We start from the raw sequence: 72,089 nt of genomic DNA, 5'->3' as shown, positions 1-72,089 counted from the left end.
CTTGGGCAGCTGATTAGGTCATGAGAACAGAGCCTTCATGAGTGGGATTAGTATCTTTATAAAGGAGACCCCAGAGAGCTGTCACACCACCTGCACCAGGTAAAGACATAGCAAGAAGACAACCACATGTGAACCAGAAAGCAGGCCCTCAGCAGATACTTGATCTACTGCCACCTTGATCTTGGAATTCCCAGCTTCCAGAACTGTGAAAAATAAACTTCTGATGCTTATAAGCCACCCAGTCTATAATAGTTTGCTCTAGCAACCCAAACAGACTAAGACAGAAGGAGATCAATTTTATTGAGGTCTCTCAGTGCTGCTAGGGGTCTGGATGGTCAATTAGGACAATGTGCCAACGTGAAAGTAGCAATTAAGCCTTTATTCATGAACTGCGATGGTATAAATATGACACACAGCCACACACAAATGGAGCACCAGCTTCCCCCTGCTCCTTTCTTCCCCAAAAGACCCAGCATTAGGTGAGGGTCAGGTGACATGCAGTACAGATGAGGGAAGTCATCTCAATGCTGAGGAGCCCTGGACAAAAGGCTCTGGATGATTTATGGACCTAGAGGACTAAGAAGAAAAAAAAGCAAGGGCTAGGGGGAGAAAAGTACCATGCCATCTTAGTCAACGCCCCTAAATAAAGAGATCCTTGTAGAGAGGCCTTAAAAGTACCTTAGTAAATCCCTCTCCTTTATCTCCAATTAGCAACCTCCAAATGAGGTGTCTAGACTATTAATGCTGATGTATGCATGATATATGTAGGAGCGTGACCAGCCATGGGAGCCTGAGCCCTTGGCTGCAGCAGCTTCCAAAGACTGAAATGCACTGGCTGTGCACCAAATTTAGGGTGCAGAGGATAACTTTCTCCCATGAGGTCTGACAGGCATTGTCTACACTATGTGTAGACTGCTTATGGCTGAGCCTTAGAGATCACATGTAGGATTTTGGCATGGGTTGAAATCCTCAAGGTCCTGTATAGACCAGTGCTGTCCAAAAGAAATGTAATGTGAGACACTTATATAATTTTAAACTTTATAGTAGCCATATTGAAAAAAGTAAAAAGAAACAGATAAAATTAATTTTAATAACATAGTTTATTTGAACCTGTATAGCTGTATTAGTCACGGTTCTCTAGAGGGACAGAACAGGATACATGTATATATAAAGGGGGGTTTATTAAGGAGTGTTGACTCACACAATCACAAGGTGAAGTCCCACAGTAGACCATCTGCAAACTGAGGAGCAAGGAAGCCAGTCCAAGCTGCAAAACCCCAAAATTAGGGAAGCCAACAGTGCAGCCTTCAGTCTGTGGTTGAAAGTCCAAGAGTCCCAAAGTTGAAGAACCTAGAATTCGATGTTTGAGGCAGGAAGCATCCAGTATGGGAGAAAGATGTAGGCCAGAAGACTAAGCCAGTCTAGTCCCTCCATATTCCTCCGCTGGCTTTTATCCTAGCCGTGCTGGCAGCCGATTAGATGGTGCCCACCCAGACTGAGGGTGGATCTGCCTCTCCCAGTCCACTGACTCAAATGTTAATCTCCTTGGCAACACCCTCACAGACACACCCAGGATCAATACTTTGCATCCTTCAGTCCAATCAAGTTGACACTCAATATTAACCATCACAATAGCCAAAATGTTATTTCAAATTACATCTAAAATTAAGAATTCTTAGTGGGGCCTATTACATTCTTTATTTCCATGCCAAATCTTCTAAATCAAGCAAGTATTACACATTTATAGAACATCTCAGTTGGGACTAGCCACACTTCAAGTGCTCAATAACCACATGTCTCCAGTGTCTATTGCATTGTCAGCACAGAATAGAGACATTTGTAAGTGCTTTTTAAAAAGGCACAAAGGTGTAGTCCAGAACTATTCAATATCAGTTTTTAGTTTCAGCTTCTTAATCCTTTATTAGGCATGTGGCCATAAACACATTTCTTAACTTCTTTGAGTTCATTTATTTAAAGTACCTAGTAAAGAGTCTGATATGTATTTGGAACTCAAAACATATAGGTTTCTTTTACTTCAAATTCCCTAAACTTTATGCAGATTATCTTAATTTATGGGGTCATTATGAAATTTTTAATAAGATAAAAAATACTAATGTTTTGGATGTTGTGCAGAAAAGAGTTAATATAGCAGATCTGGGCCGGGCGCGGTGCCTCACGCTTGTAATCCCAGCACTTTGGGAGGCCGAGGCTGGCGGATCACGAGGTCAGGAGATCGAGACCACGGTGAAACCCCGTCTCTACTAAAAATACAAAAAAAATTAGCCGGGCTTGGTGGCGGGCGCCTGTAGTCCCAGCTACTCGGAGAGGCTGAGGCAGGAGAATGGCGTGAACCCAGGAGGCGGAGCTTGCAGTGAGCCGAGATCGCGCCACTGCACTCCAGCCTGGGCGACAGAGCGAGACTCCTAACTGATGAATGGTAAATCACTGTGTGTAGACTGTTTGTACCAATAATGAGATTCATGGTAAATAACTGTTTTCCTTCTTAGAATTTGTAATTTTGAACATCCTGACAGAGAGTGCTTGTGTGACCAGCCTAAGAAAATCTTAGGTGCTGAGTCTCTACTGGGTTCCCTAGGAAGAGCCATTGCACACATTTTATTGCGTTTTTGATTGTCAAAGAAAGGATCATGCTCAATTTGCCCCACTGAGGGAAGAAGAAAGCATAATGAAACCTGTGAATGGATTTCCACAGACACTGCCTGTCCCATGTCTTTTTCCCTGCTAATCCTGTCATAAATTCCTTCTCTATAATAAGCCTCAGCTGCAAGTCCATCTGGTGAATCACTCAACCTGAGGGTGGTCTTGGGGAACATTTGAAACATGGGGCATTTTAAACTTCAGTAAAGTATGTGACTAGAAGTCTCTCTAATAAAAATATTTCCACTTTATTAAATTATGGTTTGAAAAACAGGCAAAATTAAATAAATGAAATACAGTTTCTATGTAGACAAATTCAGAAAATGGGGTTGAAGAAGGGCTTCTGGCCAAATTGCCAGGAGCTTTGAGAGCTTGTACAGTGGAACCCCCAGCAGACACATTGATTTGGTGCAACAGGTTCAAAAGTATTTAGGTCCACAGCTGAGAATGAAATCAAATGTTTTCTTCAAAACTCTGATATTAGTTTCATGAAGGTGTATTAAAACAGCTGAGCTTAGGTCATTACAATAAATTTACATTTACAAGTCTCATAAAAAGTAGCAAATGGCACTGTTTCAGATATAGATAACTGCCTTCAACAAATTGACCCTTGCCATGGTGGGCATTTGTTGACGAAAAATGCCTACAACTAGAACTATGTACATCCTAGTATTCCTTATATCCGAGTAGGATTACACAATGAATTATTATTAAAATATGAGTGGAAATGATGTGTCATTTCTAGGTTGGACTTTTTTTTTTTTTAAAGCAGATGTCCTTCACTACTGCCCCCTGCCCTGTTAGCTGGGTAGAAGCAGAAGAATCCAAGACTGTAGAGGATGATAAAACAAACCAAATGAAGATCTCATGCTTTGATTCATGTAATAGGACTACAAGCTGGCCAGGAACATCTATATGGGACAATTACAGAAATAACAAACACTAACTGTTTGAAGACTCTAAAATTGCAGGATTATTTATTATAGTAGCTGTTACTCAAATTAATACAGAAAAATCTCAGGATATAGACAAATAACACACTTAAAACTTTACCCATTTACTTCAACATTCAAATACACCTTGACAAACTTTTAGCTCTAGAATGGCCTGTTATTTCTGGACACACTACTGCATTAACAAGACAAAAATATGGACACTCTTTATGGGGAACATTTTTCACAAAAGGGTGAAATGATGTCCATGTAGTTCAATCCCAGATCAGAGGTGCTTTTAAAGAATCCCAAGTAAAAAGGAGATATCCATTTTTTTTGAGATGGAGCCTCACTATGTTGCCCACGTAGGAGTGCAGTGGTGCTGTCTCGGCTCACTGCAACCTCTGCCTCCAAGGTTCAAGAGATTCTCCTGCCTCAGCCTATGGAGTAGCTGGGACTACAGGTGTGCGCCACCACACCCAGCTAATTTTTGTATTTTTAGTAGAGACAGGGTTTCACACTGTTGGCCAGGCTGGTCTCGAACTCCTGACCTCAAGCAATCAGCCCGCCTCAGCCTCCCAAAGTACTGGGATTACAGATGTGAGCCACCATGCCCAGCTGATATATCAAATATTGAATCCTAATTATTTCATGAACATTTAAGGAGATTGTATAACAGAGACACCTACAAATCTTAAACAATCCCCATCTATCTTTTAATATCTAGTTGCTCACCATCTCTAAAGCCTTGCACTCTCACTCATTGTTACTCAAAATAATCTTCCATTCTTGGTGTTCTATAGATTCCTTCATCCCTCTCATTTACTAAAATGTGGGCTGCAATGGGCAGGAATGTGAACTACATCAACATTAAAATTTCAAAAGGACATCTGTGAAGTAGAATATACAATGTTAAAACAGATTTTTATGTATGCAATGAATTAATTTTGGTTTCCAATTTGACATTCGTTGATTTTTATTTACATATTTCTACAAGTAATCTTAATCATGTCTATGTCTCTTCTGAAGAGCTTAAAAAACAAAACAAAACACCTCTGTCTGTAAATGCCTCAAAATATTTTTAAAAATATGATATGTTAAATGTAGCAACATACTTTGTCTTTGTCTTTCTAGGTATATCTCTCTTTTTTTTTTTTTTTTCCCTGAGATGGAGTTCTGCTATTGTTGCTCAGGTTGGAATGCAATGGTGTGATCTTGGCTCACTGCAACCTCCTCCACCTGGGTTCAAGCGATTCTCCTGCCTCAGCCTCCCAGAGTAGCTGGGATTACAGACACATGCCACTGCGCCTGGCTAAATTTTTTGTAGTTTTAGTAGAGACAAAGTTTCTCCACGTTGGTCAGGCAGGTCTCCAACTCACAACCTCAGGTGATCTGCCCGCCTCAGCCTCCCAAAGTGCTGGGATTACAGGCGTGAGCCACGGTGCCCGGCCTAGGTATATACTTCTTATCTGATACTTCTTGCTGGATAAGATTCTGAGCCCAGGAGATTTCTGCAAGGTGAAATTAACTTCACAAATTTAAATTTTGTTTTCATGCCACTTAATGATGTTTTAAAGAACAACACCAAATGCTAAAATGTGTGTATTTACAAAGAGAGACAAAACAGGCTGTATTCAGACTAGCTTGACTCTTACGAAAATGTGAATCTATAAAAGCTTCAGAGTGACAATACTAGGATCATGTGAAATTGATTGATAGTGCAGCTTAAATTATGCCTTCAAGATCCTTCAAAATCTCTTTTGCTTTTTTCTCCCAAATTTTCTTCCAAAACCTGAAAATTATATAGGATGGAATAAATAAGCTTTAAATAAATCTTTTTATTTCGTTTGGACAAAACATAGAAAAATATCTTGACATTTATTGAAAATATATACATTTTTGTATTTTTTATATTATAGTAGCTATTATAATATCAAATGAGAAAGATAATACATAACACTTTTATAATATCAAAATGAGAAAGATAACACATGATTTATAGTAGCAAACATTATATATTAGAAGATTTTAGTTTTCAGGAAAACTTCTATCATGGAACGCCCAAGATTGTTCAATTCTAAAAACAATATATTAAAATTCTTTTAGAATTTAGATGGAACCTTCAGTGCAAGTTTCTAAATAAAATAAAAATCTCCCTACTGTGATTTATATTGCTCTGAATGACACATTTGAATTGTTTTTATTTTTAATGTAGAACCACCCTTCTGGAAGTTTGATAATAATGACTAGTAGTCAGTTTTCTTCCATTGCATTATTTTTTCACTTAAAAAAATTAATATACAGACTGTGCTTTTCTCTTTGTGTAAAAGAACCAAATTCTGAATTCCAAAATGAGCACCTGTTGGGTCAGGCAGAATAATTTGAGTTATTTTCTCAGTTTTGATCTTTGTTACAGGGATAAATCCAGAAATAATTGGTGAAATACTGTACCATGCATACCTTGGGGCTCCTCAATGAGTCATAATTATTTGGCAGTAATTTACACAGGAAAATAACAAAAATTACTATGGAGAGGATAACCAGTTTATCATTTAGCTTATTCTCACAAAAATGACTCCAGATTAAATGTGGAGTGAAGAAGAAATCTAGTTCAATCTGAAGTCAAGGGGTTATAGACAGGCTTGGTTTTTGGTCTTGGAAAGTGTTCATTCATTTAAGGGTCAAAATGTTTACTTTTCATTTAGAAAGGAATTTGTAAGTGATGTGTAAAATATTGAGTTTTTGCAAGAAGTTTCTTTAAGATCTGCACTGAAATACCCAAGAAAATGCCACACTCCCAAACTAGATTGAAGAGTTAAGTAATGAAGTCGAGTTAGAGCTCAATACGATACTTGAACAAGTCAATTGATGAGAAAAGCAGTTCCATCACCGGCAAGGGCTTGGTGGTTTTAGAAAGACCTTTGACTGCCATGTTACTGTGCGTGAGGGCAAAGCCCAATTCTTCTACAGCTTTGCCTAAATTTGAGCTTTCTACTACTTATTTGCTACTTGCTACTTATCTGTGAGCCTAAAACTAGTTCACAGAAAGAGAGATACTTAATTAATATTGGTTGAATATTTATCTCAAAGAGAAGAAATATTTGAAATAAAAATATTATTTATGTACAGTCTCGTTATCCAGAAAATAATTATATCTAACTCCTGAACATATAATAACAGTCTTCACCAAGATATATTTGATTACCCCCGTTCATGATAAAAAGAAATCACAGATATAAAATTTTTGGAAAAATGCAAACATTGACATCTACTCTTTTTCCTCATCTTACAAAACAAGGACTCTCAAACAGGACTCTTTAAAGTATCTTAGCAAACTTGCTTAAAATTATTGATATTTATAAGTACGTTAAATGTGCTACTTCCATTATCTTTTAATTTACTTATATTTAAGCTACTTTCATACTGTATTGACTCTGTGTATATACTTTCCTACTATATTGATTCTTTGTAACTTCAGGTGACTGAACCTCTTATAGTTCTTAATATTTTTCTATGCAAGGTCGAGCCTTACGCTTTTAGATTTTTTATTGAGCAAGCTGCTTTAGAAGGTTCATTGATATTTTTCAGGAGAAAGCATTTATTGGAGCAAGCAACTAAGCATTTTTATGCCTTGTGTATCGTTTAACATGGGAGCAGAATTGTCCTAGTATTGTTTAATATAGAAACAGGAAAATATTTGGTATAATATTTGGCACAGGTTCTCAGTCATTGTTTCAAAGTGAAATAGCAGTAAGCAACGGAGCTAGAATGAGAATTCAGTACTTGTAACTTTTGCTGTTTCAGATGTTAGAAGATAGTCATCAGTACGAGTTCAAACTTTAATAGAAAACATATAGTTCACTCTGCTTTACAAGGCACAGAAAACAAAACAAAACAAAATGAAACAAAAAGTTTCTTAGGAAATAGTGAAGTCAGTATGTCAGCCTTCAACATAAATAAACTACTTAAAATTGCAATAATTGTTATGAAAATGTATGCTTATGTATTTTAGTGTATGTAATATATAGTGAAAAGAAAACATAGACTATTCACCAATCCAAAGTGTTCATGAAAAAGAGAAAATATTTCACTCAAAAGCAGTTAATGTCTATTAAGTACAATGTACATATATCTGTGTGAAGAAAATAAACATACAAACAATTAACAACCACACATTTATAAGAATCAGTTTTCAAGCTATCATTAAAATACAATTTTTATAACAGTTCATTAGTATACTTCCTTATTTAAATGTACCGTATATTGTCTTACACTGTGCACTGACATTCCTAAAACTAAGTAAGAGACACTGCAGCGGTTACATACTGCTTTCCAAAATCTGTACATTTTCTCATTCTTAAGGGCAAAACATACCGTTGACAAGCACCATATAAACATCACAGCAATTTGAAGACAAGTAAAGGCAAGCCATGAAAACTGGTTTTCAAAAGCAAAGATCTATCAAGTATTCTTGAAAGAAAGAGCTTTATACTGCTTCTACAAGCCAATTCCATCCCTGCTAATAAATTTTCTTTAGCCAAAGCAGAATTTTTGTTTTACTTTGGTTTGACAGGATTTGTTATTATTAAATTGCAACACCTTTGGTGGCACTGGGGAAAGGAATCTCTTCTTTCATGTTTGTTGCGGGCAACATCACTCAATTCTCTTAAACCAGGTCATGCAATCTCTCTAGAATTGGAAAATATTTAATTTTGTAACTGCATGTTATAATAACATAGCAGTTAATAGTATTCAACCTATTTAGCACAGACTTCAAAAGACAAAGTAAAAAATAGGTGAGTAGAGGAGTTGATATTTCAGAAATGACACAATAATGACTAGAATTCTGATGTATAGAGAAATTGAGAAACTAAAATGTCTATGTTAGAGCCAAATTATATAATATTCTAAATTCAAACAATTGGGATTAATTTTCAGTAGCAATGGAAAATTATCAACTATTATCAAAGAGCTATACCACTTGATCAATTTCTTGTTTACAAAATAAGTTTGTACTGGGACATAGGATTGATTGAAACAGGGAGAATGGGAAGGCAAAGATGGTATGTAGAGACACGGTTATTAATTAAACAAACATGAATGGGAGAGAGAGTTCTGAGGACATTTTGGCCAAGAAAAAAACAAGTAAGAAAAAGAAAATATACCAATAAGATAGATACAGGACTTATAATACTAGGAGAATGATGATGTTATCAATTACAATAAAGCAGACAGGATTAAATATTATTATAAAATATAATAAGTTGCTTTTAATGTAAGTATTATCTCACTGATGCAGAGCAGGTAACCCCTAGATTGGAGATTAGCCTGGGAATATTCTTGGCTCCTCCCTGGAAATAATTCAAGGGTGAGCTAGTGGTGAGAGAAAGCAACTTTTATTGAACCAAAACTGCTTCATGCAGACCAGGGCTAACTCATAAGAGGTGTGCTCAGAGTTGGTGCCTGTGGGCTGCTAGCTAGCTGGATTTATACCCACTTTTAATTATATGCTAATTAAGTGGTCAGTTATTCAGAACTTTCTGGAAAAAAGTAGGGAGTTTCTGGAACCATAAAAGGTAATTTCTGGGCCATTGCTATGGTGTGTTGCCATGGCATTTGGAAATGGTCATGGCACTGGTGAGAGTGTCTTTATGCTAATAAGCAATGAGAGCAATTAGAGGTCACTTTCCTTTTTTTTAACTTTTATTGTAAGTTTAGGGGTACATGTTGTGTCATAGGGGTTTGTTGTACAGATTTTTTCAATACCCAGTTATTAATCCTAGTACCCATTCATTATTTTTCAGATTCTCTCTCTCCTCCCACCCCACAAACCTATGATAGGCCCCAGTGTATGTTGTTCTCCAGTGGAGGTCACTTTCATTGCTGTCTACTGGGTTTGCCTGGCTTCAGCTCTGCATCCTCTTTTAACCTGATCCTGCTCCAGTTAGCAGGGTCACAACAGGAAAATTAAATCCTGCCAATCCCTGACCCCATCACCATTTTGTATCTGAGAAATGCCCAGTATATAGTCAGAAATACAAACGCCATTACTTATTTATACACTATAGAAAAGTTATGTAAAATATTGATTTAATTAACCGGTTTTTTCTTTTGCTCTGACAGCTATCAATGTCCAATAAAGAAGCAAAACATCAATAAGACATTATTTTCAAAAATAAAGAAAAAAGAGACCTATGAAAAATGACAGTTCACATGAAAATATGCAAAAAACGTATAGGCATTTTTTTCAATTATATTTCTGATCCCACATCTCCCACCTGGTTAATTTAAGAACATCATATAACCTGGAAAATAATCTTTTTTTATAATCCACTGGAAAACTGCATGAACAATCTAAACTTATTACCAAAGTAATTATTATAACAGTGTTATTTAAAGTTGAAGGCTATCCTACACATCTTTACCACTCTGGCAAATTGAGGGGTTGACCAAAGCTGTGGCCTAAAATTGTGGTTCTTCATTTTTAAATCAAAAACTCTTCTGTGACTTTTTGGAGTTTTGCCCAAGGAAAATATACATGCAGCATTTTTGCATCAACCTTCCACATTATTTTTACATTTCCTGAAGTGTATTATGAACACCAGTTTTAGAATCCTGAGACAAGACGTGCAGCCCTTATGCAAACCCTATTTTCCCTTTGAAGACCTAATTGCTATGCAGTTTCAACACCCTGCTCATTTCTCTCAAACTCATCTCTACACAGCTTTAAATTTTCAAAACCCTGGAAATGTTTAGAATCTTGAATTTGAAACAAAATTTATATTTTGAATTTCCCACTCACTCTTTGTCTAATATTCACACATAGAAGGAGTTTTGAGTACTTGACTTCAAAAAATAACTACCTTTCAATTATTTTACATATCTGCTAATAAAGAGAATTATAGTTGGGCCAACCAGTGGTAAGGTATCAAAATTACTTTTTCAGTATATTACAAGTCTTTCTACTTATTTCATGATATTTCAAACCATTAATCCTCCATGCCTGGAATCTGTCTGAGCTCTTCGTTTACTTTCATTTAAATAATTGCCACTTACTCTTTACTTTTATACTCAGCTTTTCATTATAACTGCCAATTTTCAAATTCAAAGCCATGCTTTTAAGGTAAATATATATTTAATTAGCTATTTATCCATTTTTAAAAATTTTCAGTTAATTAAAATGTTAACTTTTATTTAAAAATAACCTTGCCCTGATTATACCAAAAAATATAACTTTTCACTTTCTAAAATTGAAGCATTTTTGCCTGAGCTTTGTTTCCACAAACATGACCACTTTAAACACACGATTCTACTTTCCTCTTCTAATCTTCTTCTGTTTTTAGATAAGCCAATTTTACACTTAAAACAAAAACATTTAACAAGAAAAAAAATAAATTATCCACACTAAGTAATAATTGCGTTTTATTTTATGCCCCTTCTTAATTGTCTTGCAGCCACTTGAAGATGAAAAGGTCAAGTCTGCAGTTCAATCTTTTCTTGATATGCTGCTCTGGGAGTAATTTCCTCACCTTGGTAGGAAGTGCAACTGAGTTAACTGTAATATCTTGTAATATCTCAGTATTTTATTTATGCTCCAGTTTTCCCCATTCACTTCAATATAGGTTTACGTCTTCCCTTCATTTCTAATACAGCCATTGCCCCTTTGTACACTATATCTGTCTGATTTCTTTATTTCTCAGGACATGCAAAATTGCAAATATTTAATTGCAATTTATGTTTTCACTATATCTACACCAATATTTTATTTATTTATTTATTTATTTTTTATGTTTATTTATTTATTTTTTTGAGACAGAGTCTCACTCTGTCGCCCAGGCTGGAGTGCAGTGGCACAATCTCGGCTCACTGCAAGCTCCGCCTCCCGGGTTCACACCATTCTCCTGCCTCAGCCTCTCCGAGTAGCTGGGACTACAGGAGCCCGCCACCACGCCTGGCTAATTTTTTTGTATTTTTAGTAGAGACGGGGTTTCACCGTGGTCTCGATCTCCTGATCTCGTGATCCGCCCGCCTCGGCCTCCCAAAGTGCTGGGATTACAAGCGTGAGCCACCGCGCCCGGCCTACACCAATATTTTAACTCAAAACTATACTAAAGAACTTTTTGAGCCCTCGTTAAGTCGTCACACACTGCCATATAACCTATTTCCTTCTGCAGTAATTGAAATATAGTACCAATACTCATATTTGCAAGATTATCTCTATATCAAATTGTTTACATGTGAGCAAAAAATGCTTGCACCTGCCTTCCCACAGCCTGTGGGATGAATTTTTCATACTCTAACGACTGAATTTTGGGACTTCATTTTCCCCACAATTCCCAAGTTATTTCAGATATTCAATTGGAACCAGAGAATTCTCTATACAGAAGATAACAAGGTTATTTTTCTCTGGGCTTGGACCAGGTCATAGTCAATGGCCTGGACAAGAAGTGGCTAATTTAGTGCTTGAAACAGAGCAGCTAACTGTTGCTATGGCTCATTGTCACGAAGGTCTGGAGACACCAAGAAAACAATAAATTGAAATATCTCAGTTAGAAATTCCTATGATTAAAGGACTAGGGCCAGAAAAAAATTTAAAATAATAATAATAAAAAATAAAAATAAAAAAGAAGAAATTCTCACTTGCTTATACCATTGCTGTAAGGTCAATTAAATTGTGTAAAAATTATGTTATTATAAAGCAAATTGTTGACCATGATAATTTAATAAGATCATATACTAAACAACATTCTTTTAAATTTTAGATAAAATTAGTGAAAGTCAGAGTAACAACTCCAAAGTTACATTATCTAATATGGTAAGCATTAGTCACATGTGTCTGTTTAGCTATAAAATCTAAATTAATTAAAAGCAAATAAGATTTAAAAATCAATTCTTCAGCTGAACTTGATATATTTCATGTACTCAACAGAGACATATGTTTTCATCATCACAGAAACTTTTATTGGACACTGCTGATAAAGGATAAAGAATTACACTCCAACTTAAATTTTACTTTATGTTGCAAAGTAATTTTTCTCTTTTAAGTGCATAGAAGCCTGCATAAATGCCTTTGAGTGGTCAAAGACAAAGATAGTGATTAGTTTAGATAAACAAACTCAGCTAGTTTTGCCCCAATAAATGATCACTTTAATGTGTGTCAGTCATATCCTGTATGGGCACATGTAGGACAGTGGTCCCATAAGATTATTATGCTGTATTTTTACTCTGCCTTTTTTACTTTTATATATGCTTAGATACACAAATACTTGTCATTGTATTACAATTACTGACTGTATTCAATGCAGTGGCATGTTGTACAGGTTTATAGCCTATTAGCAATAGGTTACACCATATAGCCAAGGTGTGTAGTAAGCAATACCACCTAGGGTTGTGGAAGTACATTCCATGGTGTTTACACAACAAAATCACCTGACACGTTTCTGAGAATGTTCCCACATTATTAAGTGTATTTGATTTAGCAATGACAAATCACTGTTTCAGAGCACTTCCACAAAAATCCCCATGTCTAAAATTGTAAGCTGTGAACTTTAGCTTTCCTTTTTAAAAGCATGGAGAAAAGATAACAAACAGAATGCCAACATCAAATTGGCATATTCATACATTATTTATTTATTTATTTATTTTTTTGAGAAGGAGTCTCGCTCTGTCCTCCAGGTTGGAGTGCAATGGAATGATCTCGGCTCACTGCAACCTCCGCCTCACGGGTTTAAGTGATTCTCCTGCCTCAGCCTCCTGAGTAGCTGAGATTGCAGGTCCCCACCACCATGGCGGGCTAATTTTTGTATTTTTAGTAGAGACAGGTTTCACCACATTGATCAGGCTGGCCTTGAACTCCTGACTTCGTGATCTGCCCCCTTCGGCCTCCCAAAGTGCTGGGATTACAAGAATGAGCCACCTCACCTGGCCACATTAATATTTTTATAACTACTATTAGAAGTATAAGTACTTTGTTCTGCCACAGTTCTTTGGGGAAATAGAAATAAATTGCAATTTTTAGTTTCATTTTTTTAAATAAATGCAAGTTCACATTTAAATTCCAAAACATTATTTTAAATCTTAGCTCTATTCCACAGAATATAAATCTCAGAGTTTCTTTTTCAAACCTGCAGGAAAAAATTTATAAAATCACCAAAAATAGAATAGAACAATGTATCTATAAAAGGGAGCATTTGAAAAGTGAACATTTAAGACTGAACTACAGAAACATTCTACCATTTTCCGCAAAAAGCAAAAAAAAAAAATTAATCTGTTTTCACAATATTACTACCAATATGCGCTTGCACACACATACATTTAATAAACTATTATAATTTTAAATTATTCAGTGAGGTATAAAACTGAGCTTTGTTCTCTAAACCAGATTTTCATTAAAATACAACAAGTAGCTGTTAAGATGCATACATTTGCATTATTTCTGTGACAGATAATTGTTCTTTCTGTGTATAATAAAAAATGTATTTTTATTGATACATAATAGTATAATGTGATATTTCAACACATGCACACAATATGTATTGATGAAATCAGAGTATTTAGCACAGTAAGGTGACTACAGATAACAATAACTTCTTGTATATTTCAAAATATTCGGAAAAGATTTGAAGTATTCCTGACAAAAGTGAAATAAAAATTTTCAGAAATTGTATTATGGTTGATTTGCTTCTTGCTTTTTGTTTGTTTTTGGCTTCCTTTACTTTTAAATAATTAAGTATCAAGTTATAATGGCCTGGAGTAAAAATAACAATTACAAATAATGCAAAAATAGCACATCTGGCCAGGCACAGTGGTTCACGCCTGTAATCCCAGCACTTTGGGAGGCCTAGGTGGGCCGATCGCTTGAGGCTGTAAGTTTGAGACCAGCCTGGCCAACATGATGAAACCTTGTCTCTACTAAAACTACAAAAATTAGCTGGGCGTCATGGTGCACACCTACTACTCGGTGGTCCCAGGTACTTGGTGGCTGAGGCAGGAGAATTATTTGAACCCAGGAGGCAAAGGTTGCAGTGAACCAAGATCCTGCCACTGCACTCTAGCCAGGGTGACAGAATGAGACTCTGACTCAAAAAGAATAATAATCATAATTTAAAAAGCACACCTATGGAAGCATTATTGATATTATTTTATTTTATTTTATGTAATGAAATTCAGCATCCTTTTTAACAATTATAATCATTCTATATACACATAATAATAAATTTAAGTGATGAAGGAATCAAATTAGAATACATAATTGAAAATCAATGTCAATAGACATGATTTTCATTAAACATATTGCTAGATACTAATATATGATAACAAATTTGTGAGAGTTCCAGTGTGAATTTTTATAAAATATATAATGTACAGTTATTTACTTTGAAAATTACCCAGTTTTGTGAGTGTTAAAATTACATCTCAAGCAACAGCATCTCTTTCACTTAAAATTTAGTCATTCGTCTGTTTTTTATCTCATTTGTGCACATAATTATTTGCAATTAAAAAATCTAACTATGGTCCACTCTTAGTAATGTCCCAATTTAATGCATTCAAATACATATTTTCATAAGTAACCTTATTATTTTGATTTTCAAATTGAGTAACTATTAGAGTTTGATATTTTTAACTCTGATAACTTAGATTAGTGATAAGTAGCTCACAAAACAAATGATCATAAATGAAAGTACAAAAGCCTTCTTTTGTGCTGGATATGATGCAAAGAAATGCATATTCATTATATATAAATAACATCAATGGTTTCTATTTCTGTAGACAATTTACATCCCAATTATTTACTGAAGTGCTATTTATCCTGAAAAGATGGATGAGTACTTCCATTTATTTTTAAATACTCAATATAATTTTAATTATTGGGAAATACTAAAAATCTTTTTAAAATATTAATATATATATTAAGTTGAACTGTTGATTGAATAATCTCGAGTTTTCTAAAATATTGTAATTGTCAAAAGTCACAAAATGCCAGTTACTGTCTCCTTTAATGTACCCATAATTTATTTAATATTTGTAGTAATGTTTTAACTAAAGTATACATGCAAAATTTTGATTCTTTGCAGTTATTCAGGAAATAAAATAAGGTATTTTTTTCTTTATATGAAAAGTATACCTGGTAAGAGTGTTAACTTATGGAATAAAACATGCTATTTTCTATATATTTTTCTTATTTATATTCACTCAATTCAATGATGACATATCATATTCAACAACTGGCAAAAGTGGTCCATCTTTTCAATATATGAAATTATTTACACTGAAGCTTACAAAGTAGTTGTAAAATCTGCATCTTTTGTATCATATGATTTATTTCAGGGAAATGTAGATGATAAATGATAAATACAGAAATAAATGTATGATAAATACTGAAATAGATATATTAAAACTTAAAATACAGTGATTTTAATGTTTAGTCCAATAAAAGTATATATCAGATAAAAGCAGGAGTCTGAGTTGTTTCTAAATCATAAAGTTTAATAGACCAACAAGGCTGATATTTTTAATTTTTAACTGGTGGTAGATATTTGCTTCATACGAATCAAAATGTTGCATATGTTGGCTACTTATAGTTGAAACTATTTTCAGTCCAGTACTTTGGTTATATATCTATATAATCATATATATGCTTAATACTATATATAATGTATATACGATTATTTATATATAACCATATATAGTATATATGGCATATATATGTGTATATATATATATATATATATAATATAACCAAAGTACAGGACTGAAAACAGTTTGATACATATGATATATATAACCAAAGTACATATAGGTGTGTGTATTTATGTGTGTGTGTACATATGTTTGTGTATATATGTGTATATATATGTGTGTGTATATATGTGTATATGTGTACTTTGATTATATATATTTTATATATATATATATATAAGCTTTAACCTGAATACTACCTGCTATGTATAATAATGGTTATATGAAAAAATAAGATGCATTTTTTTAAACTTAATTGTTAAAAAATAACTTTCAGGAAAGTGTTCCTTTTTTGGAAGTTATTAAGTGTCCATACACTGAATATTACTTGGCAACACCAGATTTTCTCATTTATATAACAAAGTAAAATTATTTGATGTTTTTTTCTTTTAATGCACTATACTTTGAGGACCATATTATATTTTTAACCTCATAAAGTTTTCCTAGGATAGATACAGTCATGTTTCATCATTTAAGTTTTAACTTATTCTTTATGAAGAAGGCATGAAGCTCTTTTTGAAGTGTCATGATAATCTATTCAGATACGCTTAAATTAAATATAATGGGCTTCACCATTTTTTTTAGGAATTAAGTTTTGTAATGTCAACCAATCAAAAAGTATTTCTTTTACCTGCACACTTTAATATATGGAAACAATCTCACATACATAAATTATGAATGACGAGAGTGTGAATAATCCTGTTTAAGAAATCTCCTTATAGTCTCAGTGCACTAATTCTCTGTGTCGTCCTATACAAATAATTCACATTCTTAAAACAAACACTAGATTCCATAGCAAGTAAACTACTCTCAATTGCTGCGTAAATGTTACGTACATTTTAGGGCCTTAGGATCTCATATTATATAGCAAAAATGAGATAATTTATTTCACTTGAACAAATATTTTACTCCAAAGTTCAGTTTATATCTTAGAAAACAATGTCTAAAATTTTTATTTATTTTTTCCTTAGATTTTCATCTTCCACCTGAAGAGTTAAAGGTCCCAGTTTCACTGTTTTGCAATATTACCATGACTAATGACTCTTCCACTGAATGAAATAAATACAGCAGAGGATGGCCTAGAATAAATAATACTATAGTCTCCACCTCGAGGTTTTGTTGTTTCAGCCTCTGAATTTGTTTTCCCTATTTTTTAAGTATCTTAATTCATGAAATTCCTCATTTTGAAAACATTTACAATGTTTTTCTTATTTTATTATATTTAATCTTTTGCACATATTATTTATTTGGTTTCATTAAAGTTAGAAAACACCAAATTTGTATATTGAATATTCAAGAAGAATAATGTTTAACAGTTTATCTGTTCTCTGACATGTCTCTCTCAATTCTCTGAATCTTCTCTACCTATTCTTTGCTCCCTTTTCTCTTGGAATGTTCAATATAGCAGGAAGAGTAGGAATAAGAAATTACAGAAAAACAAAAGTTATAAAAAAGTTTGTTATTTCTAATTCACTTTTAAACAAACTAAAATGGCATAATATGAATCTTAAAACAATAAGCCAAATTCCTAAAAGAAATCAGAAGATAGTATTTTTCAACTTCATAATATTAGAAAAAAGGATACATGAACATAAATACAATCAACCCTGTAAATTACATGTTTATGATCTTCAACAGGTTATATCAAAATAGAAAAATAGATATTAATTTGATATATGTTTAGGTATTTACTTTACATGACAGGAAGGGAGATTCACTTATACTTCCTGTTAAGAAAAATTAATGTCAAAGAATTGTAAATGGGCAACAAAGATTACTACATCTATCACTACATCTATTAAGTAGCTTCTGGGGATTGGTCATTGGATCATTTGGGCATTTTTAAACACTATGGAGCTGTGTACCTTTGATTGATTTTGATTCATTAAGCCATTTTACCATTTTATAGAATAAGAAATTAATTTACAGAAAACTGCTAGCAATGCAAATGTTTCATCTGTAGCAATGCAAATGAATTTTGTCTAGTAGAGAAAACAAACTTTGGAATGTCATATTCTCATTCATATTGTTTTTAACTTGTTGTGGGAAGTCAGGGACCCTGAACGGAGGGACCTGCTGAAGCCATGACAGAAGAACATAAATTGTGAAGATTTCATGGACATTTGTTAGTTCTCCAAATTAATACTTTTATAATTTCTTATGCCTGTCTTTACTGCAATCTCTGAACATAAATTGTGAAGGTTTCATGGACATGTATCACTTCCCCAGTCAATACTCTTATAATTTCCTATGCCTGTCTTTAATCTCTTAATCCCATCATCTTCTTAAGCTGAGGATATATGTCACCTCAGGACCCTGTGATGATTGTGTTAACTGTAAAAATTGTTCATAAAGCATGTGTGTTTGAACGATATGAAATCTGGGCACCTTGAAAAAAGAACTGGATAACAGCGATGTTCAGGGAACAAGGGAGATAACCATTAGCTCTGACTGCCTGGGAACCAGGCAGGACAGAGCCATATTTCTCTTATTGCCAAAAACAGGTAAGAGAAATATCGCTGAATTCTTTCCCTAGTAAGGAATATTAATAATTAACAGTCCTGGGAAAAGAATGCATTGCCAGGGGCCCTCTAAAATGGCCACTCTGGGAGTGTCTGCCTTATGCAGTTGTAGGTAGGGATAAAACACGCCTTAGTCTCCTGCAGCACCCCCAGGCTTATTGGGATTAGGAAATTCCTGCCTATTATATTTTAGTCAGACCAGTTGTCTGCTCTCAAACCCTGTTTCCTGATGTTTACCAATGACAATGCATGCACAGCCTGACCGGGAACCTCATTAGTAATTCTAGTTTCGCCCTGGCCTTGTCACCTTGCCCTGCCCATTTGCCTTGTGATATTTAGTTGCCCTTGAAGCATGTGATCTCTGTGACCCACACCCTATTCACACACTCCCTCCCCTTTGAAAATTGTTAATAAAACCTTACTGATTTTACGGCTCAGGGGGCATCATGGAACCTCACATGTGATGTCTTCCCCGGGCACCCAGCTTTAAAATTTCTGTCTTTTGTACTCTTTCCCTTTATTTCTCAGACTGGCCAACATTTAGGGAAAATAGAAAAGAACCTACGTTGAAATATTGTGGGCTGGTTCCCCTGATTTTAACTCCTTAATGTTTCCCACATATACACACACACACAATGGGTTTAATAAAATTTTCGACAAGTTTTTATTTAATATGTATATAAAAATCATGTTTTACATTTTAATAATTATAATATAAAATTTGCAACCCTCTGAAAGAAGTTGACTTTAAGAGATACTAAATATAACCTAAACTTTAAAAAAAGAAGCGGAGATTAAATAGAATTTGTAATTTCCTATCGTATGTGACTATTTGGCACTTAAATTTCCTGTATTGCCAAAATATACTTTAGAGCAGTGTTTTTTATTTTTTTATGTGCTGTGGGAAACCTCTCTTTCAGTACATGGAGGCAGAAGCCCTGCTCTGGCTGAAGTTGAGTAAGCCACTTTGTGAGAAGTTCCTGAGCTGCTTCCTATGTGGTTTCAAAGGATAATTCACAATACACACTATCTTTCAGCCCAGAGTAGGTCAAATGGAAAGTTAGTATCTTTGCAATTTCTGGAGCTGTCTTAATTTTAGAGAGTATAGAAAGCTAGAGAATAAGAGGGTGATTGGTATTAGGCCCATCTAATAATTTTCTTTACAGGTGCCATCATACCAATTGAAATATTTATTATACGGTAATACAGGTACGTTTAATATTTCTCTCATGTTTTAAAAAATATGTAATTGGGAGACATCAAGTATGTTTCAAAAGGGTTAGTGATATTCAAATTGTATCATAAAGGTTATTTTATCTTCAATAACATTTTGAGAATTTTTAAAATATTAAACTCTCTTGATAGTAATATAATGATATTACAACTGTGCTTTCACTTACAAAGAGTTGCATGTAATTTTTCACTTCAATCAAAACATTTCTTTCACTGTGATGTGTAAATATTTCTGAATGGGCACCATTGAAAGATCTCACAAATAAAGCCATCTTGTGTTTGTGGTGACACATTTAATGCTTTGAATATGATCAAGGGGACTACAAAACTGACTAAAATAAAATACGCATAAAATTTTAAATGAATACTGAATTAGAAAGCATGATCTAACATTAGAAATAGTAATACATATAAGCTAATGGAAAATACAAAGTATCTAAAATCAAATTAAATAAATGTCTGTATAGTGATTACATTGAGAAGTAGAACAGAAATATGTTAATAAAGATATTGGCATTTAACATAAAAAGGCATTTTCTTTATTATCTGTAACATTTCATCTAAATAGGTGAAGTAATGGAAATGGAATAGATTAACAGTCAAAGGCAGAATATAAGTAGCCTAGGAAATGGAATAGATTAAGAGTCAAAGGCAGAATATAAGTAACCTTTAGTATAATAGGCTTATACACATCTCTTTCTGTAATTTTTTAAAGTATCAGTGACATTTTTTGTCTATAAATTTTCCTTTGATCCTGGCTTTTACTCTGATATATATTATTAATACTTGCAAAAGAACTTATCTAAGCATGTTTTAGGCAATTTCAGTTTAACTCTATCACAGCTTCAGAAACATAAAACACCCCCACTTATAAGCAGACAGCATTTTTTGTAAGATACATTAATATTTTTTACCAAGCATAAAAAACATTATTATTTACTAAGCATAAAAATCATTAATATTTTTTACTAAGCATGCATTTTTTTTCATCAGGTACTAGGACAATATTATGACAGTACATGAAATTCTCCAATTACCCACATTATTTCTTTCGATCCCAGTGCAAGAGTATTCCATCCTTCTTAGAGTTTCTGATTGTATTAGACAAAGTGGAAGAAACAAGAAAACAAAAGACAATGCATAACTTGGAGAGAGTGAATATCATATATATTGGAAGGACAGCAAAAGATACTGAAGCTACATTTTGTGTAGCACAAAGGGAGATGTCATAACTCCTAATTCTATACAATTTCATGTATCGCTCAAGAATAAACGCTCAATTTAACTGTTTGGGAGCTTCCATTTTGAATACATTTGGGTATAAATTTTTCATATAGCCTCTCCCACCATCCCTTTAAATGTATGTAATAAACATTAGCCTTCCAATGACTTCCTACTCTACTCAGTATAATACACAGCTTCAAATAGGGCTGACAATCGTATTTAAAATCTGGTCACCATTCTATGCTTGACCCTTTCCTCATAAAACTCTCCCCTTCATTCACCAGTTCATAAGCTTTTTCCCAGTGCTTCCTCCCTAAGACTGCTTTCTTATTCCTTTATGTGTTTGGATGCTTTATTGTTTGTTTGTGTTTTTTTTGCGTTTCTGGTCTCAGAATAAAAGTCAACTTCTCAAAAGGCGTTCAATAACGACCGCATTTTATTAGTCACACTTGGTACTGCATTCTGTTTCTCTATCAAAAGATGTGTATCTTGATTTGCATTGGTGTTCTATGCTTCTGTAATTTTTTTCAAGTGTTGCAGACCTTTGTGACAAATATGGCCATAGGTTGAGGTTTCTTGGGCCACAAGCAATGTTAGCTAGCACAGCATTCATTATAAAAACTCAAATTTACTGGTGATATTTGAAACATAGAAAATTTCACATAGTAGTTCTACTTCTGGCTTTTCTTAAAACACAGAAAATCTCACGTCTCTGGTCTGCAACTTCTCATAGAATAAATTGATAGATATATAGATGTATGTGTATATATATGCACATATACTACTCTCTTTCACATATATGTATGTGTGTGTGTATATATATATATATTCTACTCTACCTCTGTATATATACACATATACAGAGAGAGAAAGAGTAGCAGCTGTACCTATGAGAAAGCAGGTGCTATTCAATCAATAATAGATCCACCATCCTTTTGCATACCTCTAAAATTGTTGGCTTTACTCATCTGTGACCTGTTGGCCTGGATGAGGACTTGTGTTTCTCACCGTTGGCTTATCCATTTATTGTTTGTGTTACCACGATTTCCTTGGAAGGCAGGAAACGTGTCTGCTTGTTTCACCACTCTGATATATTCTATTCAGTGGCTTGCATATGTTGGCGTCTGTATGCTGCTAAATATGTGATCAATGAATAAATGAATAAATAAATGATAGAATTAATATTCTCTTAGAAACTAAGAATAATTTACACTAAATTCTGGGTTGGTAAAACTAACATAAAAACTCATAGCTAAAGTGTGCTATGCAAATAAACAAATCAAACTTATTTTTCTGAAGCTGTTGGAATGATTACTGATCCCTTCCCCAGCTCGATTCTTTCTCTTCTTTAGTCTATAAACTGTTTTTATGAGCAAACAAAACATTGCCTATTCATTACTTTCATTTACAATGTTTGTCTGTTTTGAGACAAATAGCCTTGCCGTTATTCTGCTCCCATCGTTACTCTCAGCGGTACTTCTCTTCCGATGTTGTGAGCCTAAGAATCACAAAGCAAACGGACAAGAAGAGGAGGCCCACATTTTTAGGAGAGAGAGAATACATAGAAATTTTTTCATACCTTCTGTCTCATCAGACTGTTAGAAAACTAGGCTTTCTGTAAAAACATAAAACGTCCATGGAACTTAGCAATAAGCAAATTTTGTGAAACCTGAATAATTGGTGAGAAATTTTAGACCTAGTAGTGAATATGAAATTGCCTTCACAGAAACTGGTACCAAAATCAACCCACATGTTCTGCCTCTTGATAAAACCAACTAGGTTTGGAGATTTTGCTCTTTAATCAAGAGTGATTAAAAAAAAGTAATATAGCTTTGTTATGCAAGAAATAGTTATTTAGCATCCACTATGTACCAGACATAGTATTATGAATTTAAGAAACAAAAGTGAACAAGGAATACATACTCTCTGCTATTATGAATCTTTTTTTTTTTTTTTCTGAGACAGAGTCTCACCTGGCTGTAGTCTATCACCCAGGCTGGAGTGCAGTGGTGCTAATTAGGCTCACTGCAATCTCTGACTCCCAGGTGATTCTCCTGCTTCAGCCTCCCGAGTAGCTGGCATTGCAGGCGCACCACCACACCTGGCTAATTTTTGTATTTGTATTTTAAGTAGAGACAGGGTTTGGCCACGTTGGCCAGGCTGGTCTTGAGCACCTAACCTCAACTGATCTGCCCGACTTGGCCTCCCAAAGTGCCAGGATTACAGGTGTGGGCCACCATGCCTGGCCTGCTGTTATGAATCTCAAACAGAAATAAGTGTTTTATGAAACATTACCCTACAGCAAGAAATGTGAAAATCAAAGAAAGTCTAATTTCAGAAAGAACATGAATGTAGATATGATTATGAACATGACTGCAATAGAAGGTCCAGAAAAATTGTTACTGATATATGTTACATTTTCGATATGGTACTAGAAGACACAGATATATCTAATGAGAAAAGTAAAAACTAGTCAGGAAATGTAAAGGCAGTACACTAAGATGAAGATAGAAAAAAAAAGCAAAAGCATAATAAAAATATTAATAATACTAGTAATGTGGCCTATTGAAAATCAATTTGAAGACAGTAATAGTCTTGGAACTGTAGAGGTAATGGGGTATTGATTTGGAAAATAAAATAGAATTGAACAGACTGGAGTTATGGAGACCAGTTAACATGTCATTTGTAGTACCTAGGCAAGAATTAACGAAGGCTTAAATAATAGTGATGAGGAATCAGAGGAGACAGAACAGGTGAATAGCTTGAGTCACAACAAAATCTAAGGATTCCTAAGTTGAAGAATGTGGTGGATGGAGATGTCATTAAATGTGATGGAGTGCAGTCATGGGAGGATGGCAGGTAAAAAACTATTGGCAATTCTTTTGCAAATTTATAAATTTACATGTTTGAAGCATACTTGTGTCAATATTTTAGCTAGATAAATAGTTGAAAAATATGGTTCTGAAGCTCAGGAGAGAAGCATAAACTGTAGATTAAAATTTTAGCTCTTCTTCACAAAATAAGATTGGATAAACAGAGGGAACAGGTGCTGAGAAAGCATTAAAATGAGAATTCCTGCCTCTATAATGTTGTTTTCCATAACCGACAACTATAATTCAAATTTCTTGTATAGGTTAAATGAGTCATTATTACTCTGATTTTAGGAATTTCTCCATTCTTATTCCTCATTAGTCACTGTCTCTCTGTTTTCAATTTTTAATAAGAAATGTCCCACATTTCTACACATGACCTCCGTCCATGGCTCCTTGTCTGTCCTTGTTTTTCACTTAGCCTGGAATGATTTATCTCTGTTGTATTACTGTGAACTATGATAGAATCTTTAATTTTATCTCAGATATGTTTCACTCAGAAATATTTTCCTGAGCTCTTTGGCTAGACTTAGGCCTACTTATTTGTGTTCTAGTAGCACCAGCAATTAGTTTTCACTTAGCACCTACTAAGACATATTTATTATATATACAGGAAATTATGTCATTCTTTATTTTACCGTCAGTGCTTAGTAGAGTGCCAGATACATATAAGATAATCAAATCCTTTTAAACTCCTTTTAAAGTATTTGAGAAGAAAACCATGGCAATGACAATGTTTAATATTTATGGATACATTTTACTGAATTACCAAATAATTAATGTCTATTATACAGAGTTTGAGATACACAAATATGCACAAAGAAGAAAATGCAAATCACCCGTTAATTCTCCACACAGAGAAGATCACTGTTAATGATTCCATGTATGTAGGCGTTTTGCTCTCTCCACACTCATGTACATATAGATATTGTTAAATTTAGACAATGCTGTGTCTTTTGCTTTTAAAATTGCTTCTTTATTCTTGCAATGGATTATAAATGTTTCTTCTACAAAATAAATGCCGTTAATATATTGTATTCCATACAATGTATTATATAATATTATGTCTTATTTTATTTAACCAGACTTGTTTTTGAACACTAGATTTGTTTAATTTGTATTATAATCAAGAATAATAATAAAAACTGGTAAATAGCTTCAGAATTAAATTTTGTTATATAACTGTGATAACTTCATAATAATAAATTCAGAAAGGAGTAATTTGCCTAATTAGAATGCATGGTTTAAGACAATATATGTTGAAAATTACTGAACCAAAAGAAGTACCAATTTAGCTAGACTCTATGGCCCTGAATGAAAGCGTGAGTGTATGGAAGCAATCCTGTCCTATATTAGAATTGTTTTTTTAATCTGATAGGCAAATGTTGATATCTAAGACCATCAGTTTAATAATTATGTTGATTACAAAAGCAATAGAATATTAAAACATAAAGTTAAAAAAGTCAAATGGTGGAAAGGCCTATAAAGGAATTAATGCTTCTCGGTTCCAGCCCTTTCCATTCCTGATTATCACTTCTCAGAGGCATATCCTTTCTTTATTTGGCTTGAAATAGCTTATTATCATCATCAGGTTTTTTGTTTGTTTGTTTTTTGAGACAGAGTCTCTGCTCTGTCACCTAGACTGAAGTGCAGTGGCGGGATCTCAGCTCACTGCAATCTCCGCCTCCTGAGTTCAAGGGATCCTCTCAACTCAGCCTCTGGAGTACCTGGGAATACAAGCACATGCCACCACAGCTGGCTAATTTTTTGTATTTTTAGTGGAGATAGGGTTTCACCATGTTGGACAGGCTGGTCTCAAACTCCTGACCTCAAGTGATCCCCCCACCTTTACCTCCTAAAGAGCTGGGATTACAGGCACCCAACATGGTGAGATTTTATAATAAATCCCAATTTCTCTTCCCATTTTCTTCTTAGCTTTTAATTAATGATTCACAAATCATTATTTATCATTCCTCCATGTATTTATTAATAAATCATCACAACAATGTGATGATATTTAATTTTTAGGCTATTTACCCAGCATATTTAATAATAATACAGTTAAACAAATATAATGTCTAAAAACATATAACTGGTAAAATAAACGACATAATATTCCAATTAATTTGTTAAAATTTATTTTGTAGAAACATATCTATAATATATTTAATAGGAAAAATATGAGTGAAATAGACAGCAGTAATTTAATAATAATCTCTGTTGCTTTAGTAATTAAGAAAAATACATTAAATCTGATTTAATTATACCCAAAATGTTTAATGCACCCCTTGGTTGGACCACACAATTTAGTGAGAATAAAAAGCCAAAAGAAGTAGTTGAAGATGCAGTTTAACTATATATTTTCAGCTTTTACCCCAGTCCCCCCTTGATATTGACAGATATCAAATCATTCACACTTAGTTCTGGTTTTTTTTAGATAGAATAAATAAATCATCTCAGATGCGGTGTGACAGGAGCCATCTTCTTTTGCTTTTGCTGTGGACTTTCCAGTGACAGTGGCTGCAGCAATTACTTTGTGTCTGAGTCCTCTGAAGCCACCATGACCTTAATGCAAGTGCCAACTAGTGATAAGCAAAGATGCTATCTTCTGGCACTCCTAAAGTCACCACCGTGTCTCCTGCTCTTTGTCTGTGTACTTTCCCATAGAACACCTGGATAACAATGGTTTAGATCTGCCGCTGGATCCATCATGGTTGCCACATTGGTAGCTAACTTACTATTTTAAGCAAAATAAGATTGTGCTGAAATTTTCCTCACTAAAAATCCACTCTTCACTTTAGGCTTAAGCAGAAATACTGCCTCTCTCCTTCTTCCCCTCTCATGTGTTTGTTCACATCAGTAAGTGGTAAGGCAATACTTAACTTTCCTCATTGTTTCCCGTGGAAATCTCAACAAATACCCTTCTTTCACTCAGCAAATACCCTTCTTTCAGCTGCTTATTTCTTCCAAGGACACTGTTCAGATGAGTCCTTAGTAAAAGATAGGCCAGCGAGAACACCAGGCTAAAAACTAAATGAATTACTGGTACCATACTCCTCTTGCTTTTGCCTTTCTATTTGCTAAAGCCTATAGCTTTACTTTTTTCACTTAAGATAAGCATTCTTTTAGAAGGCTCCTTAGCTCTGCAAGCAAACCAACCACCATCAGGCATGGCTCTTGTCAGAATCCCAGTTATGAACAGAGCTTTGGTTCAAACTGAGAACAATCTGTCACTGAGACCATTCCAATTTCCCCTCTACTCCCTCAGTCACGCACTGTGACATACAGCTGTCTCCCAACTGTTATGTTACAGGTTTGACCCATGTTGACCAAGGGATACAGAGGTGCCTAGAGCACTTCAGAAAAGCCATGTAATCTAAATAAATCATGTGGGAGTAAGAAGATTGTGAAAGAAGGAAAGCCTCCCACAGGAACTGATGTTTAAATTGTATCTGGAGTAATAAAGAATTTTTTACCTAAAGAAAGACGTTTCTGAGCCTTATGACAAGTATAAAAACAATAAGGCAAAAGAAAGCATTGTCTGAATTGTACTTCAACAGGCTGGCAAGCAGTACAGAGGACATCCTGGCAGAATGGGAGAGGAGATTAGAAAGGTATGCTGTCAAATCATGAAAGTCTTTGTGGCTGTGAGTTTGTATTTACTCAGAAGTCATCTGAGACTTGTTTAATGAATTTAAGTAGTGGCATCGCGTGGTCAAATTTATGTTTTAGCACCGTGTCAGCAAAGTGGAGGAGAAGACCGGGATGTAGAAAGAGAGACCAAAAATATACTTTCTGTGTCAAGTCTACAAGAGGACTGACTTGGAGGTGTAGCAATAGTGAAGAGTTAGCTTACCTATATTAAGAGACATTGGCTACCCTCTCTCGGTTTTTGTTGTGAAAATATTTTTACTTAACCCTTATTTCAGAGTAATAGTTAACCAGAAACAAAAATGTTACTTGACACTTAATTTTTTCTAAAAGTTACCACTCCATTGTCTTTTAAGCTTTTGTTACTGAGTAGAGTCTTGCTATCAAACAACATCTGTCCTTTTTTGGTTCTTTTAAGATTATCTCCCTGTCAGATTGGCTTTTTGTAGTTTCAGTACAGTGTGCCTAGTTGTGTACTTGTTGTTTATTTGTTTTTTCTAGCTCAGCAATTCAATCTAAGGATATGTGTCTTCCTTTAATTTTAGAAGTCCTAGTTATTATATTCTCAAATTTTTTTTAATTCTTTTATTCCCTTCTCTGATAATTTGAATTAAATGGACCTCTGCTGTTCTCCTTCTTTCTTTCACAATGTTTCACTCCTCTTTTACATGCTTTGTTTCTTTCTCTCTGCATGCTGCATTCTGGAACTTTCTTAGTGCTAACTTCCACTTTATTAATACTCTTTTTAACTATGTCTCAGCTGATATTTAAACTCAAACCATTCATTGAATTTTATATTCCCTGAATTTATTTTTTCAATAGAATTTCTATTAGTTATTTTATGCTTTCATTCTAATAGATACATAACAATTATATGTATACAATTTATAATGATCAAATCAGGTAGTAAGCATACCCATCACTTCAAATACTTATTGTTTCTTTGTGTTAGAAACACTTAAAATCCACTCTTTTAGCTATTAGAAAATATACAATAAATTGGTGTTAATTATAGTCACTGTCCAGTGCTATAGAACACTAGAATTTATTCCTCCTCTATAGCTGTAATTTTGTGTCAATTAACCAATTTCTCACTATTCCTCCTCTCTCCTACTCTTCCCAGCTTTTAATAACCACTATTCTATTCTCTGCTTCTGTGAGATCAACTTTCTTAGCTTTCACATATGAGTGAGAACCTGTTGTGTTTATCCTCTTGTGACTGGCTTATTTCACTTAAGATAATGCCTTCCAAGCTCATTTATGTTGCTGTAAATTACAGGATTTCATTCTGTGTCTGGAATTGGTGGGTTCATGGTCTGGCTGGCTCAGGAGTGAAGCTGCAGACCTTCGTGGTGAGTGTTACAGCTCTTAAGGAGGTGCGTCTGGAGTTGTTCATTCCTCCCGGTGGGCTCGTGGTCTCGCTGGCTTCAGGAGTGAAGCTGCAGACCTTCACGGTGAGTGTTACAGCTCATAAAAGCAGTGTGGACCCAAAGAGTGAGCAGGAGCAAGATTTATTGCAAAGAGCGAAAGAACAAAGCTTCCACAGTGTGGAAGGGGACCCAAGCGGGTTGCCACTGCTGGCTCAGGCAGCCTGCTTTTATTCTCTTATCTGGCCCCACCCACATCCTGCTGATTGGTAGAGCCGAGTGGTCTGTTTTGACAGGGCGCTGATTGGTGAATTTACAATCCCTGAGCTAGATGCAAAGGTTCTCCACGTCCCCATCAGATCAGTTAGATACAGAGTATAGACACAAAGGTTCTCCAAGGCCCCACCAGAGCAGCTAGATACAGAGTATCGATTAGTGCACTCACAAACCCTGAGCTAGACACGGGGTGCTGATTGGTGTGTTCACAAACCTTGAGCTAGACACAGAGTGCCGACTGGTGTATTTACAATCCTTGAGCGAGACATAAAATTTCTCCAAGGCCCCACCAGAGTAAGTAGATACAGTGTGGATTGGTACATTCACAGACCCTGAGCTAGACACAGGGTGCTGATTGGTGTATTTATGAACCTTGAGCTAGATACAGAGTGCCAATTGGTGTATTTACAATCCTTGAGCTAGACATAAAGGTTCTCCAAGGCCCCACCAGAGTAGCTAGATACAGAGTGTTGATTGGTGCATTCACAGACCCTGAGCTAGACACAGGGTGCTGATTGGTGTATTTACAATCCTTGAGCTAGACATAAAGGTTCTCCACATCTCCACCAGACTCAGGAGCCCAGCTGGCTTCACCTAATGGATCCTGCACTGGGGCTGCAGGTGGAGCTGCCTGCCAGTCCTGTGCCGTGCGCTCGCACTCCTCAACCCTTGGGTGGTCGATGGGACTGCGTGCCCTGGAGCAGGGGGTGGTGCTTGTCAGGGAAGCTCAGGCCCCACAGGAGCCCATGGAGGGGGTGGGAGGCTCAGGCATGGCAGGCTGCAGGTCCCCAGCCTTGCCCCATGGGAAGGCAGCTAAGGCCTGGTGAGAAATCAAGCGCAGTGCCGGTGGGCTGGCACTGCTGGGGGACACAGTACACCCTCTGCAGCCGCTGGCCTGGATGCTAAGCCCCTCATTGCCCGGGGCCGGCAGGGCCGGCCGGCTGCTCCAAGTTTGGGGCCTGCCAAGCCCACGCCCACCCGGAACTCCAGCTGGCCTGCAAGCACCACGCACAGCCCGGGTTCCTGCTCGCGCCTCTCCCTCCTTACCTCCTTGCAAGCTGAGGGAGTGGGCTAGCCTTGGCCAGCCCAGAAAGGGGCTCCCACAGTGCAGCGGTGGCTGAAGGGCTCCTCAAGTGCTGCCAAAGTGGGAGCTCAGGCAGAGGAGGTGCCGAGAGCGAGCGAGGGCTGTGAGGACTGCCAGCACACTGTCACCTCTCAATTCTATTTCATGAATAATAGTATCACATTGTGTACATGTACTACATTTTGTTTATCCATTTGTCCATAGATGGACATTTAGGTTGCTTCTATTTCTTGGCTATTGTAAACATTGATGCAATGAACATGGGATTTCAGGTATCTTCTTGACACATTGACTTCTTTTCCTTTGGATATGTACCCAGTAGTGGGATTGCTGGATTATATGGGAGTTCTATTTTTAGTTTTTTGAGGAACATCCATATTGTTTTCCATAATCGCTATACTAATTTACATTCCCACTAACAGTGTATAAGAGTTTTCCTTTCTCCACATCCTTGTCAGAATTTTATATTTTCCATCTTTTTGGTAATAGCCACTCCAACTGTAATAAGATGATTTTTCATTGTGATCTTGATTTGCATTTCCCTGATTAGAGACGTTGAGCATTTTTTCATATACTCATTAGTCATTTGTATGTTTTCTTTTGAGAGATGTCTATTCAGCTCATTTTCTTATTTTTAAATCAAATTATTACTTTTTTCTATTGAGCTATTTGAGTTCCTTTTATAATCTGGATATTAATCCCTTGCTGAATGAGTAGTTTGAAAACATCTTCTCCCATTCTTCTAGTTGTGTCAGTTGTCTCTTCACTCTGTTGATTGTTTCCTTTACTGTGCGGAAGCTTTGTAATTTGATATAATCCCATTTGTCTATTTTTGCTTCTGTCATCTCTTCTTTTGAGATTTTCTCCATAAAATCTTTGCCCAGAATAATGACCTGAAATATTTTCTCTACTTTTTCTAGTAGCTTTATAGCTTCAGGTTTTACATTTAAATATTTCATCCATTTGAGTTGATTTTTGTATAGAGTGAGAGATAGGGGTCCAGTTTCATTATTCTGCATATGATTATCCAGTTGTCCTAGCACCATTTATTGAAGAGGGTGTAGTCGTTTGCTTGTTGTTTTAGCTGTCTTTGTGAGGGAGAAAAGAGCTAGGGACTTCTAGTTGGCCATCTTGCTGATGTCAGACCTTACAAAGTTATTTTGAAAAACTATTTGCTGTATTTCCATTCTGCTACATATTCCAGTTCCGTCAGTGTTTACGTATGCATTCATTTTGAATCTTTTTGACTAATTTTAGATTATTTAAATATTATCTTTGCTTTTAGATTACCATAAATATAAACTAGTTTTTATATTTTAGTGCTTATTATTTGTTGTATTTGACCAATCATGTTTGTGAAGATTATTCCTGCAGGTCTCTTTCTTTTTTTTTTTTTTTTCTTTAAGAGCTTATCTTTCTGTTTAAGTGAGGAGGCATTCTGTGGAAATCTTGTGTAATGTCATTGTAAGATTGTCCCTCAGGCATTATTTTGTTTTTTATTCTATCCAATACATCAGAATCAACTGAAGGTTTTTACATTGCATGGACAATATATATTCTGTTTCTAAACCTGTGCACTCAATTTCAATGTCTCAGGTGAGACTTTTTTAACCCAGTGTCTTGGAAGACAAGTGTCTTTCCTGACATTTCCCTGCATCTGTGGAAGCTGAGAGGTGTTTCACTAGACTCACATTTTTACTGAATGTACAGTTGTGACATCCTGGTTTCATGCAGGAGGAGTCTCCATTCCTACTTCCTTCCTCCTATCATCTGAAGCTTCATCTGATCCTAAATGAGTTTTTTTTTTTTTTTTTTTAAGTACCGAATCCTCAATTCTTAACGATTTATGAGTCTGAAAATTCCTCCAAATTTCATAGTATTAGTTCTTGCAGTTTGCTTTTGAGAAGTAGGGATATTATCTCTTTCTCTTTTTTTTTATTTAGCCAAGACTTATTTTAAAAATTGTTATATTTTGCTAGATATAGATAGATAGATAGATAGATAGATGATTTTTTGTATGACCAAGACTGAATAAGTTTTATGTTAGTTAAGGCCCACATCATGCCAAGAATGAATGTTAAATTTTTTTTATTTTATTTTGTTTTCTCTTGCATTGCCCTGTTATTTAATTCAGATGTTTCTGAGAGTAGACCGTTTCTTAACGTGGCATGACACTTGGAGTGCTTTCACTATAAATATTATATTTCCTTAATACTAGAAAGCTCACAGTGATTATACATTTTATTATCACTTTTTCTATTTTTGCATTCTTTATGTGTTTATCTCTATGCCACTTTTTAATCAATTTTTAATACTAGCTTCTAAGCCTCTAATTCTTTTATTTATTCTGTTCAGTCTAGAGTATATACCACCTAAGTCATTAGGCACATATATATATAATGTTTAAATATATATAATGTATAAATCATTATACATATAATGATATAAACAATACAGAGGTTCCTCAAAAAAACTAAAAATAGAACTACCCTATGATCCAGCAGTACCACTATGGGCTATATATACACATTATATATATATATATATATATATATATATATATATATACACACACACACACACATAATATATATATATACATATATGTATATATATGTATAGCTATGAAAGTATATAAACACAATTTCTAATGGGTTAGTTTTTAATGTCTATATGTTCTTGATACATATGGACTTTTTCATAATTTTTATATATCATTCTCCTTTAATACTAAAATAGTTGTGCATTTAACTCCTGATTATTTTTCAAAAATTCTTAGTAGTAATTTTCTTTATGCTTTTTTTTTTTTTTCCTGAGACAGAGCTTCACTCCGTTGCCCAGGCTGGAGCACAGCTCACTGCAGCCTCGACATCCCCAGGGTCAGGTGATTCTCCCACCTCAGCCTCGTGAGTAGCTGGAACTACAGACGTGCACCACCATGCCTAGCTAATTTTTCTATTTTTTGTAGAGGTGAGGTTTTGCTATGTTTCCCGGGCTGCTCTTCAATCCCTGGGCTCAAGCAATCTGCCCACCTTGGCATCCCAAAGTACCGAGATGACAGGCGTGAGCCACCGCACCAGGTCTATGCTCCTTAGCTTAGATGTTTGTAGGCTCACCTTGATACCAGTTATTAATATTTTTACTTTTTCTGCTGCCTGTTTTTCTTCTTTCTTTCCTAGTGGTCCTGTAGAAACTCAATTTACATTCTCGAAATACCAATCCAGAAATTCTTCTTAAAGTCGTGGTTAAGGGCTGGGCGTAGTGGCTCACGCTTGTAATCCCAGCACTTTGGGAGGCTGAGGCAGGCGGATCACGAGGTCAGGAGATCGAGACCACGGTGAAACCCCATCTCTACTAAAAATACAAAAAAAAAAAAATTAGCTGGGCGTGGTGGCGGGTGCCTGTAGTACCAGCTACTCGGGAGGCTGAGGCAGGAGAATGGCGTGAACCCAGGAGGCGGAGCTTGCAGTGAGCCGAGATTGCACCACTGTACTCCAGCCTGGGTGACAGAGCGAGACTCCATCTCAAAAAGAAAAAAAAAAAAGTGGTGGTTAAGTGCTCTTGCCCCAGACTAAATTTCAATATAAAGCGGATCTAGACACAGAGGCTTAAACCTCAGCTTTCTCTATTCTTTTCACCACTACTAACTTATACAGACATGTTACATAGACTGTATCGCCTTAGAGTTTTCAGTAACTGCTGTGTTGAATCTCCTTTCACAGGTGATACAGTCTCATCTTAGTCCCTAGTTTTATGTATTAGTCTATTTCAGGCACCTCCCACGAATGTGAATTTTTTAACCTTCTTTATCCTGAACAAATCTAGAGCCTTCTTCTTTCGGTCCTGTAGGCTCCCAACTCTAGCCTGTGCATGTTGTTGTAGGTTTATGCCTATTAGAATTATGTAATTTTCTATTTCTACATAAGCAGTGAAAATTTAAAGTTGATCCTACAACGCAATCTTATCCTGAAGTTTCAAGTGCTTTTATCTGTTTATGTCATTAAGAGACTCAAATCTTGTGTTTTCCTATTTACTTTTTTTTTTATTATTATACTTTAAGTTCTAGGGTACATGTGCACAACGTGCAGGTTTGTTACATATGTATACATGTGCCATGGTGGTTTGCTGCACTCATCAACCTGTCACCTACATTAGGTATTTCTCCTAATACTATCCCTCCTCTAGACCCCCACCTCATGACAGGCCCCAGTGTGTGATGTTCCCCTTCCTGTGTCCAAGTGTTCTCATTGTTCAATTCCCACCTATAAGTGAGAACATGCAGTGTTTTGTTTTTTGTCCTCATGATAGCTTGCTGAGGATGATGGTTTCCAGCTTCATCCATGTCCCTACAAAGGACATGAACTCATCCTTTTTTATGGCTGCATGGTATTCCATGGTGTATATGTGCCACATTTTCTTAATCCAGTCCATCATTGGTGGACATTTGGGTTGGTTCCAAGTCTTTGCTATTGTGAATAGTGTTCGCAATAAACATACATGCTCATGTGTCTTTATAGCAGGAGATAGAGACACAAAAAAACCCTTCAAAAAATCAATGAATCCAGGAACTGGTTTTTTGAAAAGATCAACAAAATTGATAGACCAATAGCAAGACTAATAAAGAAGAAAAGAGAGAAGAATCAAATAGACTCAATAAAAAATGATAAAGGGGATATCACAACCGATCCCACAGAAATAAAGACTACCATCAGAGAATACTATAAACACATCTACGCAAAAAAACTAGAAAATCTAGAAGAAATGGGTAAATTCCTGGACACATACACTCTCCCAAGACTAAACCAGGAAGAAGTTGAATCCCTGAATAGACCAATAAAAGGCTCTGAAATTGAGGCAATAATTAATAGCCTACCAATGAAAAAAAGTCTAGGACCAGACGGATTCACAGCTGAATTCTACCAAAAGTACAATACGAGCTGGTACCATTCCTTCTGAAACTATTCCAATCAATAGAAAAAGAGGGAATCCTCCCTAACACATTTTATGAGGCCAGCATCATCCTGATACTAAAGCCTGGCAGAGACACAACAAAAAAAGAGAATTTTAGACCAATATCCCTGATGAACATTGATGCAAAAATCCTCAATAAAATACTGGCAAACTGAATCCAGCAGCACATCAAAAAGCTTATCCTCCCTGATCAAGTGGGCTTCATCCCTGGGATGCAAGGCTGGTTCAACATATGCAAATCAATAAATGTAATCCAGCATATAAACAGAACCAAAGACAAAAACCACATGATTATCTCAATAGATGCAGAAAAGGCCTTTGACAAAATTCAACAGCCCTTCATGCTAAAAACTCTCAATAAATTAGGTATTGATGGGATGTATCTCAAAATAATAAGAGCTATCTACGACAAACCCACAGCCAATATCATACTGCATGGGAAAAAATTGGAAGCATTCCTTTTGAAACCTGGCACAAGACAGGATGCCTTCTCTCGTCACTCCTATTCAACATAGTGTCAGAAGTTCTGGCCAGGGCAATCAGGCAGGAGAAAGAAATAAGGGGTATTCAATTAAGAAAAGAGGAAGTCAAATTGTCCCTGTTTGCAGATGACATGATTGTATATTTAGAAAACCCCATTGTCTCATCCCAAAATCTCCTTAAGCTGATAAGCAAATTCAGCAAAGTCTCAGGATACAAAATCAATGTGCAAAAATCACAAGCATTCTTATACACCAATAACAGACAGAGAGCCAAATCATGAGTGAACTCCCATTCACAATTGCTTCAAAGAGAATAAAATACCTAGGAATCCAACTTACAAGGGATGTGAAGTACCTCTTCAAGGAGAACTACAAACCACTGCTCAAAGAAATAAAAGAAGATACAAACAAATGGAAGAACATTCCATGCTCATGGATAGGAAGAATCAATATTGTGAAAATGGCCATACTGCCTAAGGTAATTTATAGATTCAATGCCATCCCTATCAAGCTACCAATGACTTTCTTTGCAGAATTGGAAAAAAACTACTTTAAAGTTCATATGGAACCAAAAAAGGGCCCGCATTGCCAAGTCAATCCTAAGCCAAAATAACAAGGCTGGAGGCATCATGCTACCTGACTTCAAACTATACTACAAGGCTACAGTAATCAAAACAGCATGGTACTGGTACCAAAATAGAGATATAGACCAATGGAACAGAACAGAGCCCTCAAAAATAATACCACACATCTACAACCATCTGATCTTTGACAAACCTGACAAAAACAAGAAATGGGGAAAGGAGTCCCTATTTAATAAATGGTGCTGGGAAAACTGGCTAGCCATATGTAGAAAGCTGAAACTGGATCCCTTCCTTACACCTTATACAAAAATTAATTCAAGATGGATTAAAGACTTAAATGTTAGACCTAAAACCATAAAAACCCTACAAGGAAACCTAGGCAATGTCATTCAGGACATAGGCATGGGCAAGGACTTCATGTCTAAAACACCAAAAGCAACGGCAACAAAAGCCAACATTGACAAACGGGATCTAATTAAACTAAAAAGTTTCTGCACAGCAAAAGAAACTACCATCAGAATGAAGAGGCAACCTACAGAATGGGAGAAAATTTTTGCAATCTACTCATCTGACAAAGGGCTAATATCCGGAATCTACAAAGAACTCAAACAAATTTACAAGAAAAAAACAAACAACCCCATCAAAAAGCAGGCAAAGGATATGAACAGACACTTCTCAAAAGAAGATATTTATGCAGCCAAAAGACACATGAAAAAATGCTCATCGTCACTGGTCATCAGAGAAATGCAAATCAAAACCACAATGAGATACCATCTCACGCCAGTTAGAATGGTGATCATTAAAAAGTCAGGAAACAACAGGTGCTGGAGAGGATGTGGAGAAATAGGAACACTTTTACACTGTTGGTGGGACCGTAAACTAGTTCAACCATTGTGGAAGACAGCATGGCGATTCCTCAAGGATATAGAACTAGAAATACCATTTGACCCAGACATCCCATTACTAGGTATATTTCCTATTTACTTTTAAGGAGCGTCTCTCTCCTAAAGTGTTATGCACAGATGTTTTAAAAGAAAAAGAGGCATTTAAAAACATAACATCTTTTATGTTACATATTTTGTTTTAAAATATAGGTTTGCATCTACAATAAGTGAATCCTAATAATCGCTAAGACTGTTCATTTGTGCTTTATCCATAAAAACTAAAACCTGAAAAACATTAAAAAATATAGCCATTATCAACTCCATGGTATTATATGACAGTTTTTAAAAATCATGTTATGCTTGTCTTATATGTTACACTTTTTATTTACTGAAAAAAATGGAGAAACATTCTTGTATAATGAAAGAAACCAATATAATCATGAGATCTTCAATTCCTTCTTTTGAAGTATAAAAATTTAAGATAATTAGAGAAACAAATCTCTGAGTTCCATGCTAATTAGGATTAAATATGCATATATTATTTTTGAACTACAGAGGGAAGACTTGAAAGAAGTATTATATTAATCATTTGTTTACCCAAAATGTTTTGCTTCTGTTGTTACAATTGTATGTGGTCCTATTGGTCCTATTGGCACGAATTAATAAAGCTGAAAATTAAGATTACTAATTCATTTATATTTATTAGAAAATAACACTTGTAAACAAATTTAATAATAATAGTGTGAAATTTTTAAAACCTATTTCATATGAGATGTCCCTTTCAAAATAAAATCTCATGTATCTGGGGACATTTACTATACATTATATAAACAGATGTTATTTTTTGGCTTCGCTATTTTTTTCTATTTTCTTCCTTTGTGAAAGCTAGTAAACTATGGAAATAGGCCCCCTTCTTCAAGTGTATGTTATTTCTACATAAGTTATTATAACAAAAATATTAAATATGGTGTTATAACATTGATTTTACCCTACTGACTTTCAGAATTGCCTTCTGCACTTGATGTTTGCATAACACATTACATAAAAGATTCAAAATTACTTTTCTCATTAACTTTTTATAGAAGCTTTGGTATATAACTATGCATATATTAATCTACAGTTGTGTAGTTAAGTATTAAAAAACATAAATAATTTTCTCAATTATTTCAGATGATTTTAATATTTAGATTTCTAGAATGAACTACATAAATTTTTCAGAAAATTTCTATTTCTGAAAAATGAATGGATAGAAGCTACTTTACTCCTCCCCACAATGGTATAACTTCCTGTTCAATATTTTAAGTCCTTTTAGAAATTAAAAGTTATAATGGCTATGAGTGCCATATATACAATTTCTCAAAAGAATTTCATTGGTATGTTATTGATGTAAATTCGGTTTCTCCCACTTAGTTGTTGACCCAGCTGTTAGAATCTCAACAGTAAGGATCCTCATGAAAACATATATTCCACTCACCTAGTATTGTAAAACATCGTAGAAGAAGCAGCGGGTTTTGCAATCACACCAAGAACTTGAGTGGTAATTATTTAAGTTACTCTTTCATTTACAGAACTAATTTATAGTGTAAATGAGTTTGCAATCCAAATAATTGTTACTTAAAATGAAACAAAATTAAAATAACCTTTTTACAACTCTCAAGTTTTAGAGACACATATAATTGGAAACATAATAAATATGTTATTAATACTTCATTAACTGTAATTCACACAGGACCTCTACACAGCCATGCTCTTAAAAAAAAAAGGTAGTTCTCTATTTCTAGATGTTTGTTAATTAAGATTTGATTTGGCTGCATGTAAGAGAAAACCCAAATAATTGGCTTAAACAAGAGAGAGGCTTGTTAAGTCCTCTCATTTAAAATGCCTGGAGGTTGGACAGTCTATGACTGATGTAAGCCTATTCCAAAGCCATTACACGTACAAGCAACTTTCAACTCTCTGCCCTGTCATTTGAGGCATGGCTCTTTTCTTTGCTGTGGTCCAAGATGGCTGCCACGCCTTCAGTATCACATCTAATTCCAAGCAGGAGAGTGTTGGGAAGAAGAGCATGTCCTGTCTTTTTAACAGACACTTTTCAGAATTCCTATATTGTCTGTCCACTAATATGTAAAGTCATCCAGAATTTAGAAACGCCAGGAAATGATAAAGGATGTTGGGCAAGGAAATGTTTATTTTCCGTGGTGGTGATTTAATAGAATGATATTTTTAACAGCTTAATAGCCCATATCAACTGCTAGTTTGGATACAAAATAGAAGCTTTTTACAACTCTAGAACCCTAATATTGAGGGATCATTTTGTTTAAATAAAGCAAATTATTAATATTGAGTCTCTATAGTCATAACATATTTTCCTCAAGTATCTTTGTGAAGGACTCGGAAAGAAAGAAATATTGCTATTTTAAATTTCAATTCCATCTGTTATTACTGTATTTTAATATGTGCCTCTGTGAGAGGTAGGTGGATGGTGGGAAGCATGCTATTCTGTGCTGGCCTTTAGAGTGTGCCCTGGTGGCAGCTTTCTTGCTCTAATCTTCCACCTCCCCAGTGCCTGTCATCTTCCTCCCACTACCCAGTTCTAAGAATACATATCTACCCGAGGTTAATCCCATGCTTCCTCACATGATGAAGGGCTTAACCCTCTCTCTAACTCTGGTACATTTAGTGCTAACCCAATGCTAGTGGAGAGGCCTCTTTGCCCAGAAATCATTGAAAACAAGAAGTGGAAGACAGGATATCAATCTTATGAGAAATGGAGAGACGATGGCATCTGTATCTGTTTTCTTTATGAATAACTAAAAAAAAAAATTAAATGTATTGATTTTTCTCCAAACTCTACCTGAATGTCGTCACACAGGAAGAAATGTGTACTTTTCTTATTGAAGACATCCTGACCCAAGTTGAAAATAACTAGTATAGGTTTCCATGTTTAAGAGTATTTGATAGCGTTCTAAAAATGATCTCAGTCTTAAGTAAGGCCATATGATCTGGAGTGTGGGGAGAGGGTAGCATGCTTGATACATTTTCAAAATGTACTGGAGTTTGGGGAAAAATGCTAATGCAATTTTAGAAACATAGTGTTATTTATATATTAGCTATAGGATGAATAAGATATTTTTAATGAAATGTCATCAATTCAAAGTTGAGACAAATCATGAAGTTCTCAAAGTAGATTTTGAATTATTTTCTATAAGTAAGGCTTGTGATATAGTCTTCCAGTGCTTATATGGTTTGGTATTCTATAATTGAAACTAGTTTTAAAAATACTTGGAATTCCAAAATTCTTTGTTAATTCAGACAGAGGCTTATGCTTTATTTAGTTTGTTTCTTCAACTACACTTGTAACCATCTTAGATACAGCTTTTAAAAAACTGCATTTAGAAATGCATTTGCATTCCCTTAGGGTAATTATAAGTACTAAGTGAGAAAAAAATGAGAAAATTCTTTATAAATTGTTTTACATTAATTAATTTACTTAATGCAATATGAGGTCTTAGTAATATATTTAATGTTATTTCAGAAAAATAATAAAATGCCTACAATTTTAGTCTTCAAAATTGTGCTTTTGGATCAAATGGTGTTAAGAAGAAAATACCTAACTAAAGATTGTAAGTTGCAGTTCAATATCAAGTGCTACTTAAATTCTAGATTATATCTTGTTTTGTTCTTTTCCACTCAAAAGAATCAAAGGTGCTTTATCAGACAATACCATAAATGGATTTTATGGATAACTGATAATGTTATGATGTAATGCATGACTGATTCAATCATAAACATATGAATTAATTGCTAGGAAAGTTCAAAAAGTAGATTCGTATGTTATATAAATATATGTGTATATATAGCAGAAGTTTCATATTTGATGAAATATTTATTCCCTATTCATTGAAATATACTAAATAGATTTAATTTTTTAATTGAACTTTCAAATAGGAACAAAATAAATAATCTGGGAAAATAAGTATTACAGTGTTTACCAAAGTATAATGTAAGCATTTGTTCTTTTGACATAATATCTCTTTCTCCTTTTTCAGCAACAATACCTGAATAGAACAACCTTTTGCTATGCAGATTTTTTCTGACTTACTTCACAGAGGTGAGCTTGTAACCTCAAGCTAGTTTTTCACTGCAAAGCTATAGAGACTGATGCATAGATGGACACATGGTCCAGTTCATTATAAATTGTTAATTTTATATTTATTAAACTAAAGATCATAAAAGCTGTATTAGGGAAGCCTAGGTAACAAATTTCAACAATGATGTATTATATAAAAAGGGCCTTTAGAAGAGTAAATGGCAATGTGTAATTAATGCAAAAGACTGGTAGGCTCACATAACCTTATAGTTTGAACAGAAATTTAAAGGCATATGTAAATGAGTCACATAAAAATATAGTATGACCCTTTCCCCTTTAGTTTCTACTCATGTTATTTGAATTCTAAGCAATATACAGAAATATGTCAAATAGAAGAGATGCTTGTATAGTCTATACGTGTTCTAGGTACCTGCATAGTAAGTTTTATTCATATACATTTGCTACAATGGTATAATTGAACCATGCAGCAACAGCAGTTCCGTGTCCCGACTGAAGCTTTGACTCAATGACTCAAGATTTATTTTAGAAAATTGAACAAAGCTGACTTTGACTTTACTATGACAATTAAATTTTTGTGAAATGATAAAAGTTACCCTTTTAAATTATAAGATGTATACTTATTAGCATAAAGCAAAAAAGCTTCACTGTGAAGCCTTTTTGAAAGGTCCATACTGATCTCATCCCAGGCTGGAAGAAAGTAGACATTGGTCAACCTGCTCTAAGAATAGAAAACAAACGTAATTTCTCTGGATTACACTTTTCAAGTGAGTTGATTTTATTAAACCTTGAACTGGCTTCATCAAGACATGTTGCAATCAAACCCACAGTCATAGGGATGAAAGGAGAATGCCAGCTTTAAGTGGAACATATTTAGGAGAAGCAATTTTTAACAAATACTTCATAGTGCAAATGCTTAATATCCATATACATTTTCTATAAAAGGATATCTTTGTGTCTAATTATGGTCTTAATTTATTTTCCTTTTAAGCATATTATGATCAAAAGATCAAAGATTCTACTTGCATAATTCAGGACATTTTGGTATTTTTATAACATGAATTTTCTGATGGATCACAAGATTATTCAGAAATTAAGAAAATTTTAAAAATAATGTACAAAATATCTTAGTTACAGAATTATACATTCAAGTGTTTTTAAAACATCTTTAGATGATCAAATTAGAACAAAATTATGCTATTTATTCTTCCTCAAAGTATTTCCTTTTTTCTGCCATTATTTTGTTTTTATTAACTTTTGCTCCCTATTGAAGTGAATTCAATGGATATTTATACTCCCTAATATGAGAGATGCTGAAAGAGACAAAAATGATTAACCAGACATAATGCCTCATAAAATTAGAAACATTCCTGTGTTTAACCTAATTTTGTTATAAAGCTGAGTGAAGAATGTGCTATTGTAAGGCATAAATAGCATGTTGTGGATGAGAAAATAAAGATTAATACTTTCTGATGATAGTAAGGAATATTTTATAGAGGAGACGTTATTCTTGACACTGAAAAATGTTTAAGTCTTGTCATTAAATACAGTCAAGGAGAAATATTTGACAATATCTTTAAAAATGTTAAAGTTATTTTTTGGAGTAATAATTCCATATCTAGAAATTAATCCTTAGGGAAGATGTATTTATGAATGCACGATTGCCCTATTGAGTATATTATTAAAGCATTTAAAAATAATATCCATCAGTAATATTTGATTATGTAACAAACACTATAGCTAAATGAAGGCACATTATTCATTCATTGAAGGGAACTAGAGAAATCTGTATGCACTGGTATAAAATGGTATCCAACATGTATTAATAAGAGAAAAAAAATTTTCCAAGAAATATTATGGTTATACTTATTAATAAGCATATCCGTAAACACAACTAGAGCATTTATATCAACTCTTAGTTGTACTTTTTGTTGTAATTTGAGGGAATATCAAATATCAAAAATATATTTTTGTAATCAGAATTTTTAAACATACAAGTTCTACTTTGGGGTTTAGAGAACTATTAAGATATTCACTGATTTCACTAAATACTTCAAGATCTTTTCTAGCAATCATCTGATTTTATTTTCCTTCATAGTGAAATATATTTAAAGGAACATTCTTTACTCGTGTTTGGTTCCTTATCTCCTATTCTTTGCACAAACCATGCTTTCTCTTTGTATTGGTCCATTTTCACACTGCTACAAAGATACTACCCCAAACTGGGTAATTTATAAACAAAGGTTTAATTGGCTCACAGTTCCAAGTGGCTAGGGAGGCCTCAAGAAACTTAACAATCATGGCCAAAGGGGAAGCAGGTACCTTCTTCACAAGGCAGCAGGAGAGAGTGAGCAAAAAATGAGTAGGGGAGAGATCCCCTTAAAAAACCATCAGATCTCGTGAGAACTCACTCACTATCACAAGTGCAGCATGGAGGAAACTGCACCCATAATCCAGTCACTTCCCAAAAGGTATCCCCCTCAACACCTGGGGATTACAATTTAAGATGAGATATGGGTGGAGACACAAAGCCTAATCATACCATTCTTTGTACTTTACCTCACCATAAAGTTTCAAGGAAAGGAAAAGAAAAAGGAAAGAAAGAAGATCGGAGATGAGAGGAGGTGAATGGTGGGGAACAGAAGAGAGCAGAAAGGATGGAAGAGGGAAGAGGAAGAAAAAGTGTCTCATCTTTACAATGTAAATTAAAATGTAATTTTTTTTTCAGGAATTGCCTGAGAGTACCCTTCTCTATCATTTTCTTTTCATTTCTCCTGTCTTCCTTGTTTTCTGCTTTTCTGTGTTTTGTCTCCCTTTTAGCAGTAGCAAAGACATTTGTTGCTTATGCAACATTCATTCCACTCTGTATAGCTGCTAACAAAATTGAGCTATTCACCACTCTCCTTCACTATTCATATACACTCCACTGACACAGAGGTAGATCCTGAGTGAACTGAGCCAATCACAATAGCTTCATTATCTGGTTGCCATAGGTTTAAGAGTGTCTATGGGTTATGGTTCTGTTCGGTGAGACTTTAAAACACATTTCTTGGGATACTTCTGGGGAAAATTAACTTATTAATAAAAATAGGTCATAAATATGAACATCCTTCTGTCTCTTATTTTGCCATATTTTAATATGATATCTGTAACTGGCGCAGTATTTTGTAACCATAGTAGAGCTAATCTAAGGGCACAGCCAAATTAAGGATGGTAGAGCATAGAGATAAAAAAGAAAAAAAAAAAAGAAAAACCAACTGTGCCCTTGATGACAGTGTTGAGCCATAAAATGAAACAATCTAGAAAACTGCCAATATTGTCAAGGTCTTCTTATTTGGAACAATTATTTTTCTTGTTGTTTAAGCCAATTCAATGGAAGATTTACAGCCCAATGCATCCTACCAACAGAATGGCTATGTACACCAGAACGCCTCATTCACCACCTGTCATTCTCAGACCATAAACTATCATGGGTGGAGGAACACACAAAGCCCTAGCTTCAGCTACTGCCTTCAGAACTGTGGTTTCCAGGTCTCCAGCTCCGATTTATCTGCTAGATACTTAGCAATAGAGCATATTCTCTCCTGGAAACTTCACGTTGGTGCTTCATAGGTATTTTACAGTTAATCTATTCTAAGTGAAATCTATCTTCTCTCTAATCTCCACCCAAGTCAGAAACTTAGAAATTATCTTAAATATCTTTCTTCTTAAATATTTATCTTTTCAGTCAGCAAATAATGTTGAGTCTATCTTATCAATGTAACTTATCTGCCCAGAGGCATTCTTATGGTTTAAAATATGGATACCTGAGGCAAATTTCCCAAGTTTAACTTTTGTCTTGGCTGTTGATAAGCTGTGTACTAGCTGTGACCTTGAGTGAATAATTTAATCTCCCTGGGCCTCACTTTCCTTATCTGTAAAATAAAGATGGCAATAATAATATATATCATATAGGTTTGTGCAAATTAAAGGCATTAATAAATGCAAAACACTCAAAATACTGAAAGTCCTTATTAAATCTCAGCCATTATTATTATATTATTAATTTACTTCTTGATGTATATTCTCTTCACTTCATACCAGTAACACTGTGTTAGTTTTAACACTCACTATGTCTTATATGAATTAAAGAACTATAATTTCACTGTCTCTTAGATCAACTTTATGCAACCCATTCCCATACTTTGAGAGGTCTCATCCAATTCTTGCTTCTTTCCATGACGTTTCTCAATAAAATCTCTTCACATAACTCCAGCGTGGACTCTTTCCATGACTCCAATTTCCAATATCATTAAATCGAATCTCTATAGTTCATCATGCAAGGCTGTGCCACTACCCCCCAGGAACACTAGACTGTCTCAAACAACAAGATATTGGTGAATGCCGTAACTGGTGACTAGAAAGGATCTCTCTCTTCCTATGATTAGCTCTTACTTGTCGTTCAGGCTCAGCCAAGTTACCACTCCTCCAGGCATTTCTCTGTATCTCTTCAGGGTTGACTAGACAACCATGCCCTGTGAATAATCTCTAGCATATCATCTTCCCTGTATTGCAAATGACTGTTTGTGTGTCTTGACTGTTTTTCTTTTCTTTTTATTTTTCTTGAGATGTATGCTATGTGGAGCCAGAGAGTGCATCTTTTATTTCTATATCTGTAGGACTTAGGACAGTGACTGGCACATGACAGCCATTCATAAATATCTTTGTTATGGGCTGAATTGTGTCCCTCCAAAATTCATATTTTGAAGTCCCAACCCCTATTACCTCAAAATTTAACTGAATTTGGAGATAGAGCCTTTAAAGAAGTAATGAGGGTTAAATCAGTTCATGTGGAAGTGCCCTAATCAATCTGACAAATGTCCTTATAAGAAGAGGAAATCTGGACACGCAAAGACTCCAGTGATGCACAAACACAAATAAAAGACCATGTGAGGGCACAAAGAGAAGATAGCCATCTGCCAACCAAGGAAAGAGGCCTCAGAAGAAGCCACACCTGCCAACAGTTGGACCTTGGACTTCTAACTTTAAGAACTGTGACGAAAACAATTTATGTTAGTTAAGCTACCCTAATCTGTGTTAGTTTGTTATGGTAATCCTAGCACACTAACATAGTGTTAAAATAAAAAATTAATGAGCTATGCCTTACTCTATATTTTTAGCTATCTGAAAATCTGCTAACCTAAAATCTACCAATTCATTTCAAATACCAAAGTAACCCAAGATAATTTCTCTTTTCTATGAAACCATTCAATCTACATAATTAAATTAGCAATTAACTTCAATGGATGTATTAAAAACCTCATTTATTATTTGAACTTCTTCATTAAATTTATTCAAGAAATATTTATTGGCCGGGCGCAGTGGCTCACGTCTGTAATCCCAACACTTTGGGAGGCCGAGGTGAGCAGATCTCGGGGTCCAGAGATCGAGACCATACTGGCTAACGCGGTAAAAACCTGTCTCTACTAAAACTACGAAAAATTAGCCAGGCGTGGTGGCGGGCGCCTGTAGTCCCAGCTACTTAGGAGGCTGAGGCAGGAGAATGGCGTGAACCTGGGAGGCAGAGGTTGCAGTGAGCCGAGATCACGCCACTGTGCTCCAGCCTGGGCAACATAGTGGGACTCTGTACCGCCCCCCCAGCCAAAAAAAAAAAAAAAAGAATATTTATTGAAAAGCTACTAAGTGCCAGACTTTGTAGTATAAAAATCAGGACACATTAATGAACGAAAGACTTCTTCTCTAAAGCAGCTTATATTCTAATGCGGGGTAACAAAATGTTTTACTGTTATCTGTTAGGTCCAATTTTTCTTCTTTTTCTAAGAATGTTATAACCTCTATTCAATACCCTCAGATTTTTCTCATATCTTCTAGTCTCAAAAATGATGAAAACTATTTCTTGAATCTCAATATTCTCTTTCTCTATTATCCTGTCCTGTCTTACTCATTAACTCTTCTTTCTCTCGTTTTCTTAATCTTTCTCACATTCTCCCAAAAAAGTATATATGTCTAAATTTACATATAAACTATATAGTTTCTCTCAAATTTCCAGATATTTCAACTATTCCATTCTGGCTTCAGACATTTGAGAATTTTTGTATGTTAATGCTAAGAAAATGGAAATAAGCACTGTAATATGGATATAAAATTTCACCATAGTAGTCTGTTTTTCCTAATCATGTGGTGCTGGCTCCTGAAATATGACCCAGTGAGGTTCTCTATGAGTCAAATATTGATGACTCCTGTTTCATAGCTACTGCTTAGGTGTGCTTGGTAAAGTGAGTAAATGTGCTTACTTGAGTTTTTCTTATTGAATCAAAAATGAAAATGAAGTACTCACTGCCTATCTCACAATTAATACATACTTAAATCACAAAATTAATTTACAGGATCAAGACTATAATTTCCCATTTTGTTGGAGAGTGTGACAATCAAAAACATCTTTTTTACCTCATTGGTTTTATTTTAAATAATTCTGTAATATAAATATTACTAAGATTACACTTTACAGTTTTGCTTCTAAGTGCATTCCACTTCCCTAAGTGTGTGTGTTTGTTCACGTGCCTGTTGTATGACCATAATTTTCTCTTAAATGAATTAAGACAACCAGTTACTCTTTCTTTAATTTTATAATCTGCAGACTGAAATCTAATAGGAAGGATCACAATAAGAAACATTTTAAAGAACCTCTTAATGGTAATGTGACTAAGATTAAACTGTATTTCTTGTTTCATAAACTACATTAATACCGATAATCTTAGGAAAGAAACTAGAATTTTAATTACTGTATGAAGTTATTTGGAAGTTGCTTGATGTAAAGGTTAGCAGATCTCATATTTTTTTTTTTTTTTTTTTTTTTTGAGAAGGAGTTTCACTCTTGTTGCCCAGGCTGAAATGCAATGGCACCACCTCAGCTCACTGCAACTTCCGCCTCCTGGGTTCAAGCGATTCTCCTGCCTCAGCCTCCTGAGTAGCTAGGATTACAGGCATGCGCCACCATGCCCTGCTAATTTTGTATTTTTAGTAGAGACGGGGTTTCTCCATGTTGGTCAGGCTGGTCTCGAACTCTCGACCTCAGCTGATCTGCCCATCTCAGCCTCACAAAGTGCTGGGATTACAGGTGTGAGCCACCGTGCCCAGCCAGCATATTCCATTTTTAAAGGAAGGGTGTATGTCAATTCTAAAGTTCACTTGAAATAACATTTCTTAAGGTTTGTGAACTTCCTTTTTTAAATGTTCTTATACTAAAAACAATAAAAATAAATTATTAAAAGGAGTGTTAGGAGTCTGCCAATAAAATGAAATTAATTGAGGATATTTCACATGATTTTCTAAATAAAGTCAAAAACAATTACATTAACATAATTATGTCAGAATTCCCTAGGGACTGGTACATAAATTCAGATACGATCAGAAGCTCAAGTATCAAACAAAATAAGAATAACAGACCTGCCTTTCAAAGGGAGCTTATGTTTAGTAAATGATGAAATTTGAGTACCAATATTATTAATATCTAAGCAATTTATTCTCTCTTACATAATCGCACTGAATAGTCAAAGGGGTACAGGATGAGAACAGCAAATCATTTTTTGAAGAACTGCTCAAATATGATTGTATCATATAATGTAGAACCTATGTATAAAGAGGGAATGTAGGTTCTGAATTTACATATGTGAATAAAATAATTTAAATTTTCTATCGACATTGATACAAACATCATGAATGACAAAAAAAAAACCAGAAGATAAAATGCTTTGTGATCTATTTTTTGTTGATTTTGAAACTACGTTTCTTTCATCTAATACTGTAGTACATCCTATTGTCCTTCACTCAATAAATCAGTGAATGTTTATGGCACCATGATAGGCTCAGGGGAAGCAGCAATAAATAAAAGTCTCCTCATTTATGGAGTTCACATTCTAGTAGAAGGGGAAGGAGAGTAAACAAATACATATATTATGTTGTGGTTGATATTAAGCATTATGGAGAAAAGTAAAAATTAAGAATAGTGGAAGGGGATTTTCATGTTAAAAATATGATCTCTTTGTCCTATGATTAAGATTATGTGTTGATTTTTTAAGATTAATTCTAAGATTATGTGGATACTTCCTGAGGTTCTTGAAGGCAGAGTAATTGAGAAGAGCTTCATGAACATACTGGCAAAAAGTGGAGAATATAGCCAGGGTAATGAGACCTGCATGGTCAGGAACAGATGCCTTGTGGCAGAAGTACGATGCTGGCTGGACTGTAAATAAAAATAAAATATAAAGACGTGTATATGATGAACAAACACCTGAGTCAACATGCTTGGCATGCAAAACACAAGTCTGAATGGAGGAGGACATATTGTGAAATGATTGCTTAGAACAGATAAGTTTTTATTGAATCATGAGCAGCTTTGGATTATATGATATTAGATTCCTAACATATAATCCATAAATCGCTTCTTTATAACATTACAAATTGTGTTTATCTCCCCTTGAAGAGCTAAAGGGGGAACAACAATTAGAGACAAATCTTAATGTGCCCTGGGTTATGGCTTTTGTTTTAGGAGAGACAGTTTGCTCTGTAAAACAAATGTGGAAGGAGAGATCTAGTTTATATTTTGCATGTTGGCATTGAAATCCCTCATCATAGCAATTTTTTAAATGATTTAATATACATAGCTACATTGGTACCAAAGCCCAAATGATATGCTATCCTGAAGAAATAACATGCGGGGCTCAATATAAATAAAAATGCTTTTATTGTAAGAAAACCTTAGGAGAGTTGTACTAACTCAACTATCCTGGGCACAGTCTATGCGTTACTAGTTTACTCTAAATTCTTTTCTCTATTAATTGGTACTAATGTATAGACTATTATACCTTTATATGAAGAGATGTTATATGAGAAATAATGTGACTTACTTAGGAAAATCAAGACACTACAGAAAAATGTGAAGCTGATCATCACATAAAGTTGAACTTTCATGCCCTTTAAAAGGAGAAGAACTGATCCTATTATTCAACAGCTTATGGATGTCTCAGTGAACAAAAAAAGCATTGTGTCAAGTCTTCATTTGTAAATGACAAAATCTCACATTTTATTATTTGGCCCTGATACAGACTTAAATTGAAGTCATTTTAATCAAATAATTGTGGTTCTGGAAAACAGAACACAATTTGTAAAGTTAAAAAGAACTCTTTGAAATCTCCCACATTTAAAGCCTTTATTAATTTCACATCTAGACTAAACAGAGGGAACATATGAGTGACACAGTACTGCCTTCTACACTTGGAACATTTGTTTTATCGTGTAATGAGAACAAAGTCACCATTTAAAGCATACTGGAATGGTAGAGTTTAAAACTTTCTTTCAAAATATATCATATTTATAAATCACAGTTTTTCAGTATAGGTATATGTAGTGTCCTGTTTTAATAAGTCATGTGATCAACCAAAAATCCTTTATTACAGACAACTTATTTACATTATAAATGGAACCACTTGAGCATTTCCTTATCAATAGCAATATATTCACTTACATTTCAAAAAAAGTCAACAACTGTCACATTATACAAGTGAAGACAGCAAAAAAAAAATCACAGTGAAAAAAAATCAAAGGAATAAACTAATTATATGGGAAAAATTCAAATTGCCCATATCGCTGTAATCAGTAGTACTAAGAAATAACCAATACTCCTAGTAATATAATCAACAGTGGTAGAAATACAGAAATATAATTATAAGTGACAGAAATACGAAAATATTATCAGCAGCAGAAGTTTGGAACCATCATGTAAGTCTTTAATGGAGTGTTTGAATAAATACATATTTAAGTCTATACAAAGATTGGGAAGGCCGGCTATCCAATTTACAAACAACAATTAAACCCACAAAATCATGATTGTTCTCCAAATCTCATGATTCTGAGTATTAAGATTAGGGATAGGGTTTGCAAAACTTCATAAAAGTTGGATATTATTCTAAGATTCCAATTCCTTAACTTGATAAATCTCTCTTTTCTTGCAACTCTGTGACACCTGGGTATCAAACCATGTCATCACAACTCTTTCAGGCCTTTAAGTGGCTCTTTTCTGAGTTCCAGCCAATTTCTGAAGTGAGTGACAGCTGGTAATTATCTAGTTTAATCCATTCAGCTGCTCTCAACTTAGACAATAAACATCTTTAGCTCTTAATTACAACCATGTGTAGAAATACCTGAATGAAAGAAAGTAATTATACTACTTCTCGAGGAAGGTATCAGTAATCCTGATTGTATAAGCATAATAGTTTGCCTGATTTACATTTACTTTTACTTAAAGTGATCATAAGGATAGTCTGTCTGGTGATAGACTAGCACTTCCATGAGCATTTTAGAAAATTCTAGCATTTTAACATTAGGACGACTATATAATTAATTCATTAAACTATATATCTTTTGATAATGAGAGTGAACTCTATTAATAGTTGTATTAGGACATCGGGTACAGTCCGCAGATAAGATCACATTTCATTTCTAGATATCAAAAATTATAAGACATGGAAATAATTATTTAAGAAATAGATGCATCCTAATTCCTCATATTCTTCTCAGCAAAGAAAGGAAAAGCTATATCCTCCATGTTTAACAAACATAGTTTTCTGTATTGCAAAAACACAGAACAACTCTATTTCACAATTAGCTGTTTTTCACGGGTTGAGAAATATTTTAAATCTAGAAGCACAGTTTCATATTGGAATTAAACAAGTTTTTCTTCCTAGAAACAAGACAAATGCCTCTTTCCCCTCTAGTGACAAGATAGAAAGGGGGAGTGGGAAAGGGAGACTTGACTGGGTTTTTCTGCACCCTAGAGCTTCAGCATTAAAAAAAAAAAAAAATCATAAAACCATTCAGTGTAATAGTATTTTTGTGGGGGAAAAAGGCATATGAAAGGGTAAGAAGTATAGCAATGATTTTATAATCACTGATCACAGCTGAAAACTCCTGTGTGTTTTTGGCTTATCTTCCTCTTGAATCATTGCAATGGATATTTAAAATATTCCACATTATACTCAAAACCCTTCTCCCATTATTCCCCATTCTTACTTCTCAGGAAAAATGACTTAGAAGAAAGAAAAAACCCTTGGCCTTTTACCCATTTGAGAAAATTATTTTAAGATAGCATTATATGAAGACTAGTAAAATATAATTATATCACCGTCATTATTAGAATCTGGGCCCTTCTATGGGTCTCTTTGTACTCATCTAATGATTATGAAATTTCTCCTTTTGTCATGCTTTTTCTCATTGACGTTATGAGCAGAAAAATTAAAAATCTGAATTTTAATAGTTTAATAAAATAAAAAAGTTTTGAAGATTGTAATGCTTTATTTTGCTTCTGTGTGATCCTTCTGCTGATTCCAATCTTTGTCTACTTTCTTATTATTTCAGTCATTTTTAGCATGGATAAATAACTGGTAAGTGATACTGAAATAAGTTCTAGGATGACACAGTTGAAAACTATTTTAAATTTCTTCTTTTTTTGGAAGACTTCTAATAAATGATAAAAGCCACAATATATCAATTCTTATAACTCATTAGGATAGCTCCAATAAAAATATACAAAATTAAAATGAGTCCAAAAGACTCTGATGACAAGAATTAAAAATAAAAGTTTGATGTCACCCTACTTGGAAAAGAAATATACTAATGATATATTAGATATGACCAAATCTTAAAGATGTAGTAGTATGTATGGCAGAGGAATGAGCTATAAACACTAGCTCTGCACTGATGACTATCAGAGAAAATATAACTGTAGTTTCTCCCAGTATTTCCCGGCTTATTGAATGATATATCTTATTTGTATTTGTAGCTTTTCTCTTCATTTATCTGCCAGGTCTGTAGGTTATTTGGTGGTTGTTGCATTTATCATTTTATTCACAAGTTTCAGCATATGAATGTAGTAGCTCTGTAGAAATGAGAAGAATAAACATCAACTCCAACTCTAGTCTTCAGTATTATTCAGTAACTGAATAGACATACGGTTGTCTTCCTTGGAGATAAGAATAAATGTTACAGTCAACTGATTGTGAGAGGGAAAGAAGAAACAAGGTTAATATTTGAGACATTACTTCCAGTATTGGCTGACTAGAAGTCCAGAGCCCTCATCACCCTTACAAAGACAGCCAAGACAATTTTAAAACCTACATTAAAAAAAAAAAGTAACTGATATAAAGTGCTGAAGTGCATAAGAGGAGTAACAGACAACCTGGTGAGCACAGAAACTCAGGATGGCCACATAGAGAACGCAAGGAAATACTGGGCCTCCACCACCTCACCCCCAAACCAGGATTAGCTGGGAACCAGAAGGTCCTTCTCCCGATAGTGAGGAGATGAGCAAAAGAGTCCCAGCAGCCCCCATTGACACCTTGAAAAAATACAGGCCTCTCCACTGGGGTCCCCTGCAGTCCTCACAGACACTAAGCCCAGCTGAGGTTGCTGCCTGGAGTCCACATAGCTGTGCTCCCCAGGGAAGGAGCCAACACTGTGTCCTGCCACCCCTGTGGCCAGAGCTGCTACTGCACTATGCCATTTTGGAACTAGAACTACCACTGGAGTGTATCTTGCTCTGGGGTTGATTAGCCATGGCTCCACTTCATCCCCGAGTCTAAGCCCTGCTGAAGCACCCCAGCCCAGAGGCTCCACATCCCCAGGCTAAGCTGTTACACCATTCCCATGGGGCCAAACATGGGTGGAGCTGTTTCTCCTACCCCTTCCCATGCCTCCTCGGGCTAAAGCTGAAGCAGTTCTCTGCCTGATAGGAAAACAGTACCTTGTCTGTTCATAGCAGTCATGCCTCCTGACACCTAAGTTGAAGCCCTGTCCTCATCTCAGGAAATACATCTTGGCCACCCAGAGTGGTAACACACCTAATACCTAAGCTGAAGCAGTGTCTTGCATCCCAAGGAAAAGGCACCTAGGCTCCCCAGACCCCCCAGATCTGAGCTGAAGCAGCACATGCCTGGGGAATTGGTACCCTAGTCTAGCTGAGCAGCTGCACATCCCAGGGCTGAGCTGATGTGGTACCCTCTGTCGAGGGAAACTCCACAGTAGCTGAGCTGAGACACTCCACTCCACAGCCAAACAACTCTATTATCCTGCTTTCCTGGAGCTGGACTAGCCCCCTAGATTCTGAGCTGTTGAGACATGCTTTCCTTCGAAGTAGAATAATGGCTGTGCTGTTCTCTGCCCCCAAAGGCTCAAAGAACAGCTGTGGTCTGACAGTCTGGGGTACTGCCTGCTGCAGCATCTGGCATTACAGAGTCTAGGACACTGCTGAGTCCAACCAATGCAGGGTCTAGAGTCATGACTACATGAACTCTCATTTCATGGGACCCAAGTTGCCACCGAGCCCTGTCAACTGTTTCCTGAATTACAGCCATGTCTTGTACCCTGTGCCCAAACCTGCAGAACACCTCCTCTTCCCTGGATTTGGGCCAGTGCTGTGCCCTGCCACCCAGGAGTAGAATCACAGCTACAACTCAGGCCCCTGGGTTCCAGCTACTTGGAGTTGCCTCAGAGTCACAGATTCTGACTCTGTGGGTAACCTACATCCAATCCTGAAACAGAGAGTGCAACTGCACCCCAAGGCCCAGGTGCCACAATAGGTTTGTGAAACTCTGATTCCAAAACTCTGGCCCTACATTGCTCTGAGTACCTGCCCCTGGAACCAAGTGTTGCTGTAGCAGTTCGTAAGTGTTGTCAGACCTGACACCAACTGGGACCTCTCCATGAAGTCTCCCCACTGTGAGGAAAATGAGACTAGCAGGACCCCAAAAGCCTGTGACACTGAGGACATTAACGACCTACATAGGATACAGACAGATAATTTTCCAGCAGCTGGAATGTGTGGAAAGTCATGTGACAGTATGATAGCTGGGTGGAGAGCCAGTTTCTCTCATGGCTTAAGGTTATACAATTGATCAGCTGGATATGGATGTATTTTAACAAATCATAGACATTCAAATATAAAATTAGGCAGGAGGCTTCATAAGGGGCCTGTGTATGTGAAAGGCCTGAATTTAATGGCTTCATGGTAATTCAGCCTGTGGTGATGGTTACATGAGGCAAAGAACGGAAGAGGAATTTATTAGATTCCAGAGATTTAAATCTATTTGCCAGAATCTGCAGAAAGAAAGAAAGTCTATACCTGGGTTTTCTAGAAAGCAGACCCTGAGGCAAAAGTATTATGCCATTACTCTACTAGGGAGGAAAGTACCAGGGAAGCAAAAGGAGAGAAAAGGGAAGTGAACCAGAGGAGGAAGAAAAATCAATAAAGTATCCATTGTTGAGCTGACTACTGCTTAGTATGAAGCGTGATTGGTTGCTCACACTCAAGGGTCCAACCTAGTGCATCTCAGGGAGTCCTTCTGAAAACTATGCAAATAAACTCCAGTGCAGTTCCAGATGTCTATTGCAAACAAACCCCAGTGCAGTTCCAGATATCACCTAAGACTTGTATCTCCTAAGCAAAGAAAGCAAAAGTGTCCCGCTGGTCCCATTGGTTAAAAGTTCACCCCATATATTGGACTTCTAGGTAGTGCACAAATGGTACCTCTGATAACCAAAGCTTTAGCATCAGTAGGAAGTCCTGGGCATGATGTAAGACATGTACCTTCTCAAGAATGGTTGTACCCATAGAGGTTGATGAGAATTCACACAGAATTGATTAACATGATATGCACTTGGCTTGGAACAAAAGGGCAAGAAGCCTGGAGATGGCTGAGACCTGGAGGATCTGAAACAGTGTATAAGAGGAGTCATACACGGAGGCTAAACTTACAGAAGAGATTAAGTATAATCAATAAAACATGGTACCTTAGAAAATCTAAGTTAATAATCTAGGACAGAAACGAAATAATATATTCTAGACTACTATTCACATGTCAAATCGAAGAGGTAGGGTGTACGTACAAAACCATAAAATTACAATTCATATAATTGAATAATTGCATTCAATAGCTTAGGAGATATCTGGATAATATGTCCCAATGGGTAGCAGAGTGCCTGAAATATAATAGATACCTAGTAAATAGTTCTGAAAAAATAAAGGCAAACACAACAGAAATAATACATAATTTACTTTTATATTTATTTTGAATTGTGACATGCATAGAAGTAATAAAACCTTCCATCTCTCTTTTCTACAACACATCAAGTTTATCATGTAGGCTCAATATGCTGTTGATTGATACAACATAATCATTCAAGGGTAGTGATGAAGAAATATGTCTATTCATTCACTACAACATCTGCTTCATATTGGTAAAATTTTAAATTTTATTCTTCCAAACGTCTGCTTCAGAAAAATATCTTTGTTATGATAGAACATCTTCCAAAATCATAAAAGTACTTTCAACTGAGAAAATGAGAACTGTTTATGGCATTTTTCACTTGCAAATAAAGGAAACCATCAGCTAATATTATGACAATTGGTATTGTATTGTCACTGAAAATAAAATTCATGATTCAAGATATTTTCTTTAAATCTTGTATATTATCTGCTTCCTGGTTGGCATGCCTCCTTTTCTCATATTTAGAAAGCAGTTGTACTAAAAAACGTAAGTATATTAAAACATCAAAATAATAATGAAAATGATGGTTAGTTCTTTGGTCCGCATAAGAAATTAAGAACATCACAAAAACAACAGAAGGGTGGTCTTAGCTGTTGACTGGCATAAAGCTGTAACTGTTTTCAGGGACAGATGGTCCTCATTAAGCTTTATCTATTAGAAAATAAGCTTCATAATGACAGTTTCTATCACATGGCACCATTAGATAAGATGTTTGGAACATTACTGCAATTTAAATAGATTCTTATATAGGTCAGCTTTCCTTAACGACAAATATAGGAGTTTATATTTGTGTCATGTCCTTCAGAGCAACCGTATTTTCTATATTAGCTACTCAGACACATTCTTAAATGAGGCCAGAGCTGATCACTTATGCCCAACATAGGTCAACTCTTTCATACAATGAAAATATTTATTTTTAATAGATGTTATTATTTAAATCACTTTTAGGTTAACATAAAAATTGAATGAAGAGAGATTTTCCCCTACATATGCATGGCTCCTCACTTAGCAATATCTCACACCAGAGTGGTACATTTTTTAAAATGGCTGAACCTACATTGACATATTGTTCTTACCCAGAATCCAGTTTCTTACCCAGAATCTATAGTTTACATTTCTCTATAGTTTATTGATGTTGTACATTCTACGTTAATGGGCAAATTTGTAATTACACAGATCTACCATTATGGTATCATACAGAGTAGTTTGAGTACTTTCACTGCCCTGAAAATCCTCAGGGCTCCATCTATTCATTCCTCCCTCTCCTCAACCTCTGAAAACATTTGATCTTTTTACTGTCTCCATAGTTTCAACTTTCCCAAATTGTTATTTGGGAATCTATAGAATGTAATATTTTCAAATTGGCTTCTTTCACTTAATAATATGCATTTAACTTTCCTCTTTTTTTATGGTTTAATAGCCAGAATTTTAGTGCTAAATAATATTCTATTATCTAGATATACCACAGTTTATTTATTTATTCACCCACTTCAGAGCATCTTGGTTGCTTCCAAGTTTTAGCAATTATGAATAAAGCTGTTATAACCATTTATGTGCAGGATTTTGTGTAAACACGTTTTCAATTCCTTTGAGTAAATATCAGCTAGAGTGATTTCTGGATCATATGGTAAGAATATGTTTATCTTTGTAAAAATCTGCTAAATTGTCTTCCAAAATAGCTATACCATGTTGAATTCCCACCATCAATGAATGAAAGTTCCTATTGTTCTAAATCCTTGCCAGCATTTGGTGTTGTCAGTGTAGTGAATTTTGGACATTTGGTATAGAGTATCACATTTTTTTAATATTCATTTTTCTGCTGCGGGAATTTCTTACTATGAGACCTGCCTTAGAAGAGCTCCTGAAAGGAGCATTAAATATGGAAAGGATAGACCATTACCAGCCACTACAAAAATACACTCAAGGACACAGACCAGTGACACTATAAAGTAACCACACAAAAAAATCTGTGTAGTAACCACCTCATATCATGATGGCAGAACAAATTTACACTTGTCAATATTAACTTTGAATGTAAATGGACTAAATGCCTCCAATTAAAAGGTATAGAGTGGCAAGCTGAATAAAGAAGCAATATCCAATTGTATGCTGTCTTCAAGACACCCATGTCACACGCAGTGACACCCATAGGCTCAAAAGAAAGGGATGGACAAAAATCTACAAGCAAATGGAGAACATAAAAAAAAGAAAGCAGGGTTGCAATCCTAATTTTAGACAAAACAGACTAAACGAACAGATAAAAAGAGACAAAGGTAATTACATAATGATAGAGGGTTCAATTCAACAAGAAGACCTAACTATCTTGAATATATATGCACCCAACACAGGAGCACCCATATTACTAAATCAAGTTCTTAGAGACCTAAAAAGAGACTTAGATTCCCACACAATAATGGGGGAGACTTCAGCACCCCCACTGATAGTATTAGACAGATCATCAAGACAGAAAATTAACAAAGATATTCAAGACCTGAACTCAGCACTGAAGCATATGGACGTAACAGACTTCTACAGAACTTGCCATTCAAAAAGAAGAGAATATACATTCTTCTCATTGTTACATGGTACATACTGTAAAATCAATCACACCATCAAATATGAAACAATGTTGAGCAAATAAAAGGAAAAACTGAAATCATACCAACCACACTTGACTACAGTGGAATAAAAATAAAATTTAATACTAAGGAAATTGCTCAGTATCATACAATCACATGAAAATTAAACAACCTGCTCTTGAATAACTTTTGGGTAAATAATGAAATTAAGGCAGAAATCAAGAAGGTCTTTTAAGTCGAAAAAAGAGAGAAGATTCAAATAAACACAATTAGAAGTGACAAAGAGAATATTACCACCGACCCCACAAAAATACAAATAACCTTCAGAGACAACAGTGAACACCTCTATAAACAGAAAAGCCAGAAGAAATGAATAAATTCCTGGACCCATACATTCCACCAAGACTGAACCAGGAAGAAATTTAATCCCTGAACAGACCAACAATGAGCTCCAAAATTGAATTAGTAATAAATAGCCTACCAACCAAAAAATGAGCAGGACAAGACACACTCTTAGCTGAATTTTACCAGATGTACAAAAAAGAGCTGGTACAATTTCTACTTAAACTATTTCAAAAAGTTGAGGAGGAAGGACTCCTCCCAATCTATTCTATGAGGCCAGTAACATCCGGATACCAAAACCTGCCAGAGACAACAAAAACAACAACTACTTCTGGCCAATATCCTTGATGAACATAGATGCAAAAAATTCTGAACAAAATACTAGAAAACTAAATCCAGTAGCACGTCAAAAAGCTAATCCACCACAATCAAGTAGGCTTTATCCCTAGCATGGAAGGTTGATTCATCATACACAAATCAGTGTGATTCATCACATAAACAAAACTAAAGGCAAAAAATACATGATTATCTCAGTAGATGCAGAAGAGGCTTTCAATAAACTTCAACATCCCTTCATGTTAATAACACTCAAAAAACTAATCATTGAAGGAACATACTTCAAAATAATTAGAGCTATCTATGACAAACACACAGCCAACATCATACTGAATGGGCAAAAGGTGGTAGCATTTGCCTTGACAACTAGCAGAAAACAAGGATGCCTTCTCTCACCACTCCTATTCAACATAGTATTGGACATCCTGGGCACAGCAAGAGAAAGAAATAAAAGGCATCTAAATAGAAAGAGAGGAAGCCAAACTATCCCTGTTTACAGGTGACATGATTCTATATCCAGAAAACTCCATTACCTCTGTCCAAATGCTCCTTGAGCTGATAAACTTCAGCAAAGTTTCAGAATACACTAACAACATCTGAACTGAGACCCAAAACAAGAATGCAGTCTCATTCACAATTGCTACGAAAAGAATAAATAAAATATCTATGAATACAGCTAACCAGGGAGGTGAAATATCTCTGCAATGAAAATGACAAAACACTGCTCAAAGAAATCAAAGATGACACAAACAAATGGAAAAACATTCCATGCTCATGAATAGGAAGAATCAATACCATTAAAATGGCCAAACTGCCCAAAACAATGTACAGATTCAATGCAATTCATATTAATCTACCAAGAGCATTCTTCACATAACTAGAAAAAAACTCTGTTTAAAAATTTATAAGGAACCAAAAAAGAACCTAAATAGCCAAGGCATTTCTAAGCAAAAAGAGCAAAGCTGGAGGCATTACGTTACCAACTTCAAACTACACTACAGGGCTACAGTAACCAAAACAGCATGATATTTCTACTAAAACAAACATGAAGACCAATGCAACAGAATAAAGAGCCCAGGAATAATGCTGCACACCTACAACCATTTGATTTTTGACAAAGCTGACAAAAAACAAGCAATGGGAAAAGGACTTCCTATTCAATAAGTGGTGTTGGGATAACCTGTTAGCCATATATGGAAGATTAAAACTGGATGCTTCCTTACACCATAATCAAAAGTCAACTCAAGATGAATTAAAGACTTAAATGAAAAACCTAAAACTATAAAAATTCTGGAAGATAACCTATGAAATATCATTCTGGACATAGGAATGTGCAAAGATTTCATGACAAAGATGCCAAAAGCAATTGCAAAAAAAGCGAATATTGACAAATGGGATTTTGTTCACAGCAAAAGAAACTATCAACAGAGTAAACAGGCAATCTACAGAATGAGAGAAAATATTTACAAACTATACTTCTGGCAAAGGTCTAATTAATATCCAGAATCTATAAAGAACTTAAACAAATATACGGGCAGAAAAACAACTCCTTTAAAAAGTGTGCAAAGGATATGAACATACTTCTTAAAAGAAGACATACATGCAGCCAACAAGCATATGAAAAAATGCCCAATGACACTAATCATTAGAGAAATGCAAATCAAAACCGTAATGAGATATCGTCTCACACCAGTCCAAATGGCTATTACTAAATAAATAAATAAATAAATAGCAGATGCTGGCAAGGATGCAGAGAAAAGGGAACACTTATACACTGCTGGTGGGAGTGTAAATTAGTTCAGACAGTGTGGAAAGCAGTATGGCAATTCCTCAAAGAACTTAAAACGGAATTGCCATTTAACTCAGCAATCCCATTATTAGGTATATACTTAAAGGAATATAAATATCTTTCTATCATAAAGACACATACACGTATGTTCATTTCAGCACTATTCACAATAGCAAGGACATGGAATTAGCTTAAATGCCCATAAATGGTAGACTGGATAAATAAAATGTGGTAAATACACTATGGAATACTATGAAGCCATAAAAAAGAAAAAGATCATGTCCTTTGAAGCAACGTAGATGGAGCTGGAGACTATTATCCTTAGCAAACCAACGCAGGAACAGAAAACCAAATACTGCATGTTCTCACGTATAAGTGGGAGCAAAATAACGAGAACACATGGACAGAAGGAGGGGAACAACAGACACAAGGGCCTACTTGAGGGTGAAGGGTGGGAGGAAGGAAAGGAACAGAACAAATACCTATCAGGTACTATGCGTAGTACCTGGGTGATGAAACAATCTGTACATCAAACTCCCATGACATGAATTTACCTATGTAACAAACCTGCACATGTACCCCTGAACCTAAAATTAAAATTAAAATTAAAAATAGAATCAAAGTATGCATTTTTCATATGCTGCAAATTTTACTGATGTGTATTTTCTATTTTACAAGTTTTATATGTTCATTGTAGAAAAATTAATATACAAACAAAAAGAAAATTAAAGTCAGCTGGCTCCATACCTGTTTTGTCACTGTAATAGTACATTATATATTTTTTAATCAAAAAGCTACTATTAAGAAAGAGAAACAGCAAGGCATACAGTTTTAACACATAATTGTATTATACATGTCAATAACAAGACTACAATTCTGAGCATAGAAATAACTCATACTAATTAATAAGAAATATTTAAACAATCCAATAGACAGTTGGGCAAGAAACTTGAATTGGTATTTCACAAAGAAACTATTGAAATGGCCAATAAACATGAAAATGATCTCAGAATCATTGGTCACCAGGGAAACTAAATCAAAACCACAATGGAATACTACAACACATTCTTCAAAATGGCTTAAATTAAAACAAAACTGATCCTGCAAAGTATTGACAAAAACATGCAACTACTAAAACGCTCATACACTACTGATGGATCTATACATTAGCATGACTCTTTTAGGAACTTCTCTGGTTTCATCTAGTAAACTTGATTATATTCATAACCTATGACTCAGCATTCTACCCATGGGTAGGTACCCAATAGAAATGCATACGTGTGTATACTTCAAATTTAAGAATGCTTGTTGCATAATCATTCTTCGTAGCCAAAATGTAGAAACAATCCAAAATTCTCAGTGGTATAGATTCTTTAACAGCTTCTTAGGGCAACCTTTCTCAAATTTCAGTGTGCATCAGAAATAGTTATTAAAACACATATTACTGAACCCTATCTCCCAAACAGCATCGTGGCTCAAATTCTCCTTCTACCCAGCCTTTCTTTTCTCCTCCCTTTTTTCCCTTCCAGAGGGAATAAAGTCACATGGTTTATATGGTGTTGGTTTTTGGTTTCAGTCTGTTTTCCAGGAAGTCCAATTTGAAAAGCAAATTTGTTACTTTTTTTTGTAGTTACTTTATTCTAAACACATTCATTTTTACTTCTAAATTTGAGATTGTTTGTTGTGTTTCTCTTTTGATGTAACTTTCTAATTTCACTATTATTACAAAATAATGTGTCCTACACACTTTTACTTTCTACCAGATTTTCTATCAGATTTTTGACCTACTACATGGAAATGGATAGATTGATGGGATAATTAGGAAATGTTTATACTCTCTATATAATGTGTCAGATCTAAAATAGATCCACTAAATTAACCTTATGTAACATATTATAGTTATTTTTGTCTACTTGTTAAATAAAACTCTGCCAAAAGTGTCTAATGTCTTTAACCATTGTGAATACTTGTTTCTTCTCAATCACACAGCAGTATATTTTATATATTTAATATAATATCGTTTGTTGCATAAATTTTTATTTATTATGTATATTTTTACTGTAGATTTTGCCTTTCACCTACAAGAAATAAGTTTTTGTTTTTCATTTTATTTGGGGGTATGTTAGTAATGGGTACTGTAGTTTCATGTAGGTGTTTTAGTTTTATTATTTATAGCTTCCTCCTTTGTGGGATTTTGCTACCTCAGTTTCTAGCTTGGCATCTGTAACCATCATCATCTGACACTTCGGTTTAATAAAACCATAATTGACTACTTGCCTTCTAGCACTCAGCATCCTAAAGGTGGTAAAATACTCTTGAGTATTAGAGCCACACATATGTGAATCTCACCCAGTGAAGTTCCCTTTTTCAAAAGTCAGGCCTTCGGTTTATGCCTGCTTTGGGTTATTCTTCACTGCCTGTGGACAGGTTATTGGTTTGGGGTTTTCTTTTTACTGGGAGTAGGGGAACGAGATCCAAAGTTTATCTGAGGTGTCTTATCTTCTTACAAGTGCTACAACAGAAACTCCCTTGTATTAGTATATTTTTAAATAACTAAATGTACATATATTTTCAAAGATATATATGTAGCCTTTCCTACATAAGTGCCAAAATAGTGACACTTAAACCATAATCTCTCCACAGTTCTTACTAAAATGTGCCATTTAATTTTTCAAGCCCCCCACAGGTTCCCTTTCCGTAGGATTCAGATGTGAGAACAGAGGTTTTTGGAAGAACAATCAGGTAATATGGCAAAAACAAATAGCCCTCCTACCCAAACATCAAGGATGTGTTAGCTGGATAAATCTATCTTTATCACTCTTTGTGAGATTAAAGTCAATTACTCACTACTACAAACTTAAAGAATGTAAGTATGCCATATGACAATCCCGTTAACTTATTTTTGTAGTTCATGACTATATATTTTTATTATTCCAATACAGGAGTAACTGAATTTTTTTAAAGTCTATGTGCATGAGTTTCTCTTTTTAAAATTTTAATTGTAAAATTTTAATTGTGAAGTTTTAAAATATGGAAAATAAAAATGATGATAGATAGACAATTATAAACTCATCAACTTGATTTAACAAATGCTATTTTTTGCCACATATTATTGACATAATTTCGATTAATAAGATGTTAAAGGTACAGTTGAAGACTTTTATTCCTTCCCAGATTTTCCTCCTCTTCTTAGTACTGAAATTGATTTGTTTTACCTAAATGAAATATTTATATTTTTACTACATACATATAACCAGCACAATAAAGTTACTTTAACCTTTTGTTATTTCAATCTTTTCTTTTCTCTTCTTATTTTGCCACTTGTTTAAGAAATATTTCCATAGCACTCAATCATAAACTTAGATATCTAGTTACAAATATTTCAAAATGTTTATTTTTATATCTTTATCAAAGTGAGAAAGCTTTCATCTATTCCTGGTTTTATGAGAAGTGTTTTGTCAGGAATATATGCTGAATTTTATTAATTTTTTATGCATATATTGAGATATTCAGGTTTTAATTACTTAATCTGTTACTGGGATAAATCTAATGTGTAGACTTGTTACCATTAAAACATTTTTAAACATATGATAATTTATAAGTATTGGTTCATTTATATCTTAATAGTTAATTTATAATTCAAGCTTCTATAATTGTAATTTCTTTATAAATTATTCTAGTTGCAAAGCATCAGTGGCCTCATAAAATGTTTTTGGGGAAGTCTGCATATTTCAATATTACCAGGAATCATTTAGAGATTTAAATTTTCTATCCTAGAAAATTTAAAATTGTTAAGCATCAACTTTAAAACAATGTGAACCTGTTGCATTTTTGTAGGTAGATTTGTTATTAGTGATTCAATGTCTTTATTATGATAGGTCTTTCTTTTTAAATATTTTGCCATTTAAAGTTTCTAGAAAATCTTGCATTTTGTCTAAGTTTTCAATAGATTGAACTAAAAATTTTATATCACATTTAAAATTTTTCAAATGTGTACCCTATTACCCATTTATTTCTCATATTATGTATTAATGCTTTATTCTTCTCCTTTCTTTAGTAATCAATCATGCCAGATGGGCTCTATTTCATAAGTTTTTTCAAAGAAATAAGTGTGGTTTATTGTTACAAACCTATTCTTTTATTGCTGTTTCTTGAACTTATTCGCCTAGTTGCATCTCCTCTTTCCGTTTTCCTTGAGTTTCTAGATAATCAGTAAAACAAACAAACTGCAGGCAAACAAACTGTACCAAATCTCAGTGGCCTAACACCATACAAGTTTGTTTCCTGCATATCTCACAGTGTGATGTGTGTCGGTAGGGCTTTTCCCTGTGCAGCCATTCAGGCATCCTGGCTCTTTTCTTTTAATGGCACTGTCATCTTCCAGGTTTTCAGGGCACTCTGAGGCCTGTTCACATTGAGCCAGGTGGCAGGGAAGGAGAACACCAGAAAAAGCAATTCCTGCTCTCACCTACCTTGTCCTAGCCATGATAAGTCTGTTTGTGTAGTTACCAATATCCCTTTTCTATCTTCTCACACATAGATCATATTTATCTTTCTCCAAGGGAAAAAAAATCTAAAATTTCATCCAGCCACTGAATCCAGCCTAATATTTATACTCTCTGGGTGAAAGGCAGTCTTTTCCATCAGATTTATAGTTCCTTCTCATTTTCTCATGGTCTGTGATCTAAATAATAAGTTATATATCACCTGTTTAACGGTGTACTAGGGACAAGATAACAGTATAGACATTTCCACTTGGTAGAGGGAAGATTGGGGACACACACAGTCATAGCAATGTTGGAACTCTGCTGGGAGGATGAAATAAAAACCCACTGCCATAAATGTGAGAGAACACTGATTCTGCTTTCTAGGAAAAACATCCTTGTGTAGGCTTTGGTCATTTAGGTGGCCTTTACTTCCAAAATCTTGGAGGGTGTTCTTTATCCATATCCTCAGTGTAATATCTGAAGTGGGTTTTGTGGAACATGATGTTCTTCTGGCTACATGGTCTTTGCAGTTTCTCATGCAAGTTAAGGAGCTCGTTATTTGAGTTTAGCCTTGAACCATAAAGACTTTTTATTCCAGATCTATGGCTTCTTTACCAATAGGCTTCTGAATTATTCATTTCTAAACATTTTTTTGTGCTGGTATTGTGAAAAACACTTTTTTGTTTTTTTTTTCTAAACTTTAAGTGGTAAGGACTATGTACAGAGGACTGCTGTGTACATAGGGTTACAATAAGGACCATGTAAGCCATTTTTCCCACCTCATAGACAGTGTGCCTCAGGATGAAGCCATCACAGATGAAGACGCAGATAAATCTTCTGATTCTGGAGATCAGAAAGACAAACAGCTCTGATGAAATTATTTTATCCACTGGACCAAGTTTTGTCTGAAGCCATATAAACCATGTGACTTTATCGTTTTATAGGATAATTTCTTGATTGTTTGTTCTTTCAAGTGAATTTCTTGTACTTATAAAATAAAACAAAACCAAAAACAAAAAAAGGAAAAAGCTCTTAACGATGGAATAAGAAAATTATAGTTTATATAGTCTCCATTTTAAATAGAAACACAGTAAAAAAATATTAATTAAACCGGCTTTGATAGAAAATAACAAAAACAAAATGCATTGACTGATGAGACATTTATTCTTTCTTTTTCAACTTTCTAGTTTAGACTGACAGTAATGATCAGCAGTTTATATAAAATAAAAGTTGGCCAAAGATAAGTGAGACATAGAGGAACATTGTACTGGAAGAGAGCAGTAGAAATGGCCAAAAAATTAAGAAATACTATGAAAATTATATGATTTTTCATTAGACAAAATAATAAACTAAATCAAGCAAAGAACATATTTTGCCATTAGGAATTTATTTACATTTATACTTACTTACTAGTTTCTTGATATACTATGGAAAAAATCATAGAATAAGATTTAGAGTATAGAGAATATCATTTTATAATAATTTTGCAATGCAAATAGCAAACCAAAGAATTAGGGTTCTCTATTACATGTGAGACTATTTTTTTAATGTGGTAATTGTGGCATGTGTATAAAAAATAATACATTTTAGCTTTTATAGAATTTACCCATGTTTTAAAACACTCATATAACATACAATTTGAGAAATTTCAATGGCTATGTTTTGCTCTTCTAACTGAACATTTACAGGATAATTACCATTTATCATTAGACAAATTATATCAATAAGCTTTTAAAAAAAAGGAAATAATTTATCCTAAGAAACATTTCTCTCCAAAATAAAATGGCACAAAATTTAGAGATATTTGAAGATGATAACATATGCCAAATAATTAAATCATTAAGAAATAATCAGGTAATCACATTTTTTTCTGTTAAAAAAAATCTGACATATTTTATTGAAATAGGAAAATGGATTATCCTTTTAAATAAAATGTAAAATTGACAATGGTTTTTGGTAAGGCTGACTTTTAGTCTATGAACAGAAAAAACAAGGTTTAGGTTAAAAACAATGAAGATTAATAGAAAATAAGTTTAATATTAAATAAAATTCAAATACTTTTTGCAAGAGAAATTTTATTTGCCTGTATTCTGAAATGTGCAAGTGTTTTGGTCTTCCTTATCTTTAATTTTCAAGTGCCAGGGGCGGTTCTCATTATATATTTGTGGTATCTAGTTAAAGATAATATCAAACAACCAAAAGGAATGTGAGAATCTTTAAACTTAGGCTAACATTTGGAAATCCTACCAGCTGTTCTCATTTTATAATACAGGGAAGAAACAGCTCAAAGGCAAAACTACAAATAAAGTAATTTCAAAAATATTCACAATAAAATCCTTTGATGTGTTTGCACTTTTTTGTACTGGCTTGCAGTATAACCAAAAATTTGGCAACTCTCTAAGGGAAATTTTGAACAACACTATTATTTTTGTCTTATTAAAACATATTACAATGCCTTACCATAGAGGTTATGTAGGATGTTTAAAATATAAACATCGTTTTAGTCTGTTTTGTGTTGTTACAACAGAATACCACAGACTAGTAAATTTACAAAGAAAACAAAAATATCTTACATTTTTGGAGCAAGAGCACGCGAGAGTGAGAGAGCAGGAGGGGGCTGAACTTACTTTTATAACAAACCCACTCTCACAATAACTAACCCATTCCCATAATAAGGATGTTAAATCATCCTTAAACGTCTCTTAAACATTACACCTTTCAGCACTTTTGCATTGGAATTAAGTTTCCAACGAATGAGCTTTGGGGGATGATGCATTCAAACAATAGCACCCGCAAACTCAGGTCTGTGAACTATTAAATACAAGAAGCACTGCCGGGCGCGGTGGCTCACGCTTGTAATCCCAGCACTTTGGGAGGCCGAGGCGGGCGGATCACAAGGTCAGGAGATCAAGACCACGGTGAAACCCCGTCTCTACTAAAAATACAAAAAAATTAGCCGGGCGTGGTGGCGGGCGCCTGTAGTCCCAGCTACTCGGAGAGGCTGAGGCAGGAGAATGGCGTGATCCCGGGAGGCGGAACTTGTAGTGAGCCGAGATCGCGCCACTGCACTCCAGCCTGGATGACAGAGCGAGACTCCGTCTCAAAAAAATAAATAAATAAATAAATAAATAAATAAATACAAGAAGCACTAACTAAAACAGAGAGAATTTAAATTTCTGTTCATTTTAAATTTAACCTGCTATGAAATTTTAATGTTATTTGTTGAATATTTATACATAATTATGCACATGCAATTATATTATTTTTGTGTATATATATATACATGATATACACATCTATATATCTAGATGTGAAAGAGAGTGACAGAGACATGCAGAGACAGAAACAAAGAGACACACAAACAGAGAGAGACAGGGAGAGACACCTAACACAAGACCACAAAACGCAAGTAACACTATTTTATAGTTAAGGAAAACGTACTTGTTAATTAAAATTCAAAACCATAATAATCCAGCTAATGTCAGATCACTAGGAGATATCAACATAGTATACCCACATTTCTACCAGTTTCTCTCCATATATTAAAATATCTTTAATAAATTTGAATTCATGATAGGTGTTTAGCGTGCTATGAATATTGCATTCCAGTCCTTTGATGTTCAGAGGAAAAAAAACAGCAAAATTACCTTACTAAGGTTTAAAAATATTTTCTCTGAATGTATAAGTCATGAAGAGTATTTGATCTATCACCATAACATTATAGGTAGGTCATTACACATAAATAAAAGAACAATTAAAAAGAAGCCAAGAAAGCAAATGCTAAGCTTCATTCAGTACTAACTCCACTTTGCCATTACTTTCAAAAGCAATCTAAATGTCAAATTTTGACACCAAAATTGGTACTAAGTAAATTGCATAGCACTAAACTGCAAAGTGGCATGCAAAATTTAGAACAGTAGGTTGTATATAATTAGGAGAGAGTTTGTGCTTCTAAATATAAAAGTCCTACTTTCAGCATGAGGAAACAAAACCGTTTGGAAGACAGCAGTCTGGCTGCATTCTTTAAAGACTCTTAAGAAAAAAGCATAAGGGCAAGAGATAAAACATGAATGCTCAATTAGGAGAAACAGGCTTTTCACAGGCAAATGTGAGAGCTCATTAGTAGAATTAATCAGAGAATGCTGTTAGGTTTTGTCTTTCTTTATTTATAAATATTTTGTTTACCTTTCTCCCAATGGAATTTATAGGTTTAAAGCAGAGTCATGTAAAACATGAAAGACCTGCATTTCTAAATTTTTTGAACATTCTATTTATTCATTTATTCATATATTGGTTCAGCTAATAATTCTGAGCATTTATAGTTAACTAGTAGCTTATGTTCTTAGGATACAGAAATAGAGAAGGACAACTCCCTGTTCTCTTAAATACTAGTGAGGGAGGCAGATGATAAACAAATAAAAATATAAATGCATACTAAAATGTCAATGCTGTGATAAAAACTAAAGCAGAAAAACATGATTAGTGTGAGGATAATTTACAAAGGGTAATCATTCAAGCCTGTTCTGAGGTTGTGTCATTTTAGCAGAAGCCTGAATTAAATAAGGGCATGAGCCATGCAAAGATGTGAGAGAAAATAATGCATGAAGATAGAACAGTGAGTTCAAAGACCCTGAAGAAGAAATGAACTGAGTTGCGTTGCTAGGAGGCAAAGAGTGGAGAGATGAGGTTATACCCACTTAAAGGCTGTTAATTTTTTGCAAGAGATGAAGGAGAATTGGGTTAGCATTGCAGCAGTGGAAATGATAATAATTAGTTAGATTTAGAGTATAGTTTGAAACTTGAGGCAACCGTAAAGGCAGACCAGTTCATGTGGGCTGAGAGGAAAAGAGGTAAGTCAAGGATGCTGTCAGTATTATGGCTTGACTTACAAGATAAATAGTGGGGCCATTATTGATACTGGGAAGATAAGCGCGGGGCAGAACAAAATGTATTGAATATTCTCTGTTTGAGATGTCTACTAGACATTTAAGTAGTGACATAAAGCAGTTGGATATGGGAGTCAGGAACTTGGAAGAGTAGAGTGTGTTGAAGGGTGGTGGCGCAGTCTTGGGCTATATATTTGGAAGTCATTACCATACAGTGCCTATTTAAAACCAGCGGTGTACTTAATATTGCATATCAAGAGAGTACAGATAGAAAGGAAGAAGACAAAGAATAGGAGTGTCCATCTGGGAATGTGAAGTGGAATCAGACAACGTTACTGAGATGGTGCATCCCATGAGATCGATGAGAGGAAATATAGAAGCAGAGGATGCTCTGAGTGGAACAAAAGGAACAATGAATGAGAGCAGAGTAGCAAGCATCTGTCTATTATAACAGTATTCACTTTCTCCATCACAATTTTGCAATTGGTAAAGTAAGAATATTTCTTGACACTTAGCAGAACAGGTTATGTTGCCTAGCTCAAGCTCAAGAACTAGTATAATTTGAGAGTTGTTAACAGGAGCCACTAGCAGAATTATTCTTTCTGTGACCATTTTCCAGACAATAAAATCTCCAAACCTAGGACTTCTTTGGTGAATAATAACTGCGGGAAAGCATTTTTGTTATCTGGGAAGGGTCACGTAAAGTAGCACACAATTTAGTAAAGACTAGTAAAAGAAACCCCATATAATCTGCTGTGACTTTGGGGGACATGGGAAGTATGTACTTGCGAATGGAAGACAGGAGGTGAATCAGTTAGTGCCAGAAAAGCAATATAATGTTGACCTTGAGTATCCTGGTAGAGAATATATGCCTGGGAAGAAATAACAAAAACAGATTGGCAAGAACATATTCTGATGATTTGTAGTATTTAGGATTCTCCACCAGGCTCTTCTCTTCTCCTACCAGACATTTTCCCCCTGCATTCAC

The sequence above is a fragment of the Hylobates moloch genome, unplaced genomic scaffold (genome assembly GCF_009828535.3).
Source record: "Hylobates moloch isolate HMO894 unplaced genomic scaffold, HMol_V3 SCAFFOLD_4, whole genome shotgun sequence".
Classification (NCBI taxonomy): domain Eukaryota; kingdom Metazoa; phylum Chordata; class Mammalia; order Primates; family Hylobatidae; genus Hylobates; species Hylobates moloch.
This window is presented reverse-complemented; position numbering follows the sequence as displayed.